The sequence below is a fragment of the Haliotis asinina genome, unplaced genomic scaffold (assembly GCF_037392515.1).
Source record: "Haliotis asinina isolate JCU_RB_2024 unplaced genomic scaffold, JCU_Hal_asi_v2 scaffold_24, whole genome shotgun sequence".
Classification (NCBI taxonomy): domain Eukaryota; kingdom Metazoa; phylum Mollusca; class Gastropoda; order Lepetellida; family Haliotidae; genus Haliotis; species Haliotis asinina.
The window spans coordinates 295,253-367,341 of NW_027133896.1; the positions used below are offsets into that span (position 1 = coordinate 295,253).

The 72,089-nt window shown below is 40.6% G+C and overlaps 1 protein-coding gene across 2 annotated transcripts; it reads right to left on the minus strand.

Moving 5' to 3' along the window:
* Positions 1-17,214: 17,214 nt before the first annotated feature.
* Positions 17,215-34,632, minus strand: LOC137269985 (alpha-(1,3)-fucosyltransferase C-like). Of its 2 annotated transcripts, none has more exons than XM_067803816.1 (2): positions 34,506-34,632; positions 17,215-20,163 (listed from the first exon to the last, which is right to left on the minus strand). In XM_067803816.1, exon 2 carries the CDS (start codon positions 20,161-20,163, stop codon positions 18,916-18,918), a length of 1,248 nt encoding a protein of 415 aa, XP_067659917.1. In that variant the 5' UTR covers positions 34,506-34,632; the 3' UTR covers positions 17,215-18,915. The 2 variants fall into 2 exon arrangements, with proteins under 2 accessions (XP_067659917.1, XP_067659916.1); XM_067803815.1 differs by lacking the exon at positions 34,506-34,632 and adding an exon at positions 22,533-22,606.
* Between the last annotated feature and the right edge of the window lie 37,457 nt (positions 34,633-72,089).

A 72,089-nucleotide genomic window follows, 5' to 3' on the forward strand; every position in this document is an offset into this window, starting at 1 on the left:
CCGTCCTACCTCGCAGGCATGTGTTAGAGGCGACAATGTTATTTATTTACTCAAATTACGACTTTACAAATCCATGTTAGTCCATACTCAAAGTGCCCTGCCAAATGTTCGTTAGTTTGTAATGGTGTTTGCATCGTCCTGACGGACAGTGAATAGGCTATGTTTAAACTACAACAATTCCGTTCTTATCACCACCATGTTCAAATGAGTAATGCCATGATAAATTCCCTCGCCCTCCCAAAATGCCCACATGTCTGTTATGTAATGTGTCAAGTATTAAGTACTGACGACTACGTTGAACATGCTTATCCGTAAGATTCATCATTTAACCGAATTTTGACTGTGACTGGTCTTTCAGCATCCGGTTGAGTGTGCACTAGCCTCTGTGCGTGAATATGATTCTCCATGACTGGTTGTTTGCTGCTATTACAGCTTCATCTGTGAAACAAAACAGGAATTAGACGGGATAATGTTTTATGGTGTAGCAGTGCGGTAATGCCCCACACCGGTCTACATGTTATAACGGGATATACTCTGGAAAACAATTTATGACCTGTACTGGTGCTATGCACGCAAATGTATTTTGAAATAGATCCTGAATAAATACAGGTTAGATCCTGTGTTGCAACATAACAAACATGTTTGGAATCTTTTTGCATTTCTCACTGTCGTATGCATTCAATCAATTTATGGGGAGGATAGGAGGATAGGGTAGGATAGGATAGGATAGGATAGGATTGAATTGGTGATGGGAGCGGGAGAAAAAAGGAGAGACACTAATGCATTTAGAGCACTACAGTGTCCTATTTTTCATTTTATGTGAAAAAAAACAAGTTCTATGATCAGTTAATTTCTTTATTGGAATTGGGGTAGATATAGATACATATAAGTTCATATGAAATCACTCAATGATTGAATAATTCCCGAAAGCTTGAATTAAACAAACCTAATAATCAATATATATGTACTACATGTATAACATTTATGCAGCATAGGACATCATGTTGCATTGCCCATGGCAGAATACAGCTAGTTTGTGAGGGTTGGGCGATATCAGGCGATCAGAGATCCCCGAGGGCAGAGAAATAAGACTATGAATACTGTGCACTCTTTGTGAAGTTGACTGACGTGCATGTGCCCCAACCTGAACGTCCTGGGTTCGAAACCATTACTTTACAGACATATTAAACCACAGAGAAAATACTGCTATACCTTGATATAAACACGGTGGTGAGTATAGTTTACGCAAAAGTACACTCGTGGAAATTATCACTTACTTAAATCAGACTTGAAGGCGCGTGGTCGGCGTGAGTTTCCGTTAACGGCTGGTTTTTAGATATTTGTAGGCCGCTTCAGTTAGTTAGCACTGCCTCTGTTAACCTAGAGGAGGAAATGTAATGCAAGATACAATCAACCAGGTTCGAACCTGCCGAACAAACACGTTATTTTCATCAGAAAATATAAATACTCAACGCTCTCTTGGTAGATATGTGTATGTAGCATTCCGTGTAAGAAACAACTTTTAACTTGTCAATGTCTATCTCGCCATCACCACCCAACATTACTATTTCGATATATTGTATGTATGGCTATAACGGCAGTGTGTAAATGCTACGTTTTAACAGTCCAATAATGTGGCTTGCGTTGATAAATCTGTGTGCCTGAATAAGTGTTATGTATTTACGCCACGCCACGCCACGCCACGCCACGCCACGCCACGCCGGGGTGGGGGTGGGACTGGAGTCAGTGTATTATTTCCTGGTACCAGAAAGTTCCAAAGTTCCTGAGTCTATTCTGCCTTCAACATCGTTTTCTTCAAGATAGTGCGAGCTCACGTAAAATATGAAGACAATTTCAGTTCATTAATGAAGCTCAAATGGCTATAATATCATGTATAACATATCCCAACTTATCGCACATTGTACAACATTATGTAACATTACTGTGGTCAAACAGCCGCACTGCCTTTCCCGTCATGATATATGAGTGTTTATTCCGCCCCTCCATTAATACAGTGTAGGAAGGCCAGCAACAATGTTTTAACTTCACTAAGCATCTGAAAGGGCAGATGGAAAGAAAATGTTATTTCAGCTTACGAAAAAAAACGAGAAAAGAAACATCTTGTTTATCGCATACAGTTAATGCTGACACTCAAGCGCTGGAATTAGTTTAAAAAGTTAACTTTTCCGACTCCATGAAATACAACTAAAGAAATAAAACATAACAGGTGAAGTATCAATGCCTATGACACTGTGTGTAGCATGTCCAACAATGTACACCATTAGAGCCAAGAATGTGCACCATTAGAGCCAAGAATGTGCACCATTAGAGGCAAGAATGTGCACCATTAGAGCCAAGAATGTGCACCATTAGAGGCAAGAATGTGCACCATTAGAGGCAAGAATGTGCACCATTAGAGCCAAGAATGTGCACCATTAGAGCCAAGAATGTGCGCCATTAGAGCCAAGAATGTACACCATTAGAGCCAAGAATGTGCACCATTAGAGCCAACAATGTACACCATTAGAGGCAAGAATGTGCACCATTAGAGCCAAGAATGTGCACCATTAGAGCCAAGAATGTGCGCCATGAGATCATAGGTTGAACATGGATCTATGCAAGAGGACATAATTAAATAATAGGAACAAGAACTGGCCATGTCTGACGTAAATATACAATATATGCACATGGGTCGTATATTCTTGGCCTCAGCGACAGTTTGCAGGCATACTTCGTCCTCAAACTAACACCTGCCCCATCATGCAAAGCAAAAGACGCCATGTATGTTTCTCAGGTCCTTCCAGCTTAACGAAGGTTTGAGATGCTTTCGCGTTCTGGCAATCAGGGGTCGAACATTTACCGTCAGGTTGAGCAGCCAAGCAGGTCTGTTCGACTACTTACACACGGTCACATTCACATTTTATCAAAAACACCACTCATATTACAGTAGTTTGTCTAATTTTATTAAAGTATACACTGGCATTTCTTAATTACGCTGACTTAATGACCCTCGTGTGTTTAAAGTTTCATTTACTCTCATGAATGTTCCTTGATTGTGGTTGATGAAAAATACGGATTACGTCATCGTGAATGTTATTGTCGCAATCACAACAAGAACAAAAAAATATTTTCATTAATTTTGGGATCGGATGCATATTTAAAGAACTCTGACCCGGAAGCTGTCGTGTTTACCACCAATTCCATCGTGTGACTGCGCTTTCCTGGATCATCTTAGGGTCCGAAAATTCCACAGTCCGAAGTCGTGGTCAAAATTCTTGGCCAGCGCGCCAAATCGGCATCCCCGACTGGAACCATCAACATCGATGCCGGAAGACATCGCAATCTGTACCCTTTGGGGGTTTCTTGAAGGCACTTTCGGACACCTTGCACTATCTCCACGCCGCCTACGCTATTAATAACACTGTAAACACCGACAATCCACCAATCGCCTTCGTCTGCACCTTCAACAAACCCCGTACCTTGCGCCAGGACCATCTTCTTCAACTTCTTCGCAACCAGCAACCAACACATACAAACCAAATAACGCCCAACAAAACCTACCACGGGGTACCAAAACAACCAAACTAACACACACACCCAACCCAACCCAACCCAACCCAACCCAACCCTCATTTCCAGCCACACTTCATTCATCTCCCATATATGGGCACGTAGTACTATCGCCTCCACTCAGCCACAGGCGCTCCACAGGCGCCCATCACCTTCACGCTTCTTAAATACACTTTGCCTGTAGCCAGCTCTTCAACCACCACTGGTGCATAATTCCACTTTATTTTCTCTACACAGACCAACAGTTTACAATATAATTCTCTTTTTCCCCACTTAGAGCGTTCATAACGAAACAAAACTTGAGTGTCATATTTTCTATGTTCACGGTGTCAGTCTCTCGACTGTCTACTCTGATTCACGTCACAGACGTCGGTTGCCACCATGCAGCACGTGGTCCTGGTCTCACCCCGTCATCGATTTTGTATCACCGAAGTTGTCCCGATGTAGTCTTTTGTTCACTCTCGTATATCTTGCAAGTGGATGGCTCATGAATTACAGAACAACCAGTTCTTGTGAGAAACAAAGACAACATCGACATCTCTGTTCCCGACCGTTTAAAATTCGAAATGTAAACATCACTTGTTTATTGCTCGTTTTTCAAAAATAATCCACCGTCGATGGTACATGAGTATAACAAAGAAGTACATACAACATGTACAAGATGACTAAATGATAGTCAATAAAAGTGTTTACAAACAATCTTAATGAATTTCGATACATTTTTAAGCGTAGATATTTGACATGGAACAACTTGACGGAATTTTGACGAATTTGGCCAGGAACAATATGGTTCTTTAATCTATGATTTATTTGTGTCTGCAAAATAACTACATTTAAATAAATTGTTAAATTCATATCCAATCAAATGTGTATCACATAAGTTACAAAATCTTTCTTCTCTTGTGGTGTTTTGCCATATCCTGTGCTCGCATGTCCTAAATTAATATCTGGGAGAAGTAGATGTTCTTCGAATTTTGAGAGCGCTTCAGAACCTTCTTTAGAGGAATCATATCGCTCATCCATGTTTGTAAAAAATTGTCTTTTAAGACTGATTCAACACTGGAAATGATTCAAGTTGTCACAACCATCAGGCAATCCACACTTACCGAGAATATGTTTGAGAAATGGATATTTGATGTTTTGTTTTGCTTAGTAATATATTGAAGAATGAAAGCTGCTATTTTGTTTTTTGGATGTGAGACTGTCAATTTACACAAATACGAAATTAGTCGTTTCAAAATTTGGAGCTCAATAGGTTGTCTACCAAGTTCCCTGTACATCATGAAATTAGGTGTGTTATACTTTAAACCTGTAGCTAATTTTAGACAGTTTCGATTTACTCTATCATGTCAGTCTTTCATGTCCCCATATTTCACATCCATACATCAATATTGGTTCTACTAATCTATCAAATGCAGAAAGGAGCAGGTCTAGTGACAATTTACCGCGCTTCAATAGTGCTACCTTGGTATGTAGGTCAGCGTATTCACGTGGTACAGTGGTAGTTCCTCGGTCAATATACGTCCATATGAACAGGTATTAACCTCCGGAAAATCTTTAATTGCACGCAAGCGTCATATACATTACGGTAATACCGTTATACAACGTTCATTGGATTAGCTTATTGCATCGAGAACATTGACCCTGGTGCGCCAACAACTTACTTTGACCGAGGCTGTCTGTACTGTTTATACTGACTCCGAGCCGACCAGTACTTGTTGTACACATTAATACCAAGGGCCAGACAGGGACCAACAAGTACCACATTTCAACTTAGGGCGGATACTTGAACCGCTACACCTCAGAGGCGGCTTCACCAAGAAAGAAAGCGGGCGGGAAAAATTGGCGATAAAGATTTTATTCACTGATTGAAATTTTCATAATAAGATCACTTGGCGAGTCTTAAAAATATGAAGATCGAATGGTTTTCATTCGGAATTAAAGAAAATGCATGTAAAGAAAGATCAAACTGGTCATGAGTTCAAAGGTAAAACAAAATATGTTTTTTTTATCAAACCAGGGCATATATTTCCACACTGAGAGAAGAAAACGTTGTGTTTGTTCCCGTTGGAATGAACATTGAGACAGCGATGGATATGAGAAACACAGAAGAAAATTACTGACAGTCTCATAAGTGACACCGAAATGAACTCATCAACGACCTAATTTGCACCTGGTTGCGTCTTACATGGCGCCATGCCTTGAATCAAATGAAATACTGTTCATGGCGCAAAACCATCTTCTCTCACTCAATGCCAGGCTCAAACTTATCTTTGAAAATACATATTTACCACCAAAAAATACAAATCCCCCTTTCTGCTGAACCTCATAAAATAATAGAGCCTAGGTAATCTTTGGTTGCCCAAAACCTGATGCTATCAGGACTTACGTTGAATTAAACGTTGGTGAATATCTTATACCTGGATGACAGACTTGATCAGTGTAAGACTGAAATGGAAAAGAAACGTCGCCGGAGACTGTGTAGACGTCCAATATCTTGATGTTGATCTAGCCCTAGTTGCTGTGTTCAGAAAACAAGTGAACCATTGCCAATCGAACCGGCAATTTATGCCTGAATGCATGCATGATGCATGATGCAGGTGCATCTCGATTTCAGTGTACGAACTCTTCCCTTTCCATTCACAAAAACATTTCTCACCTCAATCTCAAGTGATATTCAACTGGGCAAAACAGACTATACGACCACGATTCATAACTTCCTCAAACTCGACTTCCAGTCTATATTTAAAAAATAGGATAAAATACTCCACTGATGCTCCAATATGACCAAATGGGTTTGCTCACTGCCGTGCACCGCCTACTTCTCGTAAACGTGTTCTCTGCGCCAGTCCCACTTATTCTTGTTTGCAGTAATATAAGACATTCACACACGCACTTTTCCTACAGACTCCTTCTCTTCTACTACATGGCGCGGTCCTCGTCTTATAAAGAGGTTGGCAAGCAGCTCAGGAAACAGCTGACTATGGTAAGTACATGCCACTTCAGGATTATGTCGTCATCCACCCTTTGTGTTATAGCGAGAGGTCTGGGTCACAATTGTTTTCCATTGCTGACTGTGATGATAGCAGTAAAATTATAATTGCAAATAAAGTATCTGTGTAGGGTGACACTAGAAATTCTTGAATGATAAGTCTTGGACTTAAGGGGTGAATCTCCCAACAATATTCAGTTCCAGCATCCGCATGCTTTGTCGAGTCTTCTAAAGAGCTATGTTTCTTTTCAAATTCAAAAGAAATGTATCATAACATCCAGTCTAAGTAAACTTTGACTCAGTTTTATTCGTTACACTCCACCACTGAGTCCAACAAACCCGACGAGAAGGTCGTGTCAGGTAACCTTTGAGCGACCTATGACCGTCCAATCAAACGCGAGACGGTTAATTAGATTTAACCAATCAGATAACAGCTACTATTTAGGGATTGGAGGGGCTTTCAAAATATTCAGGTCACTGACACAGATCTCTCCACAAACAAAAATCTGCCTATAACCGTTATTTGACCTGCAGTATATACGCTTTGGGGTTTCTGTTGACATGGTTACCATTAGCTAATATTTCCGAAAGCTAAACACTATTTTCAGCGACTGTTTACTCACCGTTGTCATCGTTGTACGTACGTCGTGTGCATCACCCGGAATCGAGCATACGCTAAATAGCATTCGGAATCGTTTGGGTGCGAACCTTTTTGAGATAAAAGTTCAAAAAGTATGTGCGAATGTCCACTTTCGCGATTTGGTAAGCTGCGTTCTGATAGGTCAATCTCAAGGGTTACCTGACGCGACCTCCCGTAAGGTTTTGTTGGACTCAGTGGTGGAGTGTAACGAAACGTTCAGATTTTAAACAGACCACATCTTTGTATATTATCACACTAGATCCTAAAGAGTAGAATTCTTGTGGCATAATTTTGACATCTTCGGATAATGAACCTGTCTAGGTTAATATGTGCACAGTTCAGTTCAGATGAAGTCCTGTTGTAGAAAATGGCGTCGACGCACTCACTTTGTCGGGTGTGACTCTAAACCATTGTGTTTCATGAGAAACATCTGGTTTGCAGGAAAGAACGGTGGAGAAAAAGAGGATCTTTCTAAAAGCAAGGGCTCTTCAAGGTAAATGGTAAACAAGAATTGTGCATCATGGTAAACTGTCAATGGTGCAGGGTTATGTAGTCCCACGTAACTTCCATACTTCCATACTTAAGAAAAAAAACAAAAAACAGTATTGCAAGTTTTTCAGGGACCGGAACCCTACTAATTTGCCAGTATTGCAAGTATTTCAGGGACCGGAACCCGACTGTTGTGACAGTATTGCAAGTTTTTCAGGGACCGGAACCCTACCATTGTGCCAGTATTGCAAGTTTTTCAGGGACCGGAACCCTACTAATGTGCCAGTATTGCAAGTATTTCAGGGACCGGAACCCGACTGTTGTGCCAGTATTGCAAGTTTTTCAGGGACCGGAACCCTACTAATTTGCCAGTATTGCAAGTATTTCAGGGACCGGAACCCGACTGTTGTGACAGTATTGCAAGTTTTTCAGGGACCGTAACCCTACCAATGTGCCAGTATTGCAAGTTTTTCAGGGACCGGAGCCCTACTAATGTGCCAGTATTGCAAGTATTTCAGGGACCGGAACCTGACTGTTGTGCCAGTATTGCAAGTTTTTCAGGGACCGGAACCCTACCAATGTGCCAGTATTGCAAGTTTTTTTTTATCAACTGAATGTTGCTGAACGCCGCAACCCGCAATAGTATTCCCCACAACATTCCCATGGCACGTGACAATACAGACCATATCAAAGACCCGTAAAGATCCTCATTAGAATTGGTCTTCGCGACTAACGCGACTGTGATGAGAGGCGACTGACACAAAAGGATGCTGAGGACGTAATCTACCCCGGATCTTCATGGGTCCATCTAACAAAGAACACTCGCTGACCTTGTTCACACACGTCATCGAAACTCAATGATCGATGCTCATGCTGTTAATCACCGGATTGTCTTATGCTTCCTTATTTACTAACCAACGTCTTGCATGTCGATCAAACCTCTTGCCTCTCACATAAACCTTGCAACTTTTATAAAACTGCAGTCTGCAGATGCACGAACGAAAAATGCACACACTTCTGACAAACATGATACGATAAATAACCAATGTACAAGATACTGGTGTATGGTATTGCATGACGCTCACTCAAGCATACAACTATCCATCTGGACAACTTCAAGCGGTGCCTTTAAAAACATTTTAAAGGTTTCAAGTAAATCTAACAACATTTTATGAATCCAAAATGTAACATGTTTCATTTGACCATTTTCTAAGAGACATTGTGCATTCACGGCTTTCTGCCTTTGGAATCGTGCCAATTTACACTTATCATGGGGGTACACAAACTCCGCAGTTGTCCGACTTCAGATTTACGTGAGGCTGGAACATAACAAAACCAATTTGCTTGGGCAGGGTCGTAGTTTGACTTTTCTTGGTGGGCGGTGGACACTTCCTACGTTAATAGAGCGTTATGTCAATACTTTGAAGCAGAAAAAGTAATCTGTAAGAAAATGCTAAGGAAGCAGTTGCCCCGCTGCCCCCTGGTCTACATGCCCTGTTGATGTTGACAGATAATTTGCATAATAATAAAACATAGCTGCATTTGTATCATTTTCTGGCTGAGGCCGACTACCTTTTGGGTCGACCCCCGCATGATGTTTATAATTACGTTAGTGCAAATAACATATCACCTAATGACAGTTAAGCCTGATATATGTCTCTTAATCTAATGATACACATTGTGCTGTTGCATTTAATACCGTCTATTTTCTTCACAGGCCGTTCCCTATCAAGACCGTCAGATGCTGCAAGCGTTTCGAGCGTGTTTACTGACACAACCCCATAATTCACCTGTGAGTGAACTTAAATTAATGCCCAGTAGACGTGTCTGCATCGTCTGGTCGGAAAGCGAGTTGGGTATTTGAAAATCATGGCGAATCAGGTCACAGGATTGTTGCACGACTAAGGGAGGTAACTCGTCTGTGTGATAATGATAAAACAGAAGACAACAAAGGAAAGCCAAAGTGAACTACGATGAGTGAGTGAGTGAGTTTTTCGCTTTCAGCAATATTCCAGCAATGTCACGGCGGGGGACACCAGGATCGGGCTTCACACATTGTGCCCATGTGGGAATCGAACTCGGGTCTTCGGCGTTACGATGGAAATGATGTGAAATTTCTTCTATATGATCCAGGACAGTGACCACGTGATTACTTCAGAATAAACCAAGGTTTGTTTTTAATGCGATCAGAATTGAAATTACATTCTAACCCGGAACTTCACGGGTCAAGCGATGGTGTAAATTATGATAACTGAACGACACAAGTAAATGAATACATGTGCTGATGTATGACATTTCACGTTCAGAATAAACAGGGCTTACTATGTGATTCAGAATAAACAGGGCTTACTATGTGATTCAGAATAAACAGGGCGTACTAAGTGATTCAGAATAAACAGGGCTTACTAAGTGATTCAGAACAAACAGGGCTTACTATGTGATTCAGAACAAACAGGGCGTACTAAGTGATTCAGAACAAACAGGGCTTACTAAGTGATTCAGAGTAAACAGAGCGTTCTAAGTGACGGAAGGTGATTACCCACATGACGTACTAAGTGACGGAAGGTGATTACCCACATGACGTACTAAGTGACGGAAGGTGATTACCCACATGACGTCAAACGATGATAGAGAGGTGAGTGAGGTTAGGTTTACGCCGCACTCAGCAATGTTCCAGCTATATGGCGACGGCCTTTAAATAATCGAGTCTGCACCAGACAATCTAGTGATCAACAGCATGAGCATCGATCTACGCAACTGGGATACGATGTCAGCAAGGTCAGCAGGCCTGACCACTCGATCCCGTTAGTCGCCTGTTACGACAAGCATGGGTTAGGGAAGATCATGTCTAGTCCTCATCTTCACGGGTGTGATAGGAATGGGTTAGTTCTAGTTACCCATTAAGGAAATAAATGCAAATCACCATTACGATATCGGACATTCAAACTGGCCGTATAGACACAAAATAGGCCTAAAACGACAAGCCCCCACTAGCTAAATGTTAAAACAATTACTATTTTAAAACGAATGAGAATTTGTTTCTGCACACCAAATAAACATTTTACCTCCAAGCTTGTCCCTCAGAGCTAGTATCATTTTAAGACAGTGTTGAGCTTTTCACCGCTGTTGTCAGATACCATCAAAAACATGAGATTTGTGAAAAACACGTGCACGCCGGAAAACGACAGGCGTATTTATTCGAGTTGACCCAATGCGAACCATGAACAACTGTTTCATCCTGGTCAGGAGAACCTCTCTGTGCTCAACAGAATGAATTTGCTGTGGATTAGCTCAATGTATTTTCGTGATTTCCGTTCCAGAGGAACCAAACGTTTCCAACACAAAGAAAGTCTTGTAACAGAACACAGATCTATACTGCCAATAAATAACAGACCTGCACTACTAAAACATAGGGGACCATGTTGACATCAGTTGTTCTTATTTCGCATTAGCTAAATGTCACCAGCCATAATATCCGGACAGTTGTCATTCCCCGCGGAACTGAAGTTCATGTGTCTGTGGAAAATCATTTTCTAAACCGGTGATATAATTGCATAATCCAAACGAGCAAGGTAGTCTTCAACCTGCTGTATAGTGTTACGGGGGTTTTCCCCGCACTGGAGACAATGGAACAAGCATATGTACAAGAAATCACGAGGAACCTAACAGTTTACATTGTGGAAACATACAGATGTCTACAGCATGAAAATATCTTATACCACCCGTCAAAGGTTTAGCCTCATCTAAAGCATTCACTATATATTATGCGCGTGTGTGTGTGCATCAAATTGCTGAAAAAACGTGCAAATATTATGCATGTGAGAGCGTTTTGTTGTCGTTTTGTTAAGGATAGCCAAATCTCACAGAGTTTATCATGTGTTGAACTCATGACAACAGTCTTTTCAACCTTACAAATTTCTTTTACAATATATCAGTTCATTGGTATAGTACCTTTAAACAGAATGGAACATTTCGCAAAATCTAGTTTTAAGCAGTTGACTGAAGCACATTTACACTGGTGAGTCTTAAACGTTTGATGGGTAGTATAGTATATTTTGTCATATACAGTTTATGGTTCGCCCTACATGAATGCAACAAAAACAACTTCAACTGCAAAACATGGAAAACATTTTTTAATACCATGTTAAAATGTAAGAAAATAAACCTTTGCATATGTTCCCTTTCGGATAATGAACCTGTCTAGGTTAATATGTGCACAGTTCAGTTCAGATGAAGTCCTGTTGTAGAAAATGGCGTCGACGCACTCACTTTGTCGGGTGTGACTCTAAACCATTGTGTTTCATGAGAAACATCTGGTTTGCAGGAAAGAACGGTGGAGAAAAAGAGGATCTTTCTAAAAGCAAGGGCTCTTCAAGGTAAATGGTAAACAAGAATTGTGCATCATGGTAAACTGTCAATGGTGCAGGGTTATGTAGTCCCACGTAACTTCCATACTTCCATACTTAAGAAAAAAACAAAAAACAGCGGTCGTTTTCGCAGGGGCAGGTGGCCTAATATTACTCCAGTATTGCAAGTTTTTCAGGGACCGGAACCCGACTGTTGTGACAGTATTGCAAGTTTTTCAGGGACCGTAACCCTACCAATGTGCCAGTATTGCAAGTTTTTCAGGGACCGGAGCCCTACTAATGTGCCAGTATTGCAAGTATTTCAGGGACCGGAACCTGACTGTTGTGCCAGTATTGCAAGTTTTTCAGGGACCGGAACCCTACCAATGTGCCAGTATTGCAAGGTTTTTTTTATCAACTGAATGTTGCTGAACGCCACAACCCGCAATAGTATTCCCCACAACATTCCCATGGCACGTGACAATACAGACCATATCAAAGACCCGTAAAGATCCTCATTAGAATTGGTCTTCGCGACTAACGCGACTGTGGTGAGAGGCGACTGACACAAAAGGATGCTGAGGACGTAATCTACCCCGGATCTTCATGGGTCCATCTAACAAAGAACACTCGCTGACCTTGTTCACACACGTCATCGAAACTCAATGATCGATGTTCATGCTGTTAATCACCGGATTGTCTTATGCTTCCTTATTTACTAACCAACGTCTTGCATGTCGATCAAACCTCTTGCCTCTCACATAAACCTTGCAACTTTTATAAAACTGCAGTCTGCAGATGCACGAACGAAAAATGCATACACTTCTGACAAACATGATACGATAAATAACCAATGTACAAGATACTGGTGTATGGTATCGCATGACGCTCACTCAAGCATACAACTATCCATCTGGACAACTTCAAGCGGTGCCTTTAAAAACATTTTAAAGGTTTCAAGTAAATCTAACAACATTTTATGAATCCAAAATGTAACATGTTTCATTTGACCATTTTCTAAGAGACATTGTGCATTCACGGCTTTCTGCCTTTGGAATCGTGCCAATTTACACTTATCATGGGGGTACACAAACTCCGCAGTTGTCCGACTTCCGATTTACGTGAGGCTGGAACATAGCAAAACTAATTTACTTGGGCAGGGTCGTAGTCTGACTTTTCTTGGTGGGCGGTGGACACTTCCTACGTTAATAGAGCGTTATGTCAATACTTTGAAGCAGAAAAAGTAATCTGTAAGAAAATGCTAAGGAAGCAGTTGCCCCGCTGCCCCCTGGTCTACCTGCCCTGTTGATGTTGACAGATAATTTGCATAATAATAAAACATAGCTGCATTTGTATCATTTTCTGGCTGAGGCCGACTACCTTTTGGGTCGACCCTCGCATGCTGTTTATAATTACGTAAGTGCATATAACATCTCACCTAATGACAGTTAGTATCAGTTAGCCTGATACATGTCTCTTAATCTAATGATACATATTGTGCTGTTGCATTTAATACCGTCTATTTTCTTCACAGGCCGTTCCCTATCAAGAACGTCAGATGCTGCAAGCGTTTCGAGCGTGTTTACTGACACAACCCCATAATTCACCTGTGAGTGAACTTAAATTAATGCCCAGTAGACGTGTCTGCATCGTCTGGTCGGGAAGCGAGTTGAGTAGTTGAAAATCATGGCGAATAAGGTCACAGAATTGTTGCACGACTAAGGGAGGTAACTCGTCTGTGTGATAATGATAAAACAGAAGACAACAAAGGAAAGCCAAAGTGAACTACGATGAGTGAGTGAGTGAGTTTTTCGCTTTCAGCAATATTCCAGCAATGTCACGGCGGGGGACACCAGGATCGGGCTTCACACATTGTGCCCATGTGGGAATCGAACTCGGGTCTTCGGCGTTACGATGGAAATGATGTGAAATTTCTTCTATATGATCCAGGACAGTGACCACGTGATTACTTCAGAATAAACCAAGGTTTGTTTTTAATGCGATCAGAATTGAAATTACATTCTAACCCGGAACTTCACGGGTCAAGCGATGGTGTAAATTATGATAACTGAACGACACAAGTAAATGAATACATATGCTGATGTATGACATTTCACGTTCAGAATAAACAGGGCGTACTATGTGATTCAGAATAAACAGGGCTTACTAAGTGATTCAGAATAAACAGGGCTTACTATGTGATTCAGAATAAACAGGGCTTACGAAGTGATTTTGAAACAAGCAAGGAGTACTAGGTGATTCAGAATAAACAGGGCTTACTATGTGATTCAGAATAAACAGGGCTTACGAAGTGATTCAGAATAAACAGGGCTTACGAAGTGATTTTGAAACAAGCAAGGAGTACTAGGTGATTCAGAATAAACAGGGCTTACTAAGTGATTCAGAATAAACAGGGCTTACGAAGTGATTCAGAATAAACAGGGCTTACGAAGTGATTCAGAATAAACAGGGCTTACGAAGTGATTTTGAAACAAGCAAGGAGTACTAGGTGATTCAGAATAAACAGGGCTTACTAAGTGATTCAGAATAAACAGGGCTTACGAAGTGATTCAGAATAAACAGGGCTTACGAAGTGATTTTGAAACAAGCAAGGAGTACTAGGTGATTCAGAATAAACAGGGCTTACTAAGTGATTCAGAATAAACAGGGCTTACGAAGTGATTCAGAATAAACAGGGCTTACGAAGTGATTCAGAATAAACAGGGCTTACGAAGTGATTTTGAAACAAGCAAGGAGTACTAGGTGATTCAGAATAAACAGGGCTTACTAAGTGATTCAGAATAAACAGGGCTTATGAAGTGATTCAGAATAAACAGGGCTTACGAAGTGATTCAGAATAAACAGGGCTTACGAAGTGATTTTGAAACAAGCAAGGAGTACTAGGTGATTCAGAATAAACAGGGCTTACTAAGTGATTCAGAATAAACAGGGCTTACTATGTTATTCAGAATAAACAGGGCTTACGAAGTGATTCAGAATAAACAGGGCTTACGAAGAGATTTTGAAACAAACAAGGAGTACTAGGTGATTCAGAATAAACAGGGCGTACTAAGTGATTCAGAACAAACAGGGCGTACTAAGTGATTCATAATAAACAGGGCGTACTAAGTGATTCAGAACAAACAGGGCGTACTAAGTGATTCAGAACAAACAGGGCGTACTAAGTGATTCAGAACAAACAGGGCGTACTAAGTGATTCAGAACAAACAGGGCGTACTAAATGACGGAAGGTGATTACCCACATGACGTACTAAATGACGGAAGGTGATTACCCACATGACGTACTAAGTGAGGGAAGGTGATTACCCACATGACGTACTAAGTGACGGAAGGTGATTACCCACATGACGTCAAACGATGATAGAGAGGTGAGTGTGGTTAGGTTTACGCCGCAATCAGCAATGTTCCAGCTATATGGCGACGGCCTTTAAATAATCGAGTCTGCATCAGACAATCTAGTGATTAACAGCATGAACATCGACCTACGCAGTTGGGATACTATGTCAGCAAGGTCAGCAGGCCTGACCACTCGATCCCGTTAGTCGCCTGTTACGACAAGCATTGGTTAGGGAAGATCATGTCTAGCCCTCATCTTCACGGGTGTGATAGGAATGGGGTAGTTCTAGTTACCCATTAAGGAAATAAATGCAAAATCACCATTACGATATCGGACATTCAAACAAGACGTATAGACACAAAATAGGCCTAAAACGACAAGCCCCCACTAGCTAAATGTTAAAACAATTACTATTTTAAAACGAATGGGAATTTGTTTCTGCACACCAAATACCAATTTTACCTCCAAGCTTGTCCCTCAGAGCTAGTATCATTTTAAGACAGTGTTGAGCTTTTCACCGCTGTTGTCAGATACCATGAAAAACACGAGATTTGTGAAAAAAACACGTGCACGCCGGAAAACGACAGGCGTATTCATTCGAGTTGACCCAATGCGAACCATGAACAACTGTTTCATCCTGGTCAGGAGAACCTCTCTGTGCTCAACAGAAAGAATTTGCTGTGGATTAGCTCAATGTATTTTCGTGATTTCCGTTTGAGGGGAACCAAACGTTTCCAGAACAAAGAAGTCTTGTAACAGAACACAGATCTATACTGCCTAAAAATAACACACCTGCACTGCTAATACATAGGAGACACCATTTTGACATCAGTTGTTCTTATTTCGCATTAGCTAAAATGTCACCAGCCACAATATCCGGACAGTTGTCATTCCCCGCGGAAATGAAGTTCATGTGTCTGTGGAAAATCATTTTCTAAACCGGTGATATAATTGCATAATCCAAACGAGCAAGGTAGTCTTCAACCTGCTGTATAGTGTTACGTGGGTTTTCCCCGCACTGGAGACAATGGAACAAGCATAGGTACAAGAAATCACGAGGAACCTAACAGTTTACATTGTGGAAACATACAGATGTCTACAGCATGAAAATATCTTATACCACCCGTCAAAGGTTTAGCCTCATCTAAAGCATTCACTATATATTATGCGTGTGTGAGTGTGTGTGCATCAAATTGCTGAAAAAATGTGGAAATATTATGCACGTGAGAGACAGCGTATTTGTGTATATGTGTGTGCGCGCGCGTGTGCGGCGAGTGTGTGGTTACATCGAAGATGAATTTCTCCACTGATTTGTTTGAACCTTATGCAGCTATACTGCACGAGGACCATGCGTCAAATTGCTGAAAAAACCTGCAAATATTATGCATGTGAGAGAGTGTTTTAGTGTAGTTTTGTTAAGGATAGCCAAATCTCACAGAGTTTATCACGTATTGAACTCATGACAACAGTCTTTTCAACCTTACAAATTTCTTTTACAATATATCAGTTCATTGGTATAGTACCTTTAAACAGAATGGAACATTTCGCAAAATCTAGTTTTGAGCAGTTGACTGAAGTACATTTACACTGGTGAGTCTTAAACGTTTGATGGGTAGTATAGTATATTTTGTCATATACAGTTTATGGTTCGCCCAACATGAATGCAACAAAAACAACTTCAACTGCAAAACATGGAAAACATTTTTTAATACCATGTTAAAATGTAAGAAAATAAACCTTTGCATATGTTCACTTTCGGAAAGTATTACTCATGACTTGGTTTGAAGAAACAGATAAAAACATGCAGAAGGTACCGATGGTGCTAAGGTTATAATCAGTGCGATTCTGATATTTAAAATATACCATTATATAAAGTAGGGGATATTCCATTTTGCGAGCATACCACTAGCCAAAGCTATAAGAGAAAAAGTAACATATGTCCGTGCATATGAAAGATTTCATACACCTAAATACACGTTTATTATAAATGGAGTCGTGTTTTCGTACACGACGTCTTGTTTTATGAAATTTCTTACGAGCTCTATAACATTCTGCTCCGACAGAAGTTTACATGTTCGTTTCTTCTTCGAGAATCCTCTGTGTGTTCGTGATCCGAAAGTTTTTCGTGCAGCGTCCGTGAGCATGTGCGCGATCTCGTTAGCGATGTCATTGACAGTTACTGGGTCGGCTTGATCGAGTCTTGCAGTGTGTTTTCTCAGTGAGGTTTTTCAAGTGAGTTAAAGTTTTCTCTTGTAAATCCAGTATCCCCTACTAGTTGTAATGGTATATGGTGGCTTAAACGATGGTTCGTCATGCTATCAACCACTCGTTTGCTAACAGTCGTGATATAACCTGAATATTGCCGACTGTTAACATAAAGAAGTACTGTTAAAGTGTTCAAAGGTGCATCAGCACCACTGGGTCTAGCTTCATGTTCACAGGAGACATATTTTTCTCTCATTGCACAGAACCAACAAACCTTTTCAGTACATTGAACCATGTTCAACAAGGAAAATGGCAAAAGGACAGACAGACTGGTTCAAACGCATCACCAATCTGAGATCTCGGTACAAAATAAAACTACTTAAGTCCCACAATGGTTTTCACTCTTTCCGTTAAACTATTTAATCCCGGAGATTATTGGGAACAGCACCGATTTAACAAATAGTACGTGATCTGAGTACATTATAACTGTCACCAAACGAAATTCGTAACGAAGTGACAGAGGAGATTCAATGAAAGATGAATGAGAATCACTTACTGGTCCGACTTTCAGTAGGTATCCTACACACGAGCAGAATGCCAAATATACATAACACATACTTCACAATGTGAACTAATCCTGTAAGAGAGTAAAAACAATGTTCTCCATTACAGTTACTTGAAGAGCATCACAGTTACATGGTCACCTGACCGCACTTGTCTATACCTTGTAGTGGGACAGTTACATGGTCAGCTAACCACACGTGTCTATCGTGTAGTGGGACAGTTACATGGTCAGCTGATCACACGTGTCTATGCCTTGTAGTGGAACAGTTACATGGTCAGCTAACCACACGTGTCTATACCTTGTAGTGGAACAGTTACATGGTCAGCTGACCACACGTGTCTATCGTGTAGTGGAACAGTTACATGGTCAGCTGACCACACGTGTCTATCTAGAAGTGAAAGTGACATAATTAGCTGACCACACGTATCTATATCTTCTAGTGGATCAGTTACAATGGTCAGCTGACCACATGTGTCCGTATGTTGTATTTGAACGAATCTTTGTAACAATACACATCCGCAGGTCGTGCTGACCACACGTGACTATACGTTGTAGTTGAGCGTGTCTCCGTAACAATACATATCGTTGCATGATGAGACGATTCAGTATAACGTGCACAGTTTGCAGATGATCCAGTCTTTGTAGTCTTGGAAAATCTTCAACTGTGAAATCTCAGTTGTCAAATGATCTCAAATGAATACATGGTGAACGTTAAGGCGTCCATGGTGAGCAGGTCAGTCCATCTTCACTTCAGAAATCCGTGGCACTGTAGCAGCTGTCAGTATTCCACCATTTATTCACATCATGGTATGTGTTTCCGAATCTCTCTAAGTCATGAATTTTCACACAAATATCGCACAACGATGAATCTAAGGTTGACTTTGGATCTGTGATACCATACTGTGATTTCCGTCTCAGTATTTCAGCATATGCCGTATGATTTGAATCTAAATATTTCAAATGATCGGCAAGTTTTTCTGGCGATGAAAAATCGGCTGTGTCGATGTATGTGCCCTTTGGAAGAAGGTTTGCATAGCTCGCCCCACCCCTCACCACGGGGATGACATCCAAACTGTAACTCCGAAACACCTTTTCTGTCAGGTATCCTCGACATAGTGAATTCTCAAACGCCAGATAAAACTTGTATGTCGTTTGTTGAAGATTATTACAACTGTTTGGTCCGGAGTTTTCACACTTGTGGGGTCCACATCCACCATAGATATCAACGCTGATGTACTGCTGAAGTTTTTTCACGTAGTCGTCGCGTTTCGACCGGGCATTGCAGTGACTTACCAACCACATGACGGGTTTAGTTTTCCTCTCAGTGATAGCCCGGAAATCTCGAACATCCGCTGCAGGTTTAGGCAGGAGCACGAAATACGGACAGACAATATCCGAGTCATATCTGAAAGTCATCGTCCAATTAAACCTATCATTCCATCGATTGAAGTCCCATGGAGCCTCGTGTGCAAAAAATATCCACATCTGATTGGCTGGTTTTGGTGGCGGTTTATCATCAGTAATCGACAGGACATAAAAGACGACTGCATCGGCTTGAGGGAGAAGTTTATGGTCACCAGATAATCTACAGTTTTGCAATCGGCAGTTTTTCAGACTATCCTTGTACCTTGTTTCAAACGTATGCCATGAAGGCATGTTGTATATGATGATAAGTTTCTCTTCTGTCTTGTTTTGTGTGAAAATGTTTTCAACACCCGTGAGATTATACCGCGACTTCTGGCGAAAATTGTCATTTGGGAACTGCAAAATCGGGGACAGGAAATACGGGTGGTTGCTCTCACCGTTTGGCCATACAAGAAGAGATGACTTGTTATTTTCGAACCTTGAAATAGAAGAAACCATCCTTGAAACAGAGGCAAGTCGTCGTGGGGGCTTGACGTTTACTCGGAAGACATTTGTGAGCGTGCTCCATATAAAAAGCACAAACAAGACCGCGGATGTACAGAACAATAGACGCTTGTTTCTTCGGCACACCATCTGAAACATAGCGACAAAGAAATTCACTTAATTATATCCAGTGAGTGAGTTTAGTTTTACGCCGCACTCAGCAATATTCCAGCTACATGGAGGCGGTCTGTAAATAATCGAGCCTGGACCAGACAATCCAGTGATCAACAACATGAGCATGGATCTGCGGACTTGGGAACCGATGACATGAGTCAACCAAGTCAGCGAGCCCGATCGCGTTAGTCGCCTCTTATGGCGAGCATAGTCGCCTTTTATGGCAAGCATGGGTTGCTGAAGGTCTATCTACACCGGGACCTTCATGGGTCTATATCCAGTGAGCTGCGATAGCGTTAAGTGTTGCGTACAAGATTAGTGAATAGAGAAGTACATGTATGTGTTGAACTGGTGGATAAGGGTATGGATAGAGTTGCGTAGGAGGTATATGGGTGTAGACGGTTCGAACCATCGACCTTCCGTTCAATTCACAAGACCAAATATTCAGTATGTTTATCCTGAACATGACGAACAAGGATCCAACTTCACATCCTGATGCCGTAGAGTTGGTTAGTGAGTGAGTTTAGTTTTACGCCGCTCTTTGCAATATTCCAGCAAAACCACAGCAACACGACAGCGTTGGCGCCGGAAAGGGGCTTGACACAATGGGGATGGGATGGGGAGTGGACGAACCTGTCTTCGGCATGAAGAGCTAACAATGGTAATGACTTACTTTAAGCTCATTCTTTAAGACGAGCTTAAAGTCAATGTCACCGAATCTAGGCACAATCGACGAACACAACGGCCATACAACAACCTCATGGAAACGTTAGTCAAAGCGTTACAGCACATATATTTCTGCTTACATTTTTATTTTTGTCACAAATTATTCTTTACTAAGGAAGTCCGAGTACGTGCAAGTCGATGTGAGTAGTGTATCTTGTTTATGACAAATTGCCAAGCACAGCGGCAATTAATTAGCAAACGTGTCCACGGCAACCTTAAACTACTTAATCCCAGATTAACTTAGTGAGCTGTGTCAGCACCGGTCTTTATTCTCAGGTACATCCCTTGGTCAAGGGCAGATAAGTAGTTCCATCTCGGCAGGTGCATGTTTACCACCAACTAATAAAATGTCAACTTTTGCTGAGTAAGATTACCTTCATACCATCCTCTTTGTCCAGTAGTAAACGCCATTGCCAACCTCTGACAGATGTTTGGCTTAGCAGCGGTCACGAGCTGACCATGGCTATACCATAAAGAACATCAAGTCCTGTTAGGTAATCATCTCCTTACCACCTACCTCGTATAGTAAGCCTTGTCAGCACAGGGTAGATAACGCAGATGGAAAGCTCCAACATCGGAGAAACTTGATAATGACAATGGGTAGTAGTGTGGGTTATATCCTGTTTTTTTCCACCTCAGGCTCACTTGCTTGAATCACAGACCATATAATAGATAGTCTCTGCTTGAATAAACCCAAGGAACTCACTGCTCTCTCTTTTCTTATTTCACGGTTCGCTCCCAATACCTGATTCCCGAAAACGAGGCCTGACAGCCCCCTTAGTATATTTAGCTCTGAGGGTTTTCTTAACGGACACCAAGGAGCTGCCTTAACTACAAAACCCAACCAAACCAAACAAACAAACAAAAAAACAACAACAAAAAAACCCAAACAGCCTAAAACAATCTACGAAATTAAATTTCAATTGTTCTTAGAAATATGGTAGCCTACTGGTTACAGCGTTAAGCGTTGGCTCGTCATGCTGAAGGCCCGGGATGGATTCCCCTCGTGTGAAGCGCTTTTCTCGTGTCCGCCGCCGTGATATTGCTGGAATATTACTACAGGCGACGGTGGTCAGGGGTCAGGGAGTTCGAACCTCCTTAACCCCACTTGCTCCGCCAACGCAAAAAACAACAATCTTGTGGTCATAAGTCATTTCAAAAGGAGCATCCGCAAAAATAATCTACATGGGCGTTCTTGTGGGTAGTTCTACGCTGAGCTCGTTACCATGGTTACAGCAGAGACCATCTATTATACGGCCTCTGGTTACAGGCTTGCCTGTCCGTTTGCTGACAACTCCCCTGCCGTCGACAAGAGTGTGTATAATGTTACGAGTTTTATGGCTCCATTCACAGGTCGTATTGCTTGTTTGATACCACATCCCGCCCTAATCCGGCAGTTGTGGAAAACCCATTCTTATCCCGGCAAATAGTCCACAGTCATCTAACCCTACAACACATATGGTCTTTGATTGAACTAAACGGCACTCGGCATGTCGAAGCCGTATCTAAGAAGACCAACGCTCGCGACCTCGCTTCCTCCAACGAGAAAGGTTGCACCGCGCCAGTTTCACGGGACCCACGACTGTGACGTGATAACGCTTAACTCTGGTGTTCCTTACCTGACACCGACACTCGTGCACCGACCCAGGCAGCTTCGGCAAACATGTCATCGCAGTGCTGTTGACATACGTGGTCTTGATGAATAATGTCCGTATTAGCAAGGTTTTACAATATGAGAGCACGGTGCCTGTGGTGCAATCCCCAACGTCTAGGATTAAACAACATAAACACTAAGGAATTTATTTCGGAGCAGGCGGAGAAAGATATGTTATACATGATCTGGGCCATCAATGCTTGTGGCGTAGTGCGTTGTCAGGGCACGTGCGATATGTAAAATCTCGTCCGGAGTAAATAAGGAGAACTGAAGAGTTTTCAATAGTGTTTGCACCGTGCCATGGGCATCTGTAAGTCCATACTACCGTGGCTACCGAGACATATGTGCGATACGGACATCAACAATCACTTCCATATGTAATGCCGAAATTGATCTATACCTGAATTTGACGGTAAGAGTGAATTATCGACTGAAAGTACCTGCGTCATGTTGTGCATGAGCAATCGTGTGACCAGATTGTCCGTTTGCAGGCTGCCGGCTCAATACAGCCCAGGATCAGGTATTAGTTTAGAAACACACATTTACTCTGCACATAGAACTAGGGGTAATGAAACTGAAAGTCGAAGACCCGTGCTCAATTTTCACACATGGGTAAAATGTGTGAAACCCATTTCTAGTTTCACCTGTATTTGTTTCCCTGTTCCAACTACTGCGCTTACTCTGAAAGATGCTAACAAAATCAACGACTACAAGATGCGCATTATCTGTGTTCTGTTGTAAACAGGCTACAGCTGAGATGAACTAGGAACACCGAAACTTGTATTCATAGGACTTCCGGTAATCCGCGCCTTTTGGTCATGATTTATTTGTGAAGGATACGACAGGATCAAAGGGCAGTCGTTGTTACAGCTTACAAACAAAGCACAAGTGTTTCCATGCCTTCAGTTCAGGACTAGTTCTAGTTGCATTGTTCGAACAATTACGTATTGTTGTTAAACGCATTTTACCGATTGACTGATAATACAGCTTGTTCAGCTCGACCTGAGCTACACATATGCATGACCCGCGAGGCCACAAGGCACAAACGGAATGTCCAGTAAGCATTAAATAGGGGAGCAGAGGTTGCTTCTCGTTGCCTACAAGCTCGTGTTGGAACATAAAACGGTCTGTGGCTACGTTTTCAAACAAAGTTAGGACATTGCTGACGATTTCTCGACACTGAAGTGTCAAACGTCGACCTTGTCGCGGTCGTTCAGACATGTTGGTGCACCCCTCACAATAATAGACCATACCAGTTGTGACACGGTCATGCAATGCATTGGTACTCGATCAGGTCAAGCGGGACACCGACTTGTGATATAGCAGGGAACCCTTTCTAACTGTTACCTTAACTGGCTAATGATAGAATGGGCGGGACCTGAGGTGCACATAGCACTGAACAGTATTTGACACTATGTTGTTTTTGTTTGTTTGTTTTGTTAAAGTGATTAATGTTGACTCTTTTTTTCAGAGAATTCACTTAGATGGGAAGGTGTAGTGCTATCTGTGTGACGTAATGCCATGTGACTCGGGTAACGGTATTGTGGCTGGATGCCCGGTTCTTGTGTTTACGACTGGAAAATCGTGCTGTTTTAGTGAGTGAGTGAGTGAGTGACTTACGTTTAACGCCGCTTGTAGCAATATTCCCAGCCCAGCGCCAGTTGTTATCGTAAGGGGCCGACAGTTTCAAATATCTGCAGGCCCTTGTGGCCTTCAGTAATTATCCGTCTTTATATCAGCTGGAATCTTTCCTGTACGACCCATCATGTTACAATAACATACAGGTTCATTTCCTGGTATTTCAGACCTATGCGCATAGGAATGACAAATTCTCTCTAGCTGTCATAGGTTTCGCTAACTGATTTTGTAGAAACAGTGTGCAATTGTCACAATAGCTACTGTAGTCTATTTTAAGTTTATCGGTTTTTATCGACGTTGGTGGACAACGGCCAAATTAAAGCATTGCACACACTGGTCTGAACCAGACAATCCAGTGGTCAACAGCATGAACATCGTTGTACGTAATTTGGATACGAAGGAAAGTATCAACCAACTCAGTGAGCCCGAGGAAGACCCTCACAGGAACGCTATCACCACATGACTCCCCCCCCCCCCATGTTACCTCCACAATCACACTAGATACGGTGCACCACCCTTTAAACGCCCCTCCCTACCCCCCACCTAACCCCCTTTCCCCATTCCCCCAACACACACACACACACACACACACACACACTCTCTCTCTCTCTCTCTCGTTTTGTTGTATCTTCCTACACTAGGAGAAAGAAATAATTTTCTAATTCGAATCTCACAAGAAAAATGTTATACATATCACCCGCTGTGTTATGCAGCTCAATAATTCACTCACTCACATCTGCATACATAATTGTACCATTGGTGGTGCACTGATCCAAATCATTAAATCGACATTAATTGTACAGTTGACTGAAAACATAACACTGTGACAGCTGTCAAGGTAGTAACTGTGAAACAGGTATATCATTAATAAAGATACAAGTGATGAGGTATCCTAGCAACAGTATCACGAGATAACAACAGGTGAGCGGTTGTAACATGTCCTAACAGCAATTACATCGGTAACAGTGACAAGACTGGAAATTGGATTTAAAACAGTTTGTATCAATACGTCATAGAATCATGTCGCGTGTGCTGAACAATACAGCAATATGTCTGTTTCCATTTACATCCCAGTAGAAACACAGTTTTAAGAACGATGCTCGTAAATTGTCCACATTATTTGCTATATTACACAAGAGATTCACTGAGTAGTGATTAACATTGGATAGGCCTGGGAGATATTTTAATTTTGATTTAAACATATCTTTTCAAGAAAATGGATTGGTTACAAGCTATTCCAACTTTGAGACACCCGCTCCTATTTACAGTGCTTACATGCAAAAGAAAAGCAAAGTGTATGTACAGGGATAGAAAGGTATATACAATAATACATTCAAATGAAAGTAATACGTTGAATACACGAATTATTTAGATCATAAACATATCAAAGTTGATGAACCGTTTGGAGTTTGATATATATCTTTGAACTTCTTTAAAAATCTGTTTATTGTCATTGTACATAAGATCTGCACTGCCAGTACCTCTAGGTTTATTTGTGCTCTAATGCTACAAATTTTGCCAACATTTTGAAACATTTCCCGTCTGATATTACAATACAAAGAACATTCCATGAAATAATGAGAATTTTCACAGGTAAACTTCCAAGTACATTCTGTGTTCTCAATGAGATCGATCCTACACAGATCACCATTTAATCTACTATTTGAATATCTTAGCTGGGTATGAATTACATTGAGTTTTCTATTACCACACGAGAAATATTCTGTTGCTTCTGGCTTACGCGAGCTTACAGGCGATGTCAAACTTTTAAGGGAATCTGATTCTCTAACATATAAGGGGAGATAATTCCAAAGTTGTGAAGATGAAGGGAAGAACGATTGGGTGTAGAGACTTGTGCAGGAATAGGACAGGGAAATATCACATATGTTTCTATATTTTGTCCTGGATTCACAGTGTGGGGTATGAGATCACAAAGGTAGGATGGAGCAGTTTTGTTGTAGATATTACAGAATAAAGTTTAAGATATCTTCTTCTCTCTTTTAACTACTGCTAACCTGTTTCATTAATTACAGTATCTCTGGAAGCATGTTTTGGTAAACCAGTAACCATCCTGGCGGCCTCAAACTGAACTTTTTCAATTTTATCGGTTAAATCTATCAACCAACCATCCCACAATTCACAGGCATATTCATGATTTGGTCTTATGAATACAATACAGATCTTATCTTGGCTGTCTCTGTTCAACATGAACTTTCTCATTGTTGAAACCATCAAGGACGTTCTTCTTACGATGTCATCAATATGGGTATTCCATTTACAATCAGGAGGAAATGTTACTCCAAGATGTTTATGAAATATTTCCAACCTGTGTAATTTAGTGAAATCCCTAATATGGAAGTCGCGGTGGCTGAGTGGGCTAGGCGGCTGACTTTGTGTGCTGGCGTTTACGTGCTTGACTCTGAGGGTGCGGGTTCGAATTGTAGAATTGTAGAATTGTATTTTTATTCTTAAGACTGAAAAGTACAGCCTCTGTTTTGTGGGGATTGTATGTCACAAGCCTACGATTTCCCCAGCACCACAGTAAGTTCTTATTAAGTGTATCTGGGCCTGTGATTTATGGATGAAAATCCCATTGATGTATCATCTGTGAACAAGCGTGCAGCACAATCTAGTTCATCGGCAATTTCATTAACATATACCTTTGGGAATGACAGCATGTAGATTTTGTTCCTTCCTTTATTACTGAATTTCCCCACAGGTTAAATGCGCCCAGGAAGGAGGGTGGCACGGCAGTATCGCCAACAGCCATAAATACTACAAGTATATTCTCTGTTTAAGACAGTTTTCCAAACCCCAAACTGAATTTTACCTCTCTGTTACAACCATAAATAAATTCAGAACTGCTCTTGCACAGTTCTGCTGCAGGTCACATAAACTAGCCATTGAAACTGGCAGATATTCTGATATCGCAAGGCATGAAAGACTAAGTAATGTCTGTAACACTGGATACGTCGACAGTGAATATTACTTCCTGCTGACTTGTGCAACTTACGATGACCTCCGCCAAAGATACATCATACCCCTTAAATATTCTGAATTCCCAACTATGGCAAAGTCCAAAATAGTCATGTCCTCCCAACATGAATCGGGTATTAGAAACTTGGCCTGCTACAGTTTCCATGCCTCAAACCTTCGTAAAAAGAGTGATTTAGTATATCCTCCATGCTGCACAGGTAACAGCTGATATGGTCTGTTACCCCGTACCTACCTCGTTGTGTAAAACTATGCATCATTGATCACGGAATGGTATATATATATATGTCCCATGCCTGGACAACATCTGTATAAATATTCTATGAATGTCGATTTTATGCATTTATCGTACTTGCAGTCTGCCAAAGGCCTTAGAAACACCATAAAACACCATACAATAGTCTTCACGTCTATCTAGAGCTGAGCAAATATTGTTATATATTGTTATGTATATTGTTATACGTTGTTTTGTATATACCTGTACTTTAGGTCGTAATGGCGGAATAGAGTTGATAGATCCTGATTCTTTGATTAGCCCTCACAGAACTTTCCCAAATAAAGGTTTTCTGTCTCTGCTCATCTCAGATATAAACTCATCAAGGTACGAAAAATAATGTTCCTTTGCATAACACTTCATGTTATGAACTTCATTTCGTTGTTTACGGTATGCCAGTTTATCCTCATATCAGTTAGTTAATTTTGCCTTTTTCCTTAACTTAACGTTTTCTTGATTCACGTCGTATTTCCGAATTGTACCAAGGTTTGTCACTGGGTCTAATCATTACATTTCTAGATGGAATACATTCCTTAATATACCTTCCTAGGTGATTATAAAATACATATATTGTCTCATCAATACCAGTAGTGTTTGCTATCACATGGTTCCAACCAGTATTGGTTATATATTTAGTCAGTAACTCATGGTCGCCATTACACGATGCATTTCTGCTATAACATACAGACAGAGAAATAGCTGTGTTAATGGCGACAAATGTGCTCCTGTGATCACTTATGTAGTTATGTCACTACTGAAATCGATCACGCCACTGTCAAACACGTCAACATCGTTACTAATTAATACGGGACGTAATAAAGTTCGGCTTATTCTACTAACACGTGTAGGGTCCTTACTAACATTATGAAATGCCTTTCTGTTAATAATTTCTCTTAAATGTGAAATTTTACCTGACAAGGGGTCCTCATTCAGATCACCGATAAGCATGTTTTTAATGTAAGGTCTAATGAATTTTCTATTGACCCTTCTAGTCGCTCCCAAAAAGTCGCGTTTATGCCGGGGGTCTGTAAGCTGCACAAAGCATGATCGATTTCTGACCTAAATATATTTCTCACCAGATTGCTTTATCGATAGTGTTTTCCAAATCAAAGCGTCCTTTAAAACTCAAAACATTTTTCACATGGATCATGACACCTCCACCGAAAGCATTTCTATCTTTACGTAAAAACTTCGTGAAAACTATTCCATGTTACATTTGTGCTACTGATACAGTTCAGTAACCATTCCACATTACATTTGTGCTGCCGATACAGTTAAGTAACCATTCCACATTACATTTGTGCTGCCGATAAAGTTAAGTAACCATTCCACGTTACATTTGTGCGACTGATACAGTTAAGTAACCATTCCATGTTACATTTGTGCAACTGATACAGTTAAGTAACCATTCCACGTTACATTTGTGCTACTGATACACTTCAGTAACCATTCCACGTTACATTTGTGCTGCTGATACAGTTCAGTAACCATTCTACGTTACATTTGTGCTGCTGATACAGTTCAGTAACCATTCCATGTTACATGTGTGCTACTGATACAGTTAAGGAACCATTCCATGTTACATTTGTGCTACTGATACAGTTAAGGAACCATTCCATGTTACATTTGTGCTACTGATACAGTTAAGGAACCATTCCATGTTACATTTGTGCTGCTGATACAGTTCAGTAACCATTCCACGTTACATTTGTGCTACTGATACAGTTAAGTAACCATTCCACGTTACATTTGTGCTACTGATACAGTTCAGTAACCATTCCATGTTACATTTGTGCTGCTGATACAGTTCAGTAACCATTCTACGTTACATTTGTGCTGCTGATACAGTTCAGTAACCATTCCATGTTACATGTGTGCTACTGATACAGTTAAGGAACCATTCCATGTTACATTTGTGCTACTGATACAGTTAAGGAACCATTCCATGTTACATGTGTGCTACTGATACAGTTAAGGAACCATTCCATGTTACATTTGTGCTACTGATACAGTTAAGGAACCATTCCATGTTACATTTGTGCTACTGATACAGTTAAGGAACCATTCCATGTTACATTTGTGCTGCTGATACAGTTCAGTAACCATTCCACGTTACATTTGTGCTACTGATACAGTTCAGTAACCATTCCACGTTACATTTGTGCTACTGATACAGTTCAGTAACCATTCCATGTTACATTTGTGCTGCTGATACAGTTCAGTAACCATTCTACGTTACATTTGTGCTGCTGATACAGTTCAGTAACCATTCCATGTTACATGTGTGCTACTGATACAGTTAAGGAACCATTCCATGTTACATTTGTGCTACTGATACAGTTAAGGAACCATTCCATGTTACATGTGTGCTACTGATACAGTTAAGGAACCATTCCATGTTACATTTGTGCTGCTGATACAGTTAAGTAACCATTCCGTGTTACATTTGTGCTACTGATACAGTTCAGTAACCATTCCATGTTACATTTGTGCTACTGATACAGTTCAGTAACCATTCCATGTTACATTTGTGCTGCTGATACAGTTCAGTAACCATTCTACGTTACATTTGTGCTGCTGATACAGTTCAGTAACCATTCCATGTTACATGTGTGCTACTGATACAGTTAAGGAACCATTCCATGTTACATTTGTGCTACTGATACAGTTAAGTAACCATTCCGTGTTACATTTGTGCTACTGATACAGTTCAGTAACCATTCCACGTTACATTTGTGCTACTGATACAGTTCAGTAACCATTCCACGTTACATTTGTGCTGCTGATACAGTTCAGTAACCATTCTACGTTACATTTGTGCTGCTGATACAGTTAAATAAGAGCGTCTCAGTGCCACAAATAATTTGGCTTTCAGATAAGCATTCATTGAAGTAAGCTAGCTTGTGCCTCACACTTCTCGTTTTGAGGTGAAGAATTTGTAAAGTTTTGTCTAATAATTGGGTTACAGCATTATAGGGCCAAGTCTGTATCACCGGAGAGCAAAGTAATATAAATATATAACTATATATAATCAGCACGTTGGTGTTACCTAACACAGAGGATGGCACACATAATACAATCCACGCCTTACACTCCAATCTGGATATTGACAATGATCAGTTGAAAAGTCTCAGAAAATAACCTAATAGATCCATATGTGATCGTTGAACGTTTGAGCTTGCTCGATGTGTGGTTCCATGAAATCTCCTGATAGCAATTCTATATTTTAATCTCAGGTCGTGATACTTTTCACAATTTAAACAGGACGTGGACCTCGTCCTCCATAACACTGAGATCACATTGCGAACAGAGTGGTTTATGTACTTGTTCATTTACGTTTTTACGTAAGTTAACATTGAAATCATGACGAGATATTCTTCAAGTACATAAGACTCTAAACAAAGACCTATCCGAGAGAAACATGATATAGTTTTCCTGTAACAAGGACTTTATACTACTGTGATTACATAGATAGTGCAGAGATAATATATAACTCTGCCGTTGTTTGGAAATAGTTGTAAACATGATAGAATCACCAACATTTTGGGAAAACCAAACGTGCGTAAAACCTGTGTAAAATAACAAATTTCTGAGATTTGACACTCAGTTTTGCTTTCCAGCATCATCTAATGTTTTTTCACATTATATAGCAACCAAGAGCGGTCTTGCACCTTGTTAAGGACACCCAAAGGCGGTTTCGCGCCTTGTAAAGGACAACCAAGAGCGATCTCGCATCTTGTTCGGGAAAAACAAAGAGCGGTCTTGCACCTTGTTAAGGACAACCAAGAGCGGCCGTGCACCTTTTTAAGGACAGCCAAGAGTGGCCATGCACCTTGTTAAGGACAGCCAAGAGTGGCCGTGCACCTTGTTAAGGACAGCCAAGAGCGGCCGTGCACCTTGTTAAGGGCAGCCAAGAGTGGCCATGCACCTTGTTAAGGACAGCCAAGAGTGGCCGTGCACCTTGTTAAGGACAGCCAAGAGCGGCCGTGCACCTTGTTAAGGGCAGCCAAGAGTGGCCGTGCACCTTGTTAAGGACAGCCAAGAGTGGCCGTGCACCTTGTTAAGGACAGCCAAGAGCGGCCATGCACCTTGTTAAGGACAGCCAAGAGTGGCCGTGCACCTTGTTAAGGACAGCCAAGAGTGGCCATGCATCTTGTTAAGGACAGCCAAGAGTGGCCATGCACCTTGTTAAACACAGCCAAGAGTGGCCATGCACCTTGTTAAGGACAGCCAAGAGTGGCCGTGCACCTTGTTAAGGACAGCCAAGAGCGGCCATGCACCTTGTTAAGGACAGCCAAGAGTGGCCATGCACCTTGTTAAGGACAGCCAAGAGTGGCCATGCACCTTGTTAAGGACAGCCAAGAGTGGCCGTGCACCTTGTCAAGGACAGCCAAGAGTGGCCATGCACCTTGTTAAGGACAGCCAAGAGTGGCCATGCACCTTGTTAAGGACAGCCAAGAGCGGCCGTGCACCTTTTCAATGACAGCCAAGAGTGGCCATGCACCTTGTTAAGGACAGCCAAGAGCGGCCATGCACCTTGTTAAGGACATCCCAAAGCAGCTATGCCCCTTGTTAGGGATTTCTTGGAAGGGTCACGCACCCGGATATTTATCTTATACCTATCAATAATATGGACCATGTTGTACATGCTGGCTGTAGGCACGTGTCCAAACTTACCACCAGCGCCGAAAATGCATATCAGCATCAACCCAAGGGCCGAAAATCCATAACAGCCGTATTGTAAAGCTACTAAACTAGAAAGGAATGAATACATGCAAACACCGGATTTCAAAATGACAGTTTTCCTTTCGCCAGCTGGTCAGGCCCACAGGCTGATATAGTAGTCTCGTCCTGATATCACTGACACAGGAATAACTGCCATGCAATAATCACTTAATATTAAACCATTTTATGTTAGAGCGACCTCATTTCGTTATCCAAAAGAGCGGTCCTTTTCATGCCAATGTAAACGCGACAGTGAGCGAGTCTGGTTTTATGCCGCTTTCAGCAATATTCCAGCGATATCATGGCAGAGTGTCACAAGAAACGGACTCACACGTTGTACCCATGTGGGGAATCGAACCCGAGTCTTCGGCGAGACCAGCGAAACCTTCAATCACCCGTCGTCTAAAATGTATGGAAGCCATTTTGACGTTGTCATGGCAACGTGGATATTCGCCCTTTCCGTGATAACGTTTAAAGGTCATCCCATATCCGATCCCATTGGGATATTTCATATGCACCGTCAGCTAGGCTTAGGATGAAGTGTTTGAACAAACTGAACAAAATACTACAACTGTGTTGGTTCATGTTCACCAATCACCCTTACGCGTTTTGAACGAATGATGTCATTTGATACAAAACAAACGGGGAGACCCGTGAAGATCCGGGGTAGAATAGGTCTTCAGCAACCCACACAATGATGGTCGTAAGAGGCGACTAACGGGATCGGGTGGACAACTTGCTGTCTTGGTTGACACATGTTATCGGTTCCTAATTGCGGAGAACGGTGTTCATGCTGTTGATCAATGGATTAGCTTGTCCAACACGATTATATACAGACCGCCACCATACAGCTGGATTATTGCTGGGTGCGGCGTAAAACTAAACTCACTCACAAACGAGGAAGGTGGTAATGACAGTTCTAAATTGCACAGTTGGCGTTTTAAACGACCACAGGCTTCAACATGATGTCGTATAAATGATAAATGAACTTGACATGCATACAATTGATATGCAAACTAACATCGGACACACGATTATGGCAAATCAGCTAGACAACTAAATTCAGATTGCACAGCTGGTGTACCTGACGATTTAGGAACGCTACAGCTTGACAATGGAGGTGGTTCGAAAACCAGTTGGTTAAAGCACGTAATATTCCCGACTGGCTGCTACATGTGATGTTGTGTTCTTAGTAATCTAGAAATATACACAAGAACTTAGATTCTCATAATTGAATGGGCCCCGATTTTAACCCTATTGATCTTGAATCGTGTAAGAGAAGCACATGACAATGCATATTTAACATTCACAGATAAAACATAAAATATTCCAGGGCCAGACATGTTTTTGTATGAAAGTGATTATTTTGTTTGGATTTTAAAAAAAAAATAACAACTGTCAACATAAAATCCTGTCATGTTGTCGTTTTGAGTCAAAGCATCATACGGGTCAGAAAAACCTCGTGGTTTTCCATCGTGGATACCACAACAAGATTTGTGAACGTGTTGGAAACCATTGCTCAAGTTAAATGTGTGCTTAATCACGTTCTTTGTGTATATTATTGATTTCCATGGTCTGTATAGAATGTTTCTGGGTCGGCATGAAAAACAGGACCTGACATCTGTTACCGTATGCCTGTTCACTCACTTTCGAAAAATCAGATCAGCGCTCATATACCTCGATAATAAAGACCCAAAACTGCATTTAACTCGAAAAACAACCCCAGAGATTCAGAACGTTTGCATGACAAACAGCGTTGTCAAAACGGCATGGTTCCGGGCCATGACCAAAGCAATGGAATTCCACTGTCTGCCGTAAAACATTCATAACGAGCCCAGTTTATGTCCAATTTAACCACGCGTGGTACGGAACAACGACCAAGGCTTCTAACCCCTGTCTGATCTTGTGTTTTTAAATTACAGGCGACAGGTGTAAATGGTACAAAGATTTCCTGACCACTGGTCAAGGTACGTTTACGCTGTCACCCGACGCAATACGTGGAGAGCGTTCTTTGTTTGCACACCTTTAGTGTGATGTCCATTTCTGGCCTCCTACCACGTGACATAGTGACATAGTGCCAAAAGAGGCGGAAAGCGTCAATCCATTCAGTTGTTTACACTGTTAACAATTCATCATGACCCGTCAAAACCACCATAGTAAACAATCTCTCCGGAAAGAAACATCCCTTTAGCCTATCCTTAAATGATAGTACATGATGTAACAAATTGTATATTCAGGGGGTTACACCCACCCACACCAGATTAATTAATCTGTCAAGGCCAAGCGCGGGTTGTGCAAAGTACTCACAGTTATTCCGGAGTGATGTTATACCTCAGGTGACCACCATGCCCCCTAACTGTCCGAGATACAAATGTACTTCAGTGTCGACACAGCGAAAGCCGGATACAGAATAACAACTTCACTATGTTGAATGATGGCGTTATGCTATCTCCGTCACGTGACCTCTCGCTCGCTCAGTTGACGCTCGCCCAAAGCAGTTAACATGCAGTCGCTCAACTACAGGATGTCCTTCTTCCGGCTTACATTGTAAAACAAAAAATCGAAATGAAGCAAGTCTAGATTTTCCTCAGTCTCACTATCCTCAGTCTCTCAATGGGGATACATTTAAAAAAAAATATGACGTCTTGCAAAATATTATAATGTCGGAGACTAAACGTTTACTGGAGTTTATGCCACTTTCAACAATGTATATATTGTTTGAAGATGGAGATGTTAGTCATGAGGTGCACGATGATGATGATGATGATGATGATGATGATGATGATGATCGCAATACGGCAAATTCAAATGCAACAACTGATGCAGCCATTATGGAGGAGAGGCAGCGATGTCATTGGAGAGTTCCTTCTTTTTGGGTTTAAAGTTGTCGCCAGATCGACATACTTAAAATAACTTCAATCGACACACATCCGGGGTAAGTCAGTTAAATCGGAAGGTTTGCCGATTTGCCGGAAAACCCGCAGAGATAAGTTTCGCTTGGCGCAGCTTTCAGCAATATTTCAGGAATATCACAACGGGGGTCGCCAGAAATGGACTTCACACTCTGTACGCATGAGGAGAATCGAACTCGGGTCTTCGGCTTGACGAGCGAACGCTTTGATCACTAGGCTACCCCACCGCCGCTAAGGAGAAAGATGTGAGGAGATATGAGTCTCTGTCGACAGAAAAATTCCGACTGAACAGGAGGGGGGGGGGGGGGGGGTCTAAACTTGCTTCATTTAGTGGCGTGACGTGACGTTACAGAAGGACCAGGTGGAAGTGACAACAATGTTGGTCAGATACTGTGAGAAGGCTACGGGAATCTCCACTAATACCAAATAAATGACCGTTCCGTCCACTTTGTACTGTAAATCAATAGACCTGTCCGCTAGACCTGCTGATGATATATCGGGTGTATCTGAATGGGTCATGTAATGATTATTAAGAAAGGAACAGACAAATGCATCGGTTCGGTTACGTCAGGTTGCACGTGGAAGCAACAGCACCTCACAGAAACGGTGATTCTTACGAAGAATGTGTGGTTTAGACTTTTGGCTCCTATGTGATATATTTCAAAGATAAACTTCCGACTCTAAGGTTATTAACTTGCAGTGTTATTGTAAACCTGGACTAACGCGGCTAGTACTGATACACTGCAACAATACTTCAATTATTAAAGTGAGTGAGTGAGTGAGTTAATATTTAACGTCACATCGGCAATATTTCAGCCATATCGTGACGGGAACAAACCACTGAAAAGGAATATATGTGTGTTATAAAACCTGTCGACAAAGGACAGTAAAACAACTACAGTATCACAATTTGAATTAAAACTAGCTTGGAAAGTTAAAACTAATATCAATATTCAGACAATACAATATAAAAACAGGCTATAGATCGCCAGCAACAGAAGGTAGATCACCATACTAGGGACCATGGGGACTTACAGTACCTTTGCTACCTGCATGGACCCTAGTTGGATTTACACCATCCCTTCAGCCGCTGGCGAGTGTACAATATGCTAGCCAAAATTAAAACAACACGAATACTACGATTAAAAGCTTGGTAGATTTAAATTTACTATGAATGTTTTTGGACTTACGTACCCTCTCAGGAGGACAATAATTTTACAATACTTCAACCCCCTTTGAGGGTACAGCCACTAACAATTCTAGTTACGAATCCAAACTACCAATTATTAAAATACATCTTTTTACAGAAACATATTGCTCACAATTCAATCAAAAAATCAATTTCTTTTAAAAAACCAATAATTAAATGAAAACTAACGCTGGTAAAAAGATCCTTCATAGTTTTAACTGTAAAATACATATCCCTTGTGATGGAGAATTCGACACAGTCAAGCAGAATATGCTTGACCGTGACTCTCTCATCACAAGGGATACAAAAAGGAGGATCCTCAACTTTTAACAGGTATGCATGGGTATATCTAGTGTGGCCAATACGACATCGTCGTAGTATGACCTCTTCAAATCTGGACTGACAACCCAAGTGGGTATAACCAATGTAAGGTTTTATCTCATGTAATTTATTTATACCAACTTGGGTGTCCCACTTCTTCTGCATCAGATCACGGATATAAGATCTAATGGTAGTTTTATAATCAGTGTAGGGAATAAGAAGTGGTGTCACAGATTTGTTGAGTGCTGCCTTGGCAGCAAGATCCGCCATTGCGTTACCAGAAATGCCTACATGGCTGGGTATCCAACAGAAGACGATGTCGTATTGGCCAGTAGCAAGATTATTATACAGTTCAATAATTTCAATTAAAAGTGGATGTTTACAAGAAAGATTTTTAATAGCCTGAAGGCAAGAGAGAGAGTCTGAATAGATTATATACTGTTTACGTTTCGGGTGTCTTGGAATATATTTAAGAGCTGTTAATATGGCGTTAGCTTCTGCTGTAAAAATAGAACTATTATCTGGTAATCTAGAAGATATTGTTCTGGATCCAATGACAGTGGCACAAGCCACTGCGCCACCGTCCTTGGATCCATCTGTAAATAAGGGTTTGTAATTGCTATATTTATGTTTTAATTGATTATATTCTTGTTTATATTGTAAGTCATTTGTTTCTGATTTTTTAAATGATGTTAAGGTTAGGTCAACTTGTGGCCTAACCAATTGCCAAGGAGGAGAAGAAAGAAGACGGGAAGGCGATATACTTTCCAGCACAATGCCAGCAGAAGAAATAAATGGTTTAATTCTGTGCCCAAGAGGGGGGACAAGAGACGACTTTTTGTTATACAAATCCTCATAAAGCGGATTGTACACACAGTTATAGGCAGGGTTAGATTCGTTAGAATATAATTTAGTAATGTATTGTAAAGACAATTTTATACGACGTTGAGTAAGAGATGGTTCATCGGCCTCAACGTAAAGACTATCAATAGGTGACGTTCTGAAAGACCCAAGACAAAGTCTTAGACCTTGATGGTGGACAGAATCAAGAAGTTTAAGGTTGCTTTTGCAGGCTCCACCATATACGATGGAGCCATAATCGAGTTTCGAACGGACCAGTGATCGATATAGGTGTAAGAGGGTAGCCTGATCCCCTCCCCACTTTGAGTTGGAAACAACTTTCAACAAGTCAAGAGCCTTCAGGCATTTAGTTTTAAGAGATTTAATATGAGGCAGAAATGTTAAGTGGGAGTCAAAGATTAGGCCCAAGAACTTGGCCTCCTTTACAACTTTGATGGGAGTGCCATCTAGAGATAGTTCGGGGGCCTTATGTGGCTTATATTTTCTGCAAAAATGTATACAATTAGTTTTGGATTTAGAAAATTTAAAGCCGTTTTCAAGACACCATTTATTTATTTTGTTTAAACACATTTGCAGTTGCCGTTCAATGGTATGCATATTTTTACCACGACAAGAAATATTAAAATCATCCACAAACAACGATCCATCAATTGAATCGTTTAAAACTTTTGATAAACTATTTATCTTGATGCTAAAAAGTGTGACAGACAGAATACTGCCTTGTGGAACACCCTGATCCTGAGTGTAATGATCAGACAGGGTAGAACCCACTCGAACTTGAAACTGTCTGTCATTTAAAAAGTTGGCTATAAATTGAGGTAAACGACCTCGCAAGCCGAAGTCATGTAAGTCTCGTAAAATACCATATTTCCAGGTTGTGTCATATGCTTTTTCGAGATCAAAAAAGATAGACACAGCATGTTGTTTATTAATTAGTGCGTTTTTAACAAATGATTCTAAACGCACTAAGTGATCGACAGTACTTCTGTTTTTGCGGAAACCACACTGTATATCAGTTATAAGGTTATTTGTTTCCAAGTACCAAACAAGTCGATTATTTATCATGCGTTCCATGGTCTTGCAAACACAGCTAGTTAGTGAAATAGGTCGATAATTGGATGGATCCGTATGATCACGTCCAGGTTTAGGTATTGGTACTACTATGGCGTCACGCCATGACGGAGGAAAGTTACCCGATGTCCAAATATCATCAAAAATATTGAGAAGAGTTTCTAGGCAGGATTCTGGTAAGTGCTTCAGGAGTTGATAATGTATGTTATCAGCTCCAGTAGCAGTATCATGAGCTTGATCAAGAGCAGTATGGAGTTCATGAATAGAAAACGTTTCATTATAATCTTCCCCATTATCGGAATTGAAATTAATAGTTTTCTTTTCTTCTTGTTTTTGATATTGCTGGAATTTTGGTACATAATTTGAAGAGGAAGAGTGTTTAGCAAGGGTTTCACCTAGTTTATTAGCAATATCTGATTTATCAGTAAGCAATTGATCTCCATGCCTAAGATGATGGACAGTAGATTTAGTACCTTTACCTTTAATTTTCTGGACCATGTTCCATACCTTGGACATTGGTGTCCGAGAATTTATTTTAGATACATAATTTTGCCAAGATTGGCGTTTATTCTGTTTAAAGGTACGCCGTGCTTTAGCATTTAAAATTTTAAATCTATTTAAATTATGCACCATAGGGTGGCGACGGAAATAATGTTCTGCTTTTTTTCTTGCCTTTCTAGCTTGTTTGCATTCATCGTTGAACCATGGTTTTCGAATATGTGGAACTGCAGAAGACTTTGGGATACACTCATCAGCAATGTCAATGAGTACATCTGAAAAACATTTAATAGCATCAGGAGCAGTAATAAAACGTTCGGGATTAAGTTTGCCAGTACAGAGAGATTCATATAGAGCCCAGTTGGCCGTTTTAAAATTCCATCGTGATGATGGAGGTACATCAGAGGGGCTCACAGGTTTTAGTATTGTAGGGAAATGGTCGCTCCCACACAAGTCATCGTGAACCGACCATTCAAATTCATTTAAGAGATTAGAGTCAGTAACTGATAAATCAAGAGCTGAATATGTCCCTGTGCCAGGATGTAAATATGTATGTGATCCGTCATTGTAAATGCAGAGATCATTATTTGAAAGAAAATCCTCAAGTAATTTACCTTTGGTGTTCGTAGTAGGACCACCCCAGAGTGGGTTATGGCCATTGAAATCGCCCATGATTATACAGGGTTTAGGAAGTTCATTGTAAAGAGCTTGTAGATCAGTTAACTGGACAGTGTATGAAGGTGGAATATACAATGAACAAAGCGTAAATGCAACTTGTAATGTAAGTCGCACAGCTACAGCTTGGAGATTTGTTTTAAGCGCTATTGAACTATGTATAACATTTTGCCGTACCAAGATTGATGATCCTCCACTTGCCCTATCACCGGGAGGTGAAAAATAATGGTATGCATTGAAATGACGGAGGTCGAGAGTATCAGTGTGTTTTAAATATGTTTCCTGTAGACACATTGCTGACGGTGTAAAATCCTGGATTAAAAGCTGCAATTCATTAAAATTAGTCCTTAGTCCTCTGCAATTCCACTGAATAATATTATTCTGATAACCTATCTTTTGGGGGGATTTATTGGGGATCTACCCCGCACCTTTTTGGTCGGCGACAGGCTGTGTGCCCTAGAGCGGACGTTTTCAGACACGTCCATGTCTTCGAGTGATCCATATTTGTTGTAAATTTGAATTTTATTCTCTGAACCTTTTGGGGCTCTGCCACTTAGCTTTTTCAAAGAATCAGGCTTCTTAGTTTTTGTTTTACTGGGTTGAGACCTTGTTGATGACTGAGAAGATATGTTATGATCAGGGGATGTTGCTGATTGAATCTGAGATGTACCAGGAAGTGATTCTGCAGTTTGAGTAGATATGGCAGGTGACAAAGGTTGAGGGGAATCCGTGTTCACCCAAGTCAAGTTTGTCTGACAGCTTGCAGATAATTTCATAATTGTGGATGTTGCGTCTGGGTTTGGTCTGGCAACGGAAGCATAGCTTTCCGTTTGTACTGAGCTCTGGACCAATTTCTTTGCATCTGCAAAACTGATGTTCTGTGTAAACTTTATTCTGTTAATGGCCATTTGTTGTTTCCACACAGGACATTCTTTAGAGAAAGATGGGTGATCCCCTGCGCAGTTTGTGCACTTTTTAACATGGCTGTCACAATCTTCTGTTGTGTGTGTTTTTTCACTACAATGAGCACACACAACAGACAATGTGCACGTATTTACACCATGGCCGAATTTTTGGCACTTGAAGCACCTCAGCGGATTCGGAATGTATGTATCAACATTGAGATTACAGTACCCTGCCTTAAGTGACTTTGGAGCAGTAGGCGATGAGAAGGAAAACAGATATGTGTTGGTTTTTATGGTTGTGTTGTTTTTACGGGTTGAGAAACGTTTGACATATCGTACACCCTGATCTCTCATCTCGGAAACGATATCTAGGTCAGACATGTCTGCAAGCAATCGATCACGATCTCGCACTATTCCCTTACTGGTGTTGAGTGTTTTGTGGGCCGTGACAGTAACCGGAGTACCAACAAAAGTGTCAATATTCAAAAGGTTGGTTGATTGTTGTTTTCTGGCACACTCAATCAACAGCGCACCAGAACGTAATCGTCGAATGTTCTTTACTTCGCCAGCAATGCCTTGGATACCTTTAGACACAGCAAACGGGTTCAGCTTCAAAGGTGTGTTATCTTTGGTCTCAATGACAAGGAAACGTGGCCAATAATCAATTTGTTTGGACGGTCTGAGGTCGTCAACGGGATCATTTTCGAGAGGACGTTTGCTCTTCTTAGTGGGGGTTTCGTAAGCCATGGTTAGTTATGTAGATTTCATCATCCGAGCTCCCCACCCACCACGGATTATCACAAGGACGATGCTAAAGCAAGCGGGCCTCCAGTTTGCAGCACCAAGGATACCCGGATGATATACTCCAGTAGAAGAATTAGAAATAATTAGTCTACCAGATTGGCCCATGAGCCATCGCCTTCTGGCATAAGACTCTAGGCAAAGTTCAAAGCAACATAATTCAACATCAAACATGTTTTAGATATTAGAGCCAAGACCAAAATCAATCAAAATCAGTTCCAAATCATACTTGTGCAATGATAAATAAATTTATAATCTATGCACAGGGCTTGGCATGACCAGCCGATTGGTTGAACCGGGCCCATTCAACCTCCCGTCTAGGTGAAGTAAGGGTCGAAGGGGTGTGTTGAGCAAAGGGAACGCGGTCACAGGCCCCCAGTGCCCTCAACCCCCAGACTCCCGTCCTCCACCGACACAGGGCCGCAACCCACGGCAAACGGGTTGGTGGACCGAATATGCCCCCGGATCCACACGGGGGGTTGGCGAGCACTTAGCGTTACCCAGCACCCACCACGAGGAGGTGGCTCGCCACGGGTGCCTCAATTATTAAACAATGGAACAATAATCCCAGTGCAGAAAAAAATTGAACAATACTTGCAGCATAGAAACAATAGAACAATTACTGTATTAAAAAAATGAAACAATACTTGCAGTATTGAAATAATAGAACAATACTATCAGCCCAAAACCTATCTTTTCTGTTTAGTCCCTCTGTAAACTAAGTTTGTCGATACAACGACAACCCGTGATGACCTGGGTTAAAACTGGTCTCCAGTAACCCATACTTGGAGGTGAGTGACAGGATCGGGTGTGGTCAGGCTCGCTGACACAGGTCATCGTGTCCCAATTGCATAGATCGATGCTCATCATGTTGGGCAATAGACTGTCGACAAAATGAAAGTATTTACCGACTGGCGTCATATAACTGGAATATCGTTGAGTGCGTTGTGAATAAACACTTTCTGAACACGCGTGATGACAATGGGGAAGTGACTCAGGGATATCCCACCTGGCAAACACCTTGTACAGGTATCATACAACTTAATTACATTAAACAATATTCACATTCATGAAACACATTTTTCGTAAACGATGCATACTTACTGTGTCAAGATAATCTCGTACGGATGTCAAGGCAATGTTCAGTCAAGAGCCCAGGTAGATAAGCCACGTAATGTCAAGGTGACACAGGTGAACAGCTCAATCACTTTCGTTACCATGGAAGCGACAGATACTGTATCCGAGGATATTGATGAGATTCAGGTGAGCTGCATGGCACGTTGTGCGTGCGCTCCTTTCTAATGAACGTGTTGCGAACGCTCAACAAGGGCTTCCTCGTCACCCAGATCGAGTAATCGCTTTGATTTAAAGGACATAGTTTGTAGGATGGTTATCTCGTGCTAATCCGGGACAAGCCGACTGAGGTCTCTCTTTGGGATACGGCAACTTGGCGAGTGGTCACGAAAGGCCTGTCAGTATCAGCCCGAAGGACAAACGTACGATATGGACAAAAGTCACACACAACTTGACTGACTGACTGTGGGAGAGTGCATCTGGGAGCTTACGCAGGGTTGTATCTCTCAGCGAACTTGGTTGCTGTGCGCTACTTTAGACAAGACAACCGCTCGTCAAGTCACAAACTGGCTTATGAGACACTGAATACATGATACGGTAATTACCATACGTATACAAGTTTACATTACTGACCAACTGTAGCAGGATGCCCCTGGCCATCGCGGAGGTAGGATTGTATACTCCCGGAGGGTCATTCTCACTTATCCACCACCCTAAAGTTATGATAAGGAATTAAGGAGGTTTACTGTACAGGGGTTAGTGATTCCAGTGCTCACCATGAAATTTGGTGCTGGTGGTGACACTGATTAGTCTCATCCAGGTGAATGGTGTTCACAGTTCATGAATTGCGGTTAATGATATGTTGTTGTTGCTGATTTTTAATAAATTTAGTGAACACTCTTTCCCCAAATCATCATCAGTACATAATGATATTTATTTTGGTTATCAAGTCAGTCACGATGGCTAGCCAACAAGTGAATGTCAGGTTCATTCCCAATGGTACGGGCGGTCAGTACTTGATTTTCCAGAACTATAGGTTCACAACTAGGAGAAGGATAATTACGTCCGCCCCTTGGAACTATGACCTGAAAACCTGACATGCCACGGTCAACATCAAAGATAACTTTGTGACGTCTTTGAGACCAGCGTGTAAATTCTGAATGACAGTAATGATAGGGTATCTGCGTGCACGTCCATTTTGATTCATGTTGTATCATCGGAGAGAATATGTGTATTTTGAACGTAGCAGGGAATATGTTGCCCATGTACATAATTGTCGAAACATGTTACTTGTACAGCACTGAACAAGCGAATGACCTGATAATTGTTTTATATTTGTCATACCTTATGGCCGAGACCATATACCGACGGTGTATGGTCTCTGCTGATGGGAATTACGTTATGGGGGACCTTATTTCACGGGGAGCAAACTTTAAGAGACACCTACTGTCTGGCGGTTTTCCGCGTCAGTGATTTGGCCTCTAGAACAATAGGTGCTGGGTAAACGAGAAGACGCCCTCCCGGAATGCCGGTTGCTGAACTAATCCTTACGAAGTACTTTCCGTTCCCCCAAGTTCTTTTCTCCGCACATTAACGACGTAACACTAAGTGGTTCAACCCTATATTGTACTTAATTTGGGGGCTTTTTGTTATTTTAATGAGTCTAATAATTCTAGTATCTATCAGTTGATGAATATTATTTGGGATAGGGGAACGGGAGGAATTTTTACCGACGTATCAAATATCCATGTACAGTTTACAAGGTGGTGCACATGTATCACTGAAGAAAATGAAAACAAACATGTATACGTGAAGAAAACACTTATTCTGACCAACAATATTACGATAGATATAATATCATTCACTGATTTAACATGCACAAGTTCACGAATTGATTATGGACAAATCAGGAGGTGTTGTACCTATTCCCTGGACAAATAAATGGCATTTTTCTTCTTGCAGAGCAACTGATCATGGCATCATTCCATAATCTTGACGTTATATTACGACAATGAAAAGGAGTGAGTAAGTTTAGTTTTATGCTGCACTCAGCAATATTCCAGCTATATGGTGGCGGTCTGTAAATGATCGAGTCTGGACCAGACAATCCAACGATCAACAACATGGGCGTCGATCTGTGCGATTGAGAACCGATGATAAGTGTCAACCAAGTCATCGAGTCTGACCACCCGACCCCGTTAGTCGCCTCTTACGACAAGTCAGTCACCTTTTATGGCAAGCATGGGTTGCTGAAGGTCTATTCTACCCCGGACCTCCACGGGTCACAATGAAAAGGAGCATATGCACAGGTAACAATGACAATTTCAATAATACATCATAATCATTCTATATTCCGTCCGCGGAATGTGTTGGTGTCCTTACGGAAGCTGTGAGACAAATCAGCTTTACATGTAAAATTAACAAAGTTCTTGGAGAGTGGAATGAAAAATAAATATGTAATATGACATTATTTGACACTGTGATTGTGATTTGGAAATAAATTCAATCAGATGGATGTGCATTTGGAGTGAACATATCGGATTATAATTCAGTCGAGACCACCCTGAATCAAGATGGCAATTGACACGGAAAATGTGAGTACACAGTGTCTGATATCTCAGTAGTGATTCGTCTTCTGTGCCTAATTGAACAATTCATCGCCTCTACAACGTCTAACCTAACAGAATCCATAGTCTCGAAATTCAATCAAAATTTGATCTCATATTGAAAACGGCTAACCGAATGTCAAGCTCAAACTAAACAGGACGAAAACAATCGCTGAACTGCAAGGTAAACTGATCAAAAAAGATATTGAAATTGATGAAATTCGTCGGTACAGAAGGCGAAACAATGTCGTTGGAGTTCCCATGTTTTCAGATGAAAACACACACAGCATTGCTCTTGACCTAGCCAAGAAAATGACAAGGAATTGATTCATACTGAACGTATGTGCGACGAACGCAATTCTGCACAGCAAGTTATGACTCCTGCAACACCTGTGTCCCCTCAACCATGGCAAGGTGGGTCTGTGGAGAGGTACATAAAAACGTGTTGCGTCTCTAAAGCGATGGAATACCCTAAAATGCTGCCCCAATAAGATATGATTACAACTCGTTTCTTGAAATTATTTGTAGGGCGGTGTTGTAGTAGCCTATTGGTTCGATTCCCCTTATGGGTAAGATAAGATAAAATAAGATACGATAATACTTCAGTGTCCATGTAAAGGAAATTTTCGTTTTCATTCCAGGTCTCCGTCACATTAAAATAGACATAATAAGCATCTACACACAACAACAACATCAAAGAACTGCAATCTCGAACACAAGTGTCATAAATATTTGACCAAATTGCCTGGTAGATAAAATGGTCTGCGTGAAATAGAAAGTAATTCAAAATCGTTTCACGGATGGCAAACTGATTACACCAACGATCGTTTATGTAAATACACACTCCACATCCAACGGGTTTTCCTGTTTTCTCGGCGTCCCTGTCAATGGAGTCGTTTGGCCATGTTTCAGAGAAACACAAGAGACAACTGTCTCTAAATTCGTAGAAGTCCTTGATGTTTGCCTCCACTTCCCTCAGTTGTCGCTGTACGAGCTCACATTAGCCAATGTGTGAAGTCCATTTCTGGTGGCCTCTGCCGTGGTATCGCTGGAATATTGCAAAAAAAGCTGTGTAAAACACAAATTCACTCACTCACTCACTCACTCATTGAAATTGTCATCCTCGTTATCTTCAGCTTATAAGTTCCGATAATTCTCCACTACACCCTGGATGCATCTACGGTTTAGTCCGATGAATGTATTACCTCCCTTGGCTTGGTATTTTATCCAAACAGGTGTGTACGCTGTGATGTTGAGCACCCATCACAACTCACTTTCACTTTTTAAATTGAGTAACTAATTAAACTTGGCAACACAAATGATGAAGATGTAAGAGTTCTTACAAACATTTTTGTTACAGGTCACATGCAACCCAAAAATCAAACATAATAAAAAAACTCAGTTATCACTTGTTCGTGATATATAAAATGCACTCGTGATTGTGAAAAAAACCCCCAAATAAACAGTAATATAAGCGTATAATCGCAAATCAGAAGTGCAATATTTTGTACTTGGGTTTAGCTCCCTCGAAACGAAGCAGCTGTGATAACGAACCCAGCTAATACCGCTGAGTGTGCAGTCAAGTGTAACGGGGCTTTAATAATAGAATTTCTCACTGGCCACTGGTTCATTTGCCGATACGTTTACCCGGCTCTTTGTTTATGGCTTGTAAACCTGATATGTGTTAATTTCAAGTTGTAAAATGGTCAGAAATTGAAGTTGTGCATTCCATATTGGTATTAGTAGACAGGCAGGCAGGCAGACATATAGGTGTCAATAAATCAGACATTGAGCTATATCTCTGACAGAGGCTGCTTACCACAATCAACGGGTTTTTTTTGTTATTTGTTTGTTTTGTGTTTTTTTGTTTGTTTGTTTGTTTGTTTTAAATTATTTTTAACGAGTAGATTATTTACTTGTTTGTGTACACAACCACGATTAGACTACTAGTTGCTTACGACCTCATACTCCGGGCATGCATGCTGTTTCAAGCTCCGCGAACCTATTCACTGCGCATATGTTATGAGTGCAGCGAAACACTCTAGATCTAGACCTTGACATGAATGTCTTAGTGTCTAAAATAGTTATAAAGAAAATGCTTTTTTAAAAATCATTCAGGGGAAATCTTAAAAGTCTATGAAGAGAATACTGTGAACTGTTCTTGAGATATTTCACTCACAAGCTCAACAGGCAGTTTAACATGGTGAAATCTTCAAAGTGAAAATTATGTAAGGATCACCTAAACACTACTATATTCCTCGCTTTGCGCTGAACACACAGCAAGGCATAAAAACAATTTTGATTCATGTTCACCTCATGAGTAATGAATGACAACTGGAAAGTGAAGCACCATACACAATGATAGACACTACAAGGACAAACTGTGAATGAAAAACCATCAAACTGCTAATAAATTAGCAACAAGTTCACAGTTTGCCTGATGACACAGGTGTCCTGGCACACCTACACGATGTGGAGGAGAGGGAAAGTGAGAGATGGTGTGTTGTTTGAGGTAGATAACCTGTCGGTCCATAACCGAACCCAAAGCACTGTGGAAAACTTGACAGCAGACAGGCCAACAGTATTTGAAAAAACAAAGCGGCCGTTGTCCCATTATATAATTAAATAACATTAAATGACAATGTACTTAGTAGGTGCACCCTTTAACTTTGCAACTCTATGCCCTGGAGTTTATCAATTTCTGTATATGATGGAAGTATAGGTCAACATTCCATATAACATCATCGTTTTGTTTTGCAATGATTTGCAAGACAGCAATAGGGACGTGGTTCTTTTGTGAACATATATATGTGTAGATATATATTATTAGCATAACAGGTATCCGAATAATACAGTAGGCTAGTAGGAGGTGGAGTACAGGGAGTTGAAAATCTGGAATCGTCTCAGAATCGTCTCAGCCAGTGTCTTTGCTGTATGCATGTTTCTGTTTGTAATTAACACAGTACAGCTCACTTGCAACACAGTTTATTTACATAAAGGCAGCCTTCTTAACATATAACAATCATATACAATCAGGCCTCATTATTTGAAAAATAATATATGTCAGTTTTCATGATTAACTTGATTTGGTTTGAGCCAAAGTTACAGTTAGTTACACTTACACCACAGAATATTAGCTTTACATTGGAGGAAAACCTGTACACACCTACCATACAAACAGTGAACAAATCATCAAAACTGGACTCAAAAACACCACCAAACAAACATCACCAAAATAGAAAAAACAAACTTCCCATACTGCAACAATATCCTCTAAAACCGAAAAAAATGCTATGTAATTGAAAACTGAAATGGGAAAGAAAACTCATTTATCAGCTACAAATATCACTTGAGAAAGGTTGCAGTCATAGAAACCCGAAACGGCATAAATATTGTCAAAGATGGTGGTGTGGAGAGAAGAACAGGCTTTGGCCAATATGTTTTTCATAACAATGAGTCTAATCTTGAAAATGGATGATTTCTTCAGTCACGGTGAGTGCCGGTTTAGACAGTTTCCACTGTACTTCTCAGTGGCAGACTTTTTGCCTGTTTGTTGATTTGCTCACCGTTTGTATGGCAGGCCTCCTGAAGAGGAGGTGAAAAGATACTTAATATTACCTCAAAACCACAAGCAGAACTTGTGAATTGTCAGACCACGTCTCTAAAATTGGGCTAATCTGGGACGTGCAGATGATACATTACTTTTCAGTATGTTCTTGTAGGTACTGACAGAGATTTTAACTTGATCAAACATGTTAAAATATGCATAATCTGAAAATATATTTGTTGTTTTGCTTCTCATCAGCACCATGTTAATCACTGCTCCTGTTTTAAATTATGTCACATATTTGACAGAGTTTTGAATTAAAAAAATCACGAGTTCAAACTCCACCATGGGGAATGGTGGAAGCAACAACACTATTTGTGCAAGTTGACACATCAGGATCTGTAAAATATTAATTACCTCCCTTACACACAAAAACATCAGTGATTTCCTTTCACTCTCCAGGATATCAACAACTCCCTACAAGTTGTGAGGGCTCATCAATTTCCTCACATCCTGAAAGACACCATAAACCTCTGTCAAAACCCCTCACACATTCAAGGGTACATCAACTTCCTAACAAAGCCAAGGGCACATCAACCCTCTCCCTCTCATAAGGGCACTATCATCTTCCTGACGTCCTCAAGGAAACATAATCTCAAGTACACAGGGCACCATCTACTCTTTCAAGCCTTCCAGGGTACATCAACTCTCTCCCAAACCCATGGGTACTTTCAAATCCCTCTCCCTCTCATAAGAGATCGATCATCTCCCTTGGGAACGTAATCACACGTAAACAGGGCACCATATACTCCCCTCAAGGGCACATCAACTCCCTCCAAGGGAACTTTCAACTCTCTCTCTGTCTGACTTCCTCAGGGAACATAATCTCCAGTTCACAGAGCACCATCTACTCTTTCACGCCTTCCAGGGCACATCAACTCCCTTCCAAACCCATGGGTACTTTCAAATCCCTCTCACTCATAAGGGCCCTGTGAACTCCCTGACCCCAGGTACTATCAACTCATGCAAAGCTTCATGAGCAACCTCAACCTTCTTACACTCACCAGAACTCAACCAACTCTCTTGCACCTATAATGGCATAATCCACTCACTTATGTCATCAAGTACTCATCAACTCTCCCACCCACGAGGACATGTCAACTCCATATCACCCAGCCCAATCAACTCATCAACTCTCCCACCCACGAGGGCATGTCAACTCCTCATCACCCAGCCCAATCAACTCATCAACTCTCCCACCCACGAGGGCATGTCAACTCCTCATCACCCAGCCCAATCAACTCATCAACTCTCCCACCCACGAGGGCATGTCAACTCCTCATCACCCAGCCCAATCAACTCATCAACTCTCCCACCCACGAGGGCATGTCAACTCCTCATCACCCAGCCCAATCAACTCATCAACTCTCCCACCCACGAGGGCATGTCAACTCCTCATCACCCAGCCCAATCAACTCATCAACTCTCCCACCCACTAGGGCATGTCAACTCCTCATCACCCAGCCCAATCAACTCATCAACACTAATTTGTTTTCATTGACAATATTGATACGTAGCACAGTATTTTTATTATTTACCGATGGTCTTCTCTTATGTTACAGCACACTCTTATTTCATTTATTACAAATATTTAATAACAATATAGCCTTGTATACCACCCTGAAGTTTTATCCATAAACTTTTATAAACGTGCCGTTGTTTTGTAGTTTTCGTGTGATTTTGTAGAGTTCCAGAATTATGCTTTTATATACATTTGAAATAGTTTTACAGAATCGTTCTAACGCAGTAACATTTTCTCTAGGTAGCATAAATGGAGACGTTGGGCAAACATTACAATAAAGTATTGACAGTGGAGTGAGTCTCAGGTACAAGAAATGACGTGAAGATTCAACGTTCCCTGTTCTGTACTGGCATCAAGAGGAAATGTTCCCTCTCATACAGCTGACATGGCGGCATGATTGGCCCTGTTGCGTTGTGACGGCATTGCTGGTCGTTCTGACGTCAAGGTTTTTATTTCCAGAAATAAACCCGATAAACAGACCGTGGAGCAGTTTGTAATCTGTTTTCCATTAAGCAATGACATGTTTACTGTACCACATATTCGTTGTGTGATAGCATCCATGAATAAATGGAAGGAGATGTTTTCTGTTGCATGGAATGTTTTGTCGGCTAACGTGTGACAGAATATTTTCCATTCTGAATATTTACCAACTTCCCTCAAACAATCTACAATGATGATAATCATTAATCATTGAATGATTTCGGCCATATAATTTTCAAAACCTTCAATACTTTCTTTTGGTGTGTCCGAGATGTCACTGCTAAGTTCGACAACTGGTACTCCAAAAGCTTCATGACTTTCATCATCACTAATTTCTTTACTATAAAAACTATTTTTTATAGTTGACACTAACTTTGTGTCCGTTGTTTCGAATTTATATAGGGACAACTTAGAGACTTTCCCGTCGGAAATTGCAATTTGCCCGACAGTGGCGACAATCCTTCTACTTCTCTAATTGTCACTTCATTTTCGGGAAGGGGTGTTTCAAAATATTTGGATAGCTTCGTCAATCAGGTTACTCTTTTCATGGAAGTCGAGACACCAGTACTTCATGGACCTAAAAAGCAGACAAAATCAATGCAAGCAAATGTACTTTCCATGTGTAGTTTAGCATAAATGATCTTCTTGCATTTAATTTTCGTAAGATACAGGGAAATTGTGAGCATTTTGACGAGTCGTCTTCCGTTGCTTAGTTATTGGATAGCAACAAGTTAATGAACATATGCACATTGCTGAGAACTCCTTCAACATGGCGGCCAGGGAAATTTTGCATTGTGGAACCATACGAAGTTTTGCAAAAATGATGTCATTAGTTAACTAGTTATAACAGAGACGGTATCTGTCAAATTTGACAAAGATCCATCCCTAACTCACTTTATAAAAATCATTTATGCCACACGAACTACATGTTACTAACCCCATCCCTACCTACCCCCCTACCTCCCTCCCTACCTAACTAGCTCCCTCCCTCCCTCCCTACCTACATTGTCGCTATTGTGGGTGTCATGGTGATAAAAATATACACAGCATCCGTTTTCTGTGCTCCATCGGCTGGCACAACTGCTGTTTTCTAAGCTCCGTCAGCTGGCACAACGGTTATCTGGACAGTGGGCTGGTGTACCAGATTTAAACCTATATTTCTATATATCAGTGCAGAACATCTTCACATTCTGTACACCTATATCACTGCAGAATATCTACATATTCTGTACACCTATGTCACTGCAGAACATCTGCACATTCTGTACACCTATATCACTGCAGAATATCTGCCCATTCTGTACACCTATATCACTGCAGAATATGTGCACATTTTATACACTATATCAGAGCAGAATACCTCCACACCCTGTACATCTATATCGGTGCAAAATACCTGCACATTCATTGAATGGATGGAGACCATAACAGAGTGAGATGCACAACACCTGCGAGTCCTACTGATAAACCAGATACAATCTGTTTTAAGATTAACAAAAGAGGCCGCTGCCTGTACACAAGTGCTATACTAACTGGACGCAGCAGATTATGGGGCGGGGGGAAGCCTAGTGGTTAAAGCGCTCACTCGTTACACCAAAACCCTGGGTTTGATTCCCCCATGGGTACATTATATGAAACCATTTTCTGGTGTCTCCATCGGTGATATTGCTTGAGTATTGATAAAAGCGGTATACAACTGAACTCATTCACTCAGACAACCAATAGATTACGAACGTGTAGTAGTGTGTACGGGGCATAACCTCTGTGTACATGCAGAATGTGTACGGGGAAGAGTCTCTGTACACGTGTAGTTGTGTCCTGTCCACGTCATATGCACCTAAATATGATTATAAACTGTATTGTCAGTCACATAAATGGTTTAGAGAAGAAAACTTCCTATTCAGTCGTGTTGTGATCATGGCAACCAGTTTAATAGATTTCTGTAAACTTCTTTTTCCTACGTACCTCAGTGACATACATGTAACTTCAAAACCGACAATGAATTTCATTCTGTCCTATCATGTCAAAATGTTTAAACCAGCGGAAAGAAGACTTGGCCTGAAAAAGATGTGCATTGAAAAGGTAGATGTGGACAACACGGAAATGTGTTGAAATGACCTCTTTTGAGAAATATTCGGTAAATATTGTTTGTATTTTTTTTCATGTGAATTTCAAGAATTCTTTTATCATAGATATACTGAACTAACATATACATTCAGAAATGTGTTACAAAGATTTAAAAGACGTTATGAAATGGTTTCGGGATTGTTATAAACTTGTAACATTTTCCATATAGATAACATAAACAGAAACGTTAGGTTACAGTATGACAAAATAATGTCAGTCGTATGACACCTAACTACAAACATCCAAAAAAGAAAGACCGCTTCCAGATACAATGTCCCCTGTTCGGTACTGCATGCCTCCGGAAGAAACGTCTCTCTCTCCCTCCCATCTTACACAGCGGCAAGATTGGCTCTGCTGGCGCGTGACGTCATAGCTGGCCATGATGACGTCATGGCCTCTGTAAGTGTTACATTAGCTGTGTGTTCATGCTCAAACAGAAATTCACATGGTGGAGTTACCATACAAAACCTCTAATACGAAGTGAAAAATAGTAATCACGTAAAGTCACGCGATCCTTGCCACTCAGGGTGATCGAGTTAGTCTTGCACCAAAGCTGGCAGATATATTCAGTTGTTCAACCACCAACGTTATTGTCAGCTGCCGTTTGATTGTTTTGAAAGCAACATTGTAGCACCACATATCGATGATGTTTCGCAACGTTGATTTGTACATTTATCCCTGTGGCGTGGCGTTTTACGTGGGGTGAGAGCTCGATTAACATAAACGTGTCAAGTCTTGGGGCATTAGATTTCACTCTCAGTTCAGCGCTTTGGTACTCAACTCTATGAAAACTAGTATCTAACTTCACATCACAGCGGGATTGTACTGACTTCAAAACTCACTCGCACGCTCACTCACTCATTCACTCATACGCTCACTCACTCGCACGATCACTCACTCACTCACTAACTCGCTCACTCAGTCATTCGCCGGGTAGCTCAAACAGAAATCTTAAAAGAGTTATGTTACTACCAATGCATAACTAACTGAATGAATAAATAAAAATAAATAAAAGGGTATGAAGGGAGATTTGAATGGGAGGCAGAATTGGAGTGTTTTGTTTCAGGGTAAGTGCTGGTGTAGCATTAGACCTAGAAATTGTACTGTATCTGATTCCGGTAAGTTTTGTTTGATAACATAAAAATGTACGTTTTGTTTTCCTCGACGTTTTGCTTTGAATGCTACAGTTGTTGTTTTGGTGGTAGAGAGTTGGAACAGAAATTGGTTGGTCCGACAAGTGCGAGGTCATCACGAACGCTTTGAAAATACAAGCTCTGTTCCATATTTGGCTGCAGCCCTGCCCTGCCCTGCCCTGCCCTGTACGAGTGACCTTGTAATGAAGAGCAGGGTTCACCCACAGAGTATAGGATGTGTGCTTGACTGCATGTGCACCATTCCATTAATGACCCAGCAAGGTAGCACGCCATCATCGTTCCGACATCGGCCGATGGTCGGGACCGTCGGCTAATACCAGCATCGCTGAACAGCGCTGGGCCGACAGCGGGCCGATGTGAACCTAATTTTTGCAAACTGGTTAAAATATATTTTCATCAAAACATTGTCACGACGGTATCGCTCAACTATTTAGAAGCATTAACTATTCAAATGTTTTCGAAAAAGTTCATGACGATTGAAATTTTACCTCGGGAAAGGACGTTGAAATGAAGTCACATGCTCAGGTCATAGTTTCGCATCTGCCATCTCATAGTTGAATTTTATTCAGGTGTAAGTGAGTTTAGTTTTCCGCCACACTCAGCAATATTCCAGTTATATGGCGGCGGTCTGTAAATAATCGAGTCTGGACCAGACAATCCAGTGATCAACAACATGAGCATCGATCTGCGCAATTGGGAACCAATGACATGTGTCAACCAAGTCAGCGAGCCTGACCACCCGATCCCGTTAGTCGCCTCTTACGACAAGCATAGTCGCCGTTTATGGCAAGCATAGGTTACTGAAGGCCCATGCTACCCCGGGACCTTCACGGGTCTTTGTTCAGGACGGCACAACAATGTCATTGTGCAAGAGCAAATGGGCCCGGATCATCTATCTAACCTCGGTCAGTTAACTTTAAAGCCATTATCACCCAGTTAACTGTTGTTATGTTTATTTACGTTTTGATATTCACTCGATTGTGTACTCAGAATTCGCGAAGTGGTGAGAAACTGCAGCCGTACACGAACTCTTAAATTCGGGTTTTGTTAGGCTTTCAACAAAGATCCTTTTGCATGTTGTTCTGACCTATGGAAGTTTGCAACATATTAATGTTATTTTTTATACAAAAGTTAATTCAGCTATCACTGACAAGCAGTATGTTTATAACCACAGTTTAAGTTAGGCGGTTATTTCGTTCGGTTTTCGATCTGCTGTACAGTAGAAAGTGCATGCATGCACACGCACGCTGCACAGCGCACACGCCAGTGATACTTATCGTCATTTCATTTGTTCGCTGTTATTTGGAAATAGGTCATGCTTGTCAAACATTCCCACGCTATTTTCAGTGAAAGCCTGGATCTATATAACTAAACTACAGTAATTACATTGTGTAAACTTTAATATTGAGGGTAGCATAAAATAATCACTGACCTGTGAATCAGTCAACGTAAGTACATCTGTGAAGTATCATTGTCTGTAGGCATGCTGATGGGATTTTGACTTTTTATTGCCCAGTTCTGGTGTCCATCAAACACTTGCACAGACATCGGTGCGCCAAGACTTCAGCAACTGATTAGTGTCTCTGGTTCGACTTAATGCACTTACTTTATCTTTTTTTATTTCAGAAAAAAATGGATCAAGGGAAAACCAAATAATCTCTGAAAGTGTACACGCTTTCTGAAAAAAAAAATAAATAAAAGGTATTCATTAGGTGTAGGTGATTCCTTATGTTTTTTGTTTGTGTGTTACGTTTCCTTGTTGAGAGTAACACTGTCTATTGTCCATACACAGGTGACCCTATGGATAGTGTTTCACTGAAAGGTTAAAACCACATCTTGACAAAAAATGTTATATCACAACGGTTCCAGAACCATAAACATTCACATGAATAAAATGTTTTTAGAGGCCTCTTTGATGGTTACTCATTTTTAGAACCCAACTACCCTGGAACTGTTACTGGAACCGTACAGATTCATGTGAATTTAACGTTTTTAAAACATGAAATGTTTAAGGGATGTTTATCTTTTTCATATGTTTTTATCATTCTGATATACATGTGAATTATTCATTGATATATTGTGGTACATGCTATCAAATATAACAAATAGGAATCACCACGGAGAACTGAGAAACTAAACTAAAGGGCAAAAGAAACAATACCAAGTCGATATCACGGGGAATACAAAACGACAAGCCACCACTGTGTAAAACGAAAGTGAATTTTGACAACCAGTGCATGGGCATGTGTACGCACACACATGCATGTTACCCATAGACCTGTTATGAAAAGTCTCTTTCGTTCTACACAATGGGGACCTGTCGTTTTGTAAGATTGCCGACATTGAGCCGATGTAGAGCAGGGCTGATACAGGTCCATTGAAGTTTGTCCATGTCAGGCCGATGATGGAAAGCTACATGGGGAGGTGCTAATATACTACTCATCAAAAGTTTAGACTCACAAGTGTAAGTGTAGCTGCTTACTTCAGCTACCTGTTCTAAATCGGATTTGGCAAATATAACCTCAGAGTTACACTTTCCCCTACATGTACAGGGCAGGGCGCTCTATACGTCGCCCCGAGTGATGGAACGGCAATAATTACGGCAACTGTCGCCGGGTTACAGACATCCCAATCTTGGTTTCTGTTGGAGAGATATGGACCCCAGATGCAGTCACAACACCGCCCGACTCCATCCCTACCAGAACGCCCGACCCCTCCCTACACCCGACTCCATCCCTACCAGAACCCCCGACCCCTCCCCATATCAAATACCACACATTAAAATAAGTTTGACCAAAGACGTATATTCAGTATACGTCTTTGGTATGACCTAACTGCACTGTATCACCAGCTGTTGCGATTTGACACCCCCTCCCAAAACCACAAAATCAGAAAGAAATATGGTGTGTGTCTCATACAACGACGGTGGTGAAGATTAAACATATATGATTCCAAACATTACCAAGGATGGTTAAATGCTATCCCATACATTTTCCGGAAAAAAGAGGAATTCTGCTGCAAAGGGCTAGGGATTCGTACTGGAAGCAACACAGTGAATGACAGAAAGTGTTTAAAAACACAATGCGCTACGTAACACAATCATGTGATTTTTCTAAGGTTCCAGGGAGGTTGTAAAGAATTGAACCACGCAAACATCCTTTTATATACAAATATAAGCTTTCTAAAAGGACAAAACATCTAAACAGAACATTTTCAGAGCGCCATGACCATGACGCATGATAACTACATTGGCATAATGCCTGGAGATCAACATATACAGACACGTGCTAAGCCACATCCATCACGCCGTGCAGGCCTCACGGCGAAACGTCACCTCCCACAGCCAGCTTGGTCGGCTTGTTGGCGTGACGTCATATCTGGCGATGCTCACGTCATAGCCTCTGTGCCCGAAAACACGTCTGCACATAGTAAGTGTTGACTTGGCCCGATTCTGGACAAAACGCTCAAAAACACGAAGTTGGGGCGTTTTTATAGTACGATTTGGTAGTCGGGCTTTGCTATTCTATCTATGTAAAGGGAGCTGATCATGAGGTCCTAGGATACTAAGCTGAAAAAAGTGTTTTCGACCTTCAAGAGTGAAAATAATGACCGCCCAAATCGCCTGAAGTAGTCGCTCAGTGCCAGGAAGCTGGAATGAACATGTGGATGGGTAAGGGGTTTTAGTGATGGCTGGGGTGGTGCTGGGGTGAGGGGAGAGGGGTGTAGTTAAAACTGTAGCCCACAGTACTTTCATATTATTGTTCAAAATGACATCTTGGAGACGGGGATAAGTGTACGTGCAAGGAGATACTGTACAGGTTTCTTTCTGCACCTAAATAGATAAGTTATCAACTACAATATCATCAACAACAACGACCATCACGGACATACAATGAGTACACCACTGATACACAGTCAGTACATCACGGACATACAATGAGTACACCACTGATACAGAGTCAGTACATCACGGACATACAATGAGTACATCACTGATACACAGTCAGTACATCACTGACAAACGATCAGTACATCACTGACAAACAATCGGTACTGTCGTGTGTTGAGGAGATGTGTTTTTTGATTGTTTGATATGTTCACGGCGCCTGGGTAGCATGACAGGCTGTTGTTTGCTTTTTGTTAGTGGGTAGTTAATGTGTGAGCTCATACAGCTTGTCTGGCCTTCGTCTTCGTTGCCCGGGTGATGCCAGAGTGCGAGAAGAGTATTATATTCACTTGTATATTTTCATTTGCAGTTTTTTGTTTGGGTGTGGTATTCGATGTAGAAGTTAGTTTGTGTAATTATTAATGGTTTGTAATTCGCTGAGAAGAAACTTGCAGTGTTTAGATGTTTCTACCATTTTCAAAGTGACTGAAAAAGGAAGATATATTGCCGTATTTTTCTGCGGTATATATAGAAAGGTTGTTGGGGGGCGTGCCGATGCTGTAGAACTTTACGTCTGGTTTTGTTGTGTGTGTTGTGACGGCGACTGAGTGATTGGTATCGGGTATGTGTTGCCCGTCAGTGCAGATGTGTGGCCAATCTGGCGAGTGGTGGTGTATGTAATCCACTACCAGTATTTCGTTTGGTGTCATATTTTTGTGATGATTGTTTCAACTCCTCCAGGAAAGCTGAAACAAGAAAAAAAAAATAAGATAGTGCCCTATGATAGTGTCCTACACATAGTAATGTACGTAGCGCCGTGAGCCGACTGTATGTGAGCGCCGTATAAAGGGGGTATTATTACTATTGACAGCGACGTGATCTAGGGTTCTTCTTTGGTGTGAGCTAGCTCTGGTCTGCATGTATATTGTTTGTGTTTTGGTGATGATGAAGTGGGTTTATTATTATGTTTTACAGATTAAGATTAAACTGCAGCAGAGAGGGTTCGGGTTATCCTGGCACAGTCAGGCTTGTAAAGCATCAGCTTCGGGCCCTCGCCCCCTCTACACGCAGCCCAGACAACGAATGTGACTTCTCCCAGGAAACACTGCCTAGTCGAAACCCACCAAGAACTTTCCGGAGAATATGGAGGCTCCCCAACACTGCAGCCTTCTGCATTACCCAGATTGTCAGAAGGGCTGTGCTCCTGGTGGAGAACCCGGGCACTCTCCTGATCTGCGCCAAGAGATCAGCAGGTACCAAAACAAGGACACCGAGAACAATGGGGAGCCTGACGACAGTGTACTTGTGATACAGGCGAGACATTTCAAAGGCGAGGTCCGCATATTTGTCATGCTTTTCCTGAATCTTGCCAATCACATTGCTGTCAAAAGGGACAGAAAAATCAATGATATAAATAATTTCATTAGTGTTATAAAAAAGGACAAGATCAGGCTTGTTCGCTAGAATTCGTCTCAGGCTGTATATTGGCCTATTCCAGAGAAGTTTGAAAGCATCGTTTTCCAGGACACCTCGGACCTGTTCAGGGTCGTACCATGGATGGACCTCAGGTGTCAAAGTCACAGGCATGGCGGAGACGATAGTAAGAGCAGCGAGCCATGCCATCATGTCTTTTAAGATATGCTGTTTGCGCCAAGGAAGGGCATCCACTGACAACGTGTTGGACAGTCTCTGTGAATTCATTGTAAGACGACATTACATATTGATATTTTCTTTTAGAATAAAATTCTGGCAATTGCGAGTGGGAAGTGAGTGGTCCTGAGCAGCAAAAAGGAAGCCCTCAGTTTCACATTTGAGACCAGCAGACTTCATCCAGGCGAAGGAGTCGGTTGGATTGCTGTTCTGTTCCACACACTGCATGCACACACGATGCAGTGGGTTCTCAGACAGCTTCTCCACAATGGACGGACTCTGAGCAGACTTGGTGAAGGACTTAACCTGGTTTTACTCCCATCACTACCGTCCAGGAGTACATCGCCATCAACAAAATCAACTACACATTGTGTCCAACAACCTTGGCACGCTTAAAATAGCTGTGGAATTCCTTTGAATTCCTGTGAGTCTTGACATGCATCACCAGGGGATCGATCATACGATAACTAAATATGTGCAAAAGTACACAATAAAGTTCTGTCATAAAGAGCTTCCACATTAATCAACCCCGTCCTGCCAAATTGATTGGCATATATAAACGATTAAGAGAGGAACGAGGGTAGTGTGCTCTGTTATCAGACATGATCCTTCTAGTCAGGCGGTCAAGACTCTGGATGTCTTGTTTTGTACAATCAACTACTCCAAAGGAATAGGAGAGGACTGGCACAGCAAAAGTATTGGTGGCTTTTGACCTTGTTTCGAGCATTTACCTCTGAGCTCCAGATTTTCTTTAAACGAGATTTACACTCAGCCTGAAGTTTATCTTGGATATCTGGGCATTCTGGAGCTTGTCTCGAACTTGCATTCCAAGATAGGTGTAGGCCTGATCTTCCACAAGATGCTCAATAACTCCTCCCCCTTGTAACCTGACCGATCCAATATTGGTTACCTTGCCACGTTTCAAATGAGGAGTATTGCATTTGTCGAGTCCAAATGTCATGCCAATATCATTAGAGAAGGGCTCGACAAGGAGAACCTGTTCTTTCAAATTGGACCGACAAAAAAGCAAAGGACTAAAGGAGTCCCCACTGGAAAATTCCCCTTCTGATTGGAATAGATTCCGAAGTCTGCACCTGCCCTTGCGAGTACATCTTGAGTTGAGTCGACCAGCAACTCATGAAAGACTTCAGAATCCATTCAAGAGGGACAGAATCATATACCTTTTTGAGAGTCAATCCAATCCAGCACAAGGAGGGGTTGCGGTGATACATTTTAGCCTCTTCCAAAATGATTTTCTGTACAAGAAGTTGATCCTTGCACCCCCAACATCTTTCTCGCCCCCTTCTGCTCTCTGTAAATTATCTCATTGGACGTGCAGTAAGATGACCCGAGGTTTGTCAAACACCCTGTGAATAATTTGTATTGAGTGTTTAGACATGTGTCCACAAGAGAATTAAAACAATGGAGTAATGGTGTTTGGACACATGTGAGGCCGTTTGTCATGCTCACCAACTCTACTTGTTTTAAGTTGCCTATAGAATTGTTTTTCATTATTTCTAAACATTTTATTTTGTTTGATAAGTGTATTTCTCTTTTCCCATTTTTTCTTTCTTCCAGTCAAAACTTTTATTTTTGCCTTCAGGGAATCGACAATTTGGCGAAGGACCTTTTCTGTTGTTGTCTTGCACAGTAATTTTAATATTCTCCAAATTCCTTTTGTCGTTTAGACATGGGATTCCGTGATGATCTTAATTTCAGGCACAGCTCTAACCAGAATCTAGTTTCTGTTAATTTTACTTGAAACCGGTGTTTCATTGGTTTATTGTTCTTAGTATTACAAGACTTTTCTTTGGTAACCGTGTGAAGCATAGACACAACAATTTACTTCATGTAATGAACAGTCCGAAGAAAGTTTTAGAGAGATATTTTCATTATGTAAATCAATTTCATTCTGGGGAAAAGACACGTTCAGTTGTTTAATTGGCCTCCGTTTCTTTAAAGGTAAATCACAAACTTCTTCATAAATAGAAGTAAACAAAATGTCACAGGATTTCCGGAAAGGTCTGCAACCGAAGAAGAGGAAGAGTGAGGGTCCAAAATTTCGGGGCCAATGGGCTCTTTCATGGAAGAGTTTCCTTCGGGAAGAGGAAAGAGGTTGACTCGGTTTGGGGTCTGCAGCCACTTGAGCATTCTGCTCTTGCAAAGGTTCCTGACGGGCACTAGTTGTTTGTCAACACTCAAGTAGTGTGGATTTGAGATGTTTTGACCACTATTGATATTAGGGGTCAGCCCTAACTGGGTGATGTACGTTTGGTTCAGGGAATAAAATTCCCCTATCTAGACCCACCACAAAGAGGCGTACATCATCAGGCCCTTATTATTATTATCATTAATGGTAGTAGTAGTGGTGGTAGTGTTGATTTTTTTTATGATTTTGTATATATTTTATCTGAGTGATATGAGTTTGTGTGTGTTTCTTTGTTGGGATCACTTGTTTCAATGTAGCGAGTATTTTATGTTGTAGGGAACTTAGAAGAATGTTCTCATAGAGTTGGGGTAGAGCTTTTATCTGTCATAAGCAAGGTCGTCTTATAGATGATTTGATTTCTTTAACTTTATTGCTGTAGTTTGTTCCACGTGGCTTTAGAATAATTATTATTGCTTTCCGTTATGTTTGAGTGCTCGAGAAATTTCCCTTTGTTATTTGTAGTGTTTAGCATATGTGAACTGTGGCGAAGTTGTTTTACTTGAGGAAGCTCTGTGGGTTTTTTTAGCCATTTATTCTTGTACAGACCGCCGCCAGAGAGTTGGAATATTGCTGAGTGTGACGTTAAAGACAACCAAACCAAGCTCCGCCGATTTAGTGAACATGGCGCTATTGACGTTTTTGTCATTACCATATCGAGTGTGAGCCTAAATGAAAAGGTTTTCGAGTACAAGAAGGTACAGTGGGTGGGGCCTGTAATGGAGGTTAGATTGTTGTCGGTATGCCATTGGGTAGAATATTGCCTTCCTTGTTTCGGGATCCTTTGGGTATTGTGAGGGGCATTTGCCTCCAATGGCTGTTGCTGAAGCTAACTTATTCAGCTGAGTTGGTTGGGCATTGGGGGTAGCCATGGTAGGTGATTTTAGAGCAGCGACTGCTTAGATCAAGTGGTTAAAACTGGGAGCTGTCATGGGCTTTAAAGATGGATGATGAGTGATAAAGAGGGGGATCTGGTGAACGTAGGAGAGAGAAGAACACAGTTTTTTTATCGTCCTGCTAACCAAGAGCTGATGTCGAGACTGATCTTTGGGGTGGGGACCAGTACAGAAAATTCTCAGCAATGCCTCTGCTATTTCTGTAGGGGACGTACAGAAACTGTAGACATCAACTGTTTCTTTGCCACATATGATTAAATGTGTGTTTATTATATAATCAATGTTTATGTTTTAGCTACTATGGTTTAGTATCTCCTCTTTTCACTGTTTATTATATAAGGCCGCATTTAGCGATATTCGAGCCGTATGTCTATGGTCTGTAAATAATCAGACCAGACAATGCAGTGATCAACAGCATGAGCATCTATATACGCAATTGGGATACAATGACGGGTATTAAGGTACTTATAAAGTAGGAAGGGAGGTATAGACAATACAATTATTTCGTCTCGGGACATGAATATTACAAACACTGTGACAAGTTTCTGGAACACAAACTTCCCTATTCACAAAGAACCTCATCCATTGTTGTTGCACCATTGTTGTGATGGCAGGAATGGTGCTATGTTGTACACGCTGAATAGCTGGCGCTATTAAAATACTGAAGGAGGGACGATTTACGTCTTGCAACAGCCCATAAAACTGTTAAAAAGTGAGGAAACTGCACATATTTATTGCATGATCACATTATTGTGACAATAGTAACTGTGTATCGTATGCCCTGAGACAAAAATATGTCCAATAAAGCCCATGCAATTCTAGAATATATACAAGTCTAAGATAACCACAATGAATGGAAAAAGTCTCTTCGCTCCTTTTCCTGACATTTCATGAGTATTACTTTTTGAAAATATATTTATTTATGTAAAATATGTTCATTAGATACTATACTGCTAGAACCAGTTTAATACACACAATATTCAACAATCGATGCAACAATATACCCAGTGACATGAGATTTACGGGGTGCTTTCCACAAGCCACAAATTAACCCCCAAAGTGATTAAACTGCACTATAGCTTTATGGATTTCCGTTCAACGAACGCTTCAGCCCAATGTGACAGACCACCAAACTCAGAATACTCTCTTGGATAGGCTCTCTCTGCAATATAGAACACTGCAAGGTAATAAACAAAACTGCATGACTTCCTGAAAGTTCAATAGGAAGCGAGGTTGAGATTTTCAGCTTTGACAACGGCGTGGGTCATTGCATCGTTATTCATGAACACCATCTGACTTGGGGAATGCTCGGTGGACACGTGTCCTTTCTGTACTGGTTTGTCTGAGAGGCTAGTTTCATGTGTTAACGTTTTGGAAATATATAAAACTTCAAGAGCATGAAGGTAACACCGCTCCTCCATGTCGACCCACATGACACCGAGGGTCGTGAGGGTGACTGATTTGGATAAACTGATTGTCGTCTGTTCTCTTTTCCTGCACCATCTTAAGTATGGTGACAAGCTACTTACATATAACACTGACATTTACAAAACGTTTGACGAGACAGGAGCCAAAAACTCTTCATCTAAATACATTGCTGAGTAGCAAACCAACCACAAAAAATAATAAATAAAATACCCAGTAAATTTGGATATTGATGATGGGGAAGACTGTAATGAAGTGTTTTCCCTCTAGGAGTTACATACGATCGAAGCACGTGGTACTATAACCAGTGCACATAACACACTCTACCAGCTTCTGAAGCATTCGAGGCCTTTTCGGAATCATCTGATCAAATATTAAATTGGTGCTACAGTGTGAGTTCAGGAACCACTGACACGAAGCGACCTGAGCTCCAAAACGTTAACAAATAAATGTCCGTAGCGCTGAGACCCTTAGGTGGTGTCACAACTCTCAGTCATTATATAGCGAGTGCGTGCAGGTGGTTATGCGAGGCGTGACACCAGGCCTTACGATTGTACCCCCTTGAGAAATCTAACCCGGGTCTTCGAGTGACGAGTGAACGCAATAACACTTAAATATAATTTGTTTCGAGACTACCATAGATGTATTCTACCTTGTAGCAGTGGTGGTGGGGGTGTTAGGGGCGCTGATGTTATTGAATCAAGCTCTACACACGTCAATGTAAGTATATTATATGCAATTCCTCATCAAAATCATGCGTGTGTTGGGCGTTTGGCGCAAATAAAAATGTGCGTTATAGGGCTTGGTAGGGCCTTCATTAATAAAAATGATCACTGAAGCGGGGAGAATACACCCTTTGATTAATGGGAGTATGTCGGCTGGTTATTGGTTATCACACAAATCTTGTGTCCAGTCCCTCTCTCAAAACCACCGAACACCCACTGACCCTTGACCACCTGACATAGTATTTTCACTTACCAAACCTTTCCCAACAATGATGCCTGGCCCTATCCTCTCAACAGGAGTGACTCCACAAAAATTGTACCCGTCATGAGTTGTTGACAATCAAGTTGAGAAACCATACTCAGTCTGGGCGTCCATTGACGGACGATTCCGACTCCACTGATAAATCATTTTCAGTTCCGGTCAGTTTCAAGCACTCCATCATGCCAATATTGCCATTAGCAAACTAACTTCCATCTAGCAAGCATCACTCTAAATTTTGAAGTTATTCTTATCAAGGTCTGTGAAGCTCAATTGGTAGAGAGCGAGACTAAAAGAGTCACGAGTTCGAAAATACTTGTGAAAATAATATGTGATGTCAAATCAATGTTGAAGGTTACTTCCGTCCAAATCATTACAATGAAATTATATTCAAAACTGTATATCCATACATATGCAAATCAAAACGATTCCAGTATCCTTTTCTCTATACACCTTTTGTGTTATAACATTTCCCTCTGTTATCCTTCAATCTTGCTCTGTTTCTAATAATTTCTTGTGATGTAATATGTTATTGTCAATATCTTTAGAGGTTTTTTAAGTGGAAAGTACTTATCCCCAATCCTTTTCTCATTGTGGATAAAATATGTGTAAACATATATTCCTGATCATTTGACATGGTGGGTATTCATTTGTGACTATCACTGTACTTTGGGTTTAGCCCTTACTCTATTTCAGTTTTGTATGTCTACCTTCATTAGGCCTTGCCACATTGAGTGAGTATGGTTTTACGGCACTTTCACTAATATTCCAGCAATAGATAAAAGAGGGGGACATCAGAAATGGACTTCACACTTTGTACTCATGTGCAGAATCGAACCTGGATCCTCGTCGTGACGAGTGACCGTTTTAACCGCTAAGCTACTCCATCGGCCCCAGCGTCAGTTAGAGGCAAGGGAGATGGACAGACAGACATGGGGATTGTGGCATGTCTTAACTGGTGCTGGGATGCACTGGGTGATAAGTAATGCTGGAGAGGCGTCCTGTTGGTCCAAACTGTTTCCCCCTAGATAGGACTTCATAGTGGCCATGTAACTCACTGTACAGTTCTCATCATTAAGCAGTTTCACTGTATGACTGGTAGTTAGTGGTACCATCAATGATCTATACATCATGCAGCCTCAACATTTTGACGCCCAAACCTGGAATCTTTTAGAAGAGCCATAGTCTTCAGTTAACATGATTATGACATATTTTGTAATACTTTTTCATAGGAAGTTATGATAGCTAAGAATTAATGATACGAGATATAAAATGGCAAGAAATCGCTAGCAACGGCCGACATTGTGGTAAGTGGAGTTGTGTCACACAGTATGGTGGCTGTGTGGAACTCGGGTTACGGGGTTTGAATCTGGTAGTCACACCATTAGCTAGTGGCGTAAAGTTTCCCTGATTCTAAGATACAGTCAAGATTGCTGAAATGTACTTAGGTATCAGCTGACAATATAGTATCGTGATAACTGGCCACTCACAAATCCGTTTTAGAACAAACATTCATATTGTGCTGCAATCCATGTTATGAATAACCCTTATAATTATTCTGTAACATGAAACCTCTCACATTGTCTGAGGGATTAAAAAAGAACCTTTTTCGATCACCAGTTACTGCCCTGTATCAAGCCGAAATACTCAGAGGGAATGAAACTTCGATATATTCCGGCCGTCAAATCTATTTATAGACCTCGCCCACAGATACACCAGCCAGCCGGCTGGACGTCAGGTAGACACGTGCATGTCGATTTCAGGGACATCAACTGTCAGAAAATCAGAGCGAGTAGCAACAATGTTTGCCAAGTCGTGATGACATGTCTGACGGCCAGACTATCGGATACATGTTTCTTTTCTTTTCTTTAATATCAACTATTTTTAGTCCTTATTGCTGAAATTGATGAGGCACCCGTGGGAATGACCGAGAAATGAACAAACAAATAAACTATTTTGAAACAATATCAGACAGACTATGGAAATCAGTACATTCATTAAGGTTATGTGCGGTTTCCTAAAAATTACTGTTACGTGTTAGGAAGGACGTTGCGATTTTGTATTGGTTAACGTCTTTCAACTCTGCACTCGTCAACATTCCAGTGAAATCACGGCCGTCTGTAATTAATCTTGAGTGGACCAGACAATCCAATGATTAATTGTCTGCAACATTATGAGGAACCACCCATTTTCTATGTAACTTGACACGTTCGCTTTTACTGTGTACGATATAATCTTCTCAATTACATATCTACAGTTAAGTGTGAAAAGTGAATGAAGCTAAGGGTTTTAGGCAACACTACAACTGCATTCATATGAGAAACGTCCCTAATGGCGGACGGAAGTGAAAAACGTTACACGAGTCATTCTCAAAAGATGCAGCTTTTTCACGTATCAGAATTCGAACTTCAATGTAACTGTCAAATTTTATCAATATCTCAAAAATCTGATTTCTCCTTCATTAGCAATATCTAATCTATCTTGGGAATTTTTTAAGACAAAGAAAATGGCCAAATATTTTATTCCTTTTTGTAACAAAGGATATGCATTTTGTCATGTATCCGGGTGCAGAAACCTAACATCGGGTGTCTGTTGTGCACGAAATTTCATTTAAGAAAATATTGCTTCTTGAGTAGTTGAAAAGAATAGACCTTTTCCCATTCCTGGCAGATATTAGTGATTTTAAAGCTGAATTTTGAAGTAAAACACAATCTTTTTCTCTTGTATACCAGACAAATGTCTCTCCTGTAACAGTTCCATAAAAGTATGAAATAATCAGTGATCTGTCATCTTGTGAAAGTGGAACTCCCTATCATGCTCATTAACAACTTTTGGTTCAGAGTGATAAACATGTGGCGTTAAGTCCAAGGAAATGAAGTGAAAAAGGTAAACATTTGCATGCATTTTGTATGGATGTCTTTTAAGTAACATCAATTAACAAAAGAAACAAACAATTTTCCAAAAATATGTGTTTCTCTTTGCATTTGGAACGATAATTACAACACAAGGATGTTGTCTGAAATGGGAAAGTGAATCGTCATATTTTTTTTCTGAAAATACTTTTGCAATTTGTCTCTTTTCTTGAACAGCTATTTTGTTTATTGGAAAGAACATCGGTGTTACTTCAAAGAAAAAATATCTTGATTAGTCACATATGTAAATAAAGTTAATTGGTGATGATCTAAAAGAAAAAATCAGTGAAACATTCATTTCTGTATGTCTTTCATAACTGGCAAAATGGGTATGACAAATACAGAGATCAATTTTGTTCACTTATTTGTGACTTTGACAGCTTGAGGCAGATGATCAAAATTTGGATTCTTGTGTTAGTTGTAAACCTTTTTGATACATTTGTTACTTGTAAACCTGTCTGACAGTTTCATAAATTCATGACAAATACTGTCAAACGTGTCATTAAATATTTTTTTCTGAGTTCCTAAAAGAAACTAATTTCAAGATGGTAACTGCTACGCTCATTGTTGTTTATTTAAAAGCACGAAGTCTATAGTTTTGTAATTCTTCTTTGTCTTCCACTTGTTCTGAAATGTCTTTAGGGTAACAAATAGGCAAAGTTCTAAAATATAGACTATATATTTTGGTCTACAAGTATGGTAAAAACAATACTTGTAGAAACTGATTGATATAAACATAGCCAATGCCACTGATGTATTCTTATCCTAACAAAATATACAATTGAATTGTCTTCTTTGTAACAAACATGTCATTGTTAGTCACCTATTTTGGAGATAACATGTAACTTTTACTACACTTCTGAGGTAAACACGCAAAGAACTTTTTCTTTCATCACAGATCGATCAAAGATTTTTTTACAATTAAATAGTTCTTCAAATTTGTTTCACATATTTTCTTTCCAATAACATAGAGTGTCTTTGGCATAATGATATTGTGTTTCATATAACAGGACTTGAAAGTAAATGTTTTAATATCTAAACAGTAAGACATTGTCAGAAATCAATCAGAAGTATCAAAATATTCTCTTCAAATCGCCTCCAGTGCAATATTTTTTATGAGACAGTTGAGGGGATATCAAGAACATTGAAAAGTACCAGCAGATTTCACGTTTTCATCTGACACAGTGTAGATCAGGTTTGTCTCATAAACATGCAATGATAGAACTGAATTTTTAAGTCTGTGTTTCAAAATGGCAGAGGCATTTTGAAGTCCCTGAGAAATTGACTCTTTGAAAGTATTCCAAATAAGTATGGTTTCTAAACTGTCACATTATGCTTCCAAACCATTACTAAACATATCTGAATTAAAAATAAAATAAAAACTTTCATTTTTTTCATGAACAATTAGGTAAAGTGCATTCTGTTCACAGCCATGTGCTTTGGTCAGTTTAGTAAGTCATCATTAAATAATAACATTATATTAACTGAGATTTTCCAGACCATTACTCTCCAGACTGTTACCAGTTAGGAAGGTAACGGTGAGGAAAGAAAAGTATTGGTTTGGAGTTTTTCTCCATTTAATGAACAATAATTGATGTTGTACTTGAAAAAAATCACCTTAAGGTTTCATGTATTTCAGATATTTATATGTTATCCTTAATTTTAAAATTTTACCCAAAGAAAACAAACTGCACCCCGAAAAATAACAAAAATGATATTTAGGGTAAATGTCCAGAAACAAAATGGTGACGGTGTGGATGAAATTTATTTAAAGCAAAAATTTTGATTTAAATAAATATAGATACTGAAAAAAAGTTATCGTTTTGTCTATTGAATTTAGCTTGAAATCAGGAATGTTTTCAAGTTTGATTCTCTTATCTTTAAACGAAGAGCAAAAATAGTGTTGTAAGTAATGGCCCAGAAACTAGCTGGTAACGGTCTGTCAGGGTTTTCATTTAATTATGCCTTAAATAAATGTGTTCACTGAAAAAGTATAATCACTATATCTATTGAATTTTCCAGAAAATTAGGAAAGTCTTGGGGAACATTTTTTAAAAAAAGTTTGATTCTCTTTACTTTAAACCAAGAGCTAAAAAAATATTTTGGTAGCGGCCTAGAAATAAAATGGTAATGGTCTGGAAGGATTTTCATTTATTTATGACTTTAACAAATGTGTTCACTGATAAAACTGTTATTACTGTATTCAATTGACATTAAACTAGAAGCATTTTCCATAATTTTTTAAAGGTTGGTTCTCTCTTCTTTAAACAAACAGATAAAAACCTTTCGGTAGTGGTCTAGAAACATATGGTAATGGTTTGGAAGAATTTTCAGTTAATTATGCTTGAAACAAATGTGTTCACTGGAATAAAAACCCTGCAAAAAAGGAAGTGAGACATTGCATTTTTATTGAACAGTGGGTAAATGAAGGGAATTTAGCATTTAATCTACATTGAACTAAATATGCCCTTTCCTGATGGATTGAAAGTATTTCAATAGTACTGTCATGACTTTGTTTTATCTGACCAACCCTCAATCTGGGAAGTCGGAGGAAAAATGTGATCAATTTTCATTTTGTTTTTCAGTTTAATAAGAAGACTGTCAGCGGGTCCGTAATACATGAAATATTAAAATTGATTTACCTCAAAACAGTATGCAGGAGTTCAGCAAATCATAAATCATGACGAATGTTCATTTAAATCACAAAACAAAACAAACAATTGGTAATATTTAAATAATTTTGAGACCATGTTTCCAGACCGTTACTGACTGTCCAGACCGTTACCTTATATTAGTCTACTTTTGAAACAATAACTTACGAAACATAAACCAGTTGAAAGAATAAAGGAAATTTTTTAACACTTGTACATTATGAACAATAATACTTGTGATCAGTATAAAAATATTAATGAATGTTACTGACTCTAGTTTGAGAAAACAAAATAACTTTATGTTTTATAAGAAAAAATGCATTCTTGGATTAACTGTTTACAGTGACTAAAGAATATGAGAGTGTACTATCCTAAAGCCAGGTTTTTCAGGAAAGTAAGACTTAAATATCAATCTTTCATTAGTGAAGTTTTTATAATAAGTTGGTTATTTATTGGACTGATATGAAAGGGTAACGGGCTGTAACTGTCTTGGTTTCCCTAATTATAATAACGGTAATATCTGCTGCCATAAAAGCGAAATTGCTTGTCGTAAGAGGCAGGCTCGACTTGGTTGACACGTCATTGGTTCCCACTTGCGCAGATCGATGCTCATGCTGTTGATCACTGAATTGTTTGGTCCAGACTATATTATTTACAGACTGCCGCCATATAGCTGGAATACTGGTGATTGCGGTGCAGAACTAAAATCACTCACTCACTCGCTGAACACGCTTTACTCTGAAAATGTTGCTTAAAATTTAACTTCATCTTGTCAGAATGTGCTGTCTCAATTACATCTTCAACGGAAAATAAATTTCTATTTCAAAATTTGAACTAAATCCATCTCAGTAAAGTATTATACCATGGTTTTAGTGCTTTTCTTTCTTTCATGTCAGCAAGGACTCCTTTAAATAAAAAAAAGTAAAAAATACCTAAACAAGAGAATTGCGATGAAGTTGGACAAAAGATGGCAGCCTAGCGACGTTCAACTTTGCTTGATAGCTCTCCGTATCTTGGATAAACCCACAATAATGGAGGGCGGTGGGAGTAGCCTAATGGTTAAAACGCTCGCTCGTCATGTTGGAAATCCAGGTTTGTGAATCCCTGCTGGGGTACCATGTGGAAGATTGCTGTGATACATGCAGCCTAAAATCATAGTCAACCCAAATATATATTGGACAAAAATTACCATAAAGTTCAAAAGTGTTGGGAACTGATAATTTAGTTGTTTCCATCTGAAAGAACAAAGTCACGCGTCATGGAAACACCTCCCTCATGCCGTTTGGAACAGAAAATTGCCCATTTGTCAACTGTAATGTACTTCTTATAATAAATAGGTTTCAGGTTTAATTTTCAAGTAGAGGCAAGTAGGGTGTCACACCTTTATCAGTCTCTGTACATGACAGAGTGGAAAACCGTTTCTCAAAACGGGAAGATTCTGTCATTGAAGGAAGGAGGTGAAGCACAAATGTTTCCAC

What these genes read in the sequence shown, in the direction of transcription:
- LOC137269985 (XM_067803815.1), bottom strand. Translation starts at nt 22,583, where the DNA reads ATGACATGTTTGCCGAAGCTGCCTGGGTCGGTGCACGAGTGTCGGTGT. An exon ending in TGCACGAGTGTCGGTGTCAG is followed by an intron (nt 20,164 to 22,532) that starts GTAAGGAACACC and finishes GCTATGTTTCAG; the next exon opens with ATGGTGTGCCGAAGAAACAA.